A 72,089-nucleotide genomic window follows, 5' to 3' on the forward strand; every position below is an offset into this window, starting at 1 on the left:
AATCCCATAATTTTCAAGTCATTGTCTAATGTTGACTAATTTGGCTCATGTTCACATTGACACTTACATTGTGCCTGTCTTGGGCAGACAGTCTATGCAAGATATGAAGAAGTGGGCATGGGAATAAGCTACATTTGTCATTTTACTTCTCACACAGAAGACGCACGCTGAGAAATGACATTAGCAGTACCGAGGCAGAGGAGACACCAGCGATCCAGCTTGAAAGTAAATTTATCTTCCAACCAATTTGGCTAACATTTAAAAGCACCAGTCAGAATGAGATTGAGAGACGTTGACGCCAATCAGCAGGTGGTAATAAAAACAAAAAATGCTGGAAAACCTCAGCAGGTCTGGCAGCGTTTGTGCAGAGAGAAACAGAGTTAACGTTTTGAGTCTGAATGACTCTTTTTCAGAACGGTGATAATATCCTGTCGGTGGGTTATTCCCGCCCAGCAGCTGGGATTGACTCCTTCCAAGTTAACCATCAAAGTGCCAGCAGAGCCCAGAGTGATTGTCAACACTTTCTGTTGGATTGGTGTTGTAGATCAATGTGAATGAAAGTTGGGTAGTTTTAATAATCCACTCTACAATTTCTGAGGCTTTTGGATGCAAAAGAAAAATGTTCAGGTTGAGGTTTTTGCATCCAATGTTTTGTCTGTGTCTTTTTTGACATGGGTGGCCTATTTTTCAACAAAGTGCATTTAATTTGTTTTTCTCTGCTTGCATGGTAATTTGAAGGGGACAGCTTGTGAGGAGCCTGGATGAGACTTTCCAGGCTGTTGGCTGGACCCTCACATGTACACAGTTTAACAGGCAACCTTATTGAACATTGCTAACTGCTCTTGAACTGAGTGACTTGCTAGACCATTAAAAAATCAACCACATTGCTGTGGGTCTGGAGTCACATGTAGGACAGACGAGGTAAGGATGGCAGATTCCCTTCTCTGAAGAACATTAGTGAATCAGATAGGTTTTTAGAACAAATGGCAGTGATTTCATTATCATCAAGCTTTCAATTTCAGATGTATTAGTTGAATGTAAATTCCACCAGCTACTATGTTGAGATTTGAAGCAAAACTTACAAGTATTAGTCTGGGTCTCTGGATTACTAGCCCAATGATATTACCAGAAGGCCACCATTTCCCTCATATAAGGAGGTAAGATATTACTGAGGCATTGGGATTGCACCTTAGGAAATAGCACACTCCCTCGCACTATGATTCTGCCCATATGTGATTTGATTTATTATTGTCATGTGCATTGGTATACAGTGAAAGTTATTTTTCTTGCACGCTATACAGACAAAGCATAACGTTCAGAGTACATAGGGGAGAAGGAAAGGAGAAGGTGCAGAATGTAGTGTTACAGTCACAGCTGTAAAACTAGGGTGTAGAGAAAGCTCAACTTAATATAAGGTAGGTCCATTCAAAAGTCTGATGGCAGGGAAGAAGCAGTTCTTGAGTCGGTTGAAACGTGATCTCAGACTTTTGTATCTTTTTCCTGACGGAAGAAGCTGGAAGAAAGTATGTCCAGGGTGTGGAGTTGCCGGCGTTGGACTGGAGTAGGCACAGTAAGTACTCTCACAACACCAGGTTAAAGTCCAACAGGTGTCCAGGGTGCGTGGAGTCCTTGGTTATGCTCGCTGCTTTTCTGAGGCAGTGGGAAGTGTAGACAGAATCAATGGATGGGAGGTTGTTTGCATGATGGACTGGGCTGTGTTTACGACCCTTTATAGGTTCTTGTGGTCTTGGTCAGAGCAGGAGCCATACCAAGCTGTCAACTCTTTCTGTTGGATTGGAGTTGTAGATCAATGGGAATGAAAGTTGGGTAGTTTTAATAATCCACTCTACAATTTCACTCTGGGCTCTGCTGGCACTTTGATGGTTAACTTGGATATATCTGGAAAGGGTGCTTTCTATGGTACATCTGTAAAAATTGGTGAGAGTCGTAGTAGAGATGTCAAATTTCCTTAGCCTCCTGAGAAGGTAGAGGCGTTGGTGGGCTTTCTTAACTATAGCATCCACACGGAGGGATGAGTTGTTGGTGATCTGGACACCTAGAAACTTGAAGGTCTCAACAATTTCCCTGTTGATGGAGACAGGGGCATGTCCTCCACAATGCTTCCTGAAGCCGATGACTATCTCCTTCATTTCACTGATATTGAAGGAGAAATTATTGTTGTTGCACCATTTCACCAGATTCTCTGACTCTTTCCTGTATTCCGTCTCATCATTGTTTGAGATTCGACGCACTACGGTGGTGTCATCAGCAAATCTGATCCTGATATGTGTGAGAAGTGTCGCAGAAGAATTTTCTTTTTGTACCTTTGTGGAATTGGCATCAAAAGGAGGAATTCTCCCAAGATCCCACCGACGGGTTAAATGGCGGGCAGGGTAGGGAGAATTTGGAGGGAGGGATTCTCCGGCCGCGCTCGCCCCAAAACCGGAGAATACCACCTGAGGTCAATGGATCTTTGCGTGGTCCGTCCACCCACCCACCTTCCCGTGGCAGGCAGGACGGGAGAAATCCCCCTTTGATGTGCAGAAAAAAAAACATGATCTCATGCATGAAGAGTTTGAGCGGAATTAGTCCACAAATGAAGACTTATGGCCTAAAAGATATATTCGAGAATGCAAAAAGCTACAATACCATAATTGGTGATAGGTTGCTTTCATTACTCTTTGAAATAGTAAGGAGTGGACACAAAATTAAGAAAGCCTGGTGAAGAAGTTAAAGGGGAGGTCAGAAAATATCCTGAGGCAAGAGTGTGGTTGGATGGGGCATTCTCTGCCACAAACTGTGTTATTTGAAGGGATTTGGATCATTGTTGTAGAAGTGGAATATTGCTGACTCAGAAGATCAGAGTGGGATTAGTTGAGATGCCACATCTAGAATGAAACAACCTAGGAATACCCAGAATTGCTACTGTTGTCTGCAGCTTTACCAAATTATTTTAACACCCAATCAAAAAAAAACAATAATTGAAACTTTAGAGTTCACAAATATCTTTGAGGTAATTGCTGACTGATGCTTATTCCAAAACACTCACTGATGTGTGTTAACCCTTTGATTAATCGGCCGCAGTTAAACACTCAGTAAATGTGCTTCACTGAGGAAACTATCATAGAACATAGAACATTACAGCGCAGTACAGGCCCTTCGGCCCTCGATGTTGCGCCGACCAGTGGAACCAATCTAAAGCCCACCTAACCTACACGATTCCATTTCATCCATATGTTTATCCAATGACCATTTAAATGCCCTTAATGTTGTCGAGTCCACTACTGTTGCAGGCAGGGCATTCCACGCCCTTACTACTCTCTGAGTAAAGAACCTACCTCTGACATCTGTCCTATATCTATCACCCCTCAATTTAAAGCTATGTCCCGTCGTGCTAGCCATCACCATCTGAGGAAAAAGGCTCTCACTGTCCACCCTAACTAATCCTCTGATCATCTTGTATGCCTCTATTAAGTCACCTCTTAACCTTCTTCTCTCTAACAAAAACAACCTCAAGTCCCTCAGCCTTTCCTCATAAGACCTTCCCACCATACCAGGCAATATCCTGGTAAATTTCCTCTGCACCCGTTCCAATGCTTCCACATCCTTCCTATAATGCAGCGACCAGAACTGTACGCAATACTCCAAGTGCGGCCGCACCAGAGTTTTGTACAGCTGCAACATGACCTCATGGCTCCGAAACTCAATCCCTCTACCAATAAAAGCTAACACAGCGTATGCCTTCTGAACAACCCTATCAACCTGGGTGCCAACTTTCAGGGATCAATGCACATGGACACCGAGGTCTCTCTGCTCATCCACACTACCAAGTATCTTACCATTAGCCCAGTACTCTGTATTCCTGTTACTCCTTCCAAAGTGAATCACCTCACAGTTTTCCACATTAAACTCCATTTGCCACCTCTCAGCCCAGCTCTGCAGCTTATCTATGTCCCTCTGTAACCTGCAACATCCTTCCTCACTGTCCACAACTCCACCGACTTTAGTATCATCTGCAAATTTACTAACCCATCCTTCTACGCCCTCATCCAGGTCATTTATAAAAATGACAAACAGCAATGGCCCCAAAACAGATCCTTGCGGTACACCACTAGTAACTGAACTCCAGGATGAACATTTCCCATCAACCACCACCCTCTGTCATCTTACAGCTAGCCAATTTCTGATCCAAACCGCTAAATCACCCTCAATCCCATGCGTCCGTATTTTCTGCAATAGCTTACCATGGGGAGCCTGATCAAACGCTTTACTGAAATCCATATACACCACATCAACTGCTTTACCCTCATCCATCTCTTTGGTCACCTTCTCAAAGAACTCAATAAGGTTTGTGAGGCATGACCTACCCTTCACAAAACTGTGTTGAAATCCCAAATCAAATTATTCCTTTCTAGATGATTATAAATCCTATCTCTTATAATCCTTTCCAAAACTTTGCCCAGAACAGAAGTAAGGCTCACTGGTCTATAATTACCAGGGTTGTCTCTACTCCCCTTCTTGAACAAGGGGACAACATTTGCTATCCTCCAGTCTTCTGGCACTATTCCTGTAGACAATGACGACATAAAGATCAAAGCCAAAGGCTCTACAATCTCCTCCTTAGCCTCCCAAAGAATCCTAGGAAAAATCCCATCCGGCCCAGGAGACTTATCTATTTTCACACTTTCCAGAATTACTAACACCTCCTCCTTATGAACCTCAATCCTGTCTAGTCCAATAGCCTGTATCTCAGTATTCTCCTCGACAACATTGTCTTTTTCCTGTGTGAATACTGACGAAAAATATTCATTTAGCGCCTCTCCTATCTCTTCAGGCACCACGCACAACTTCCCATTACTGTCCTTGACTAGCCCTAATCTTACCCTAGTCATTCTTTTGTTCCTGACATACCTATAGAAAGCTTTAGTGTTTTCCTTGATCCTACCTGCCAAAGACTTCTCATGTCCCCTCCTGGCTCTTCTTAGCTCTCTCTTTAGGTCCTTCCTGGCTAACTTGTAATTCTCAAGCGCCCTAACTGAGCCTTCACGTCTCATCTTTACATAAGTCTCCTTCTTCCTCTTCACAAGAGATTCAACTTCTTTAGTAAACCACGGTTCCCTCGCTCAACCACTTCCTCCCTGCCTGACAGGTACATACTTATCAAGGACACGCAGTAGCTGTTCCTTGAACAAGCTCCACATTTCAATTGTGCCCATCCCCTGCAGTTTCCTTCCCCACCCTATGCATCCTAAATCTAAAATAGATCAATTGCTGGATCGCCTCATCTCAGTCTTTGCCTTCAGCAGGAAAAGAAAAAAATTATTCAAATAAATTTGCCCAATCAACTCCACGGCTTGAATAGGATCTGCAATGGCACTTGCACTATTGAGAAACCTGCAATGCTGGCAAGGCCTCTGTGGTTGGGGACAGTGGAATGCAGTAGCTCACAATGAAAAGAGAGGCTCATAAGTGACCTCTCTTTTGGAACAGTGAATGTCAAATGGAAATATTGCAAATATATCCACCTTCAGCCTGGAATGAATCAGTTATGTAAGAATGCCTGGCCATGATTACCTTCACAGCCACTGACAATGCATCCTTGCCCTGCTCTGAGGTTACAGTTGTGGCTGCAGAAGGTGACAGATTTAGTGAGGATGTCTACTGAAGTGCAGACATCTCACACTTTTGTTCTTCACTGAGGTTCAGATCAGGGAAACCCGGTCCTTGGATCCCCTGGGCAGATATGACCTTGTGCTGAGAATCCTATTTCCCCCCTCCTCCCTCTTCTAGTACCTGTCCTGCTCTGTGTGATCTGTGCTCTTTCTACCAGGTGAGCTGTATTACAAGAGGAATGGCTACTGATATGTCCATATTGGGGAGAAACTTGCTTGTGCAAGTGAATTGAGGTCAGCAATCGCCTGGTCACCAACCACACCACTCCTTGTTGACTTTGACAACTTAAAACAACTATAGAAATTATCACTTGTGGACTTGAGGCATCAGCCAGAGCAAATGGATCAACAACTACTTTCTCAGAAGACTGAGGAAATTTGGCATCTCAGCTATGACTCTCACCAAAGTTTACAGATGCACCATAGAAATCGTTCTTTCTGGTTGTATCACAGCTTGGTATGGCTCCTGCTCTGCCCAAGACTGCAAGGAACTATAAAAGGTTGTGGATGTAGCCCAGTACATCACTCAAACCAGCCTCCCATCCATTGACTCTGTCTATACTTCCCGTTGTCTCGGCAAAGCAGCCAACATAATTAAGGACCCCACACACCCTGGACATTCTCTCTTCCACCTTCTTCCTTTGGGAAAAAGATACAAAAGTCTGAGGACACGTACTAACTGACTCAAGAACAATTTCTTCCCTGCTGCTGTCAGACTTTTGAATGGACTTCCCTCGCATTAAGTTGATCTTTCTCGACACCCTAGCTATGGGCCGCTCCAAAATGACGCTGGTAATCTAGTGATGGGAGACAAGGAAATAGCTGAGGAACTTAATAAGTACTTTGCGTCAGTCTTCACAGTAGAAGACATGAGTAATATCCCAACAATTCAGGAAAGTCAGGGGGCAGAGTTGAATATGGTTGCCATCACAAAGGAGAAAGTGCTAGAGAAACTAAAAGGTCTGAAAATTGATAAATCTCCGGGCCCAGATGGGCTACATCCTAGAGTTCTAAAGGAGATAGCTGAAGAAATAGTGGAGGCGTTAGTTATGATCTTTCAAAAGTCACTGGAGTCAGGGAAAGTCCCAGAGGATTGGAAAATCGCTGTTGTAACCCCACTGTTCAAGAAGGGAACAAGAAAAAAGATGGAAAATTATAGGCCAATTAGCCTAACCTCAGTTGTTGGCAAAATTCTAGAATCCATCGTTAAGGATGAGATTTCTAAATTCTTGGAAGTGCAGGGTCGGATTAAGACAAGTCAGCATGGATTTAGTAAGGGGAGGTCGTGCCTGACAAACCTGTTAGAGTTCTTTGAAGAGATAACAAATAGGTTAGACCAAGGAGAGCCAATGGATGTTATCTATCTTGACTTCCAAAAGGCCTTTGACAAGGTGCCTCACGGGAGACTGCTGAGTAAAATAAGGGCCCATGGTATTCGAGGCAAGGTACTAACATGGATTGACGATTGGCTGTCAGACAGAAGGCAGAGAGTTGGGATAAAAGGTTATTTCTCAGAATGGCAACCGGTGACAAGTGGTGTCCCGCAGGGTTCAGTGTTGGGGCCACAGCTGTTCTCTTTATATATTAACGATCTAGATGACGGGACTGGGAGCATTCTGGCCAAGTTTGCCGATGATACAAAGATAGGTGGAGGGGCAGGTAGTATTGAGGAGGTGGGGAGGCTGCAGAAAGATTTAGACAGTTTAGGAGAGTGGTCCAAGACGTGGCTGATGAAATTCAACGTGGGCAAGTGCGAGGTTGTACACTTTGGAAAAAAGAATAGAGGCATGGACTATTTTCTAAACGGTGACAAAATTCATAATGCTAAAGTGCAAAGGGACTTGGGAGTCCTAGTCCAGGATTCTCTAAAGGTAAACTTGCAGGTTGAGTCCGTAATTAAGAAAGCAAATGTAATGTTGTCATTTATCTCAAGAGGCTTGGAATACAAAAGCAGGGATGTACTTCTGAGGCTTTATAAAGCACTGGTTAGGCCCCATTTGGAGTACTGTGAGCAATTTTGGGCCCCACACCTCAGGAAGGACATACTGGCACTGGAGCGGGTCCAGCGGAGATTCACACGGATGATCCCAGGAATGGTAGGCCTGACATACGATGAACGTCTGAGGATCGTGGGATTATATTCATTGGAGTTTAGGAGGTTGAGGGGAGATCTGATAGAAACTTACAAGATAATGAACGGCTTAGATAGGATGGACGTAGGGAAGTTGTTTCCATTAACAGGGGAGACTAGGACGCGGGGGCACAGCCTTAGAATAAAAGGGAGTCACTTTAGAACAGAGATGAGGAGAAATTTCTTCAGCCAGAGAGTGGTGGGTCTGTGGAATTCATTGCCACAGAGGGCTGTGGAGGCCGAGACGTTGAGCGTCTTCAAGACAGAAATTGATAAATTCTTGATTTCTCGAGGAATTAAGGGCTATGGGGAGAGAGCGGGTAAATGGAGTTGAAATCAACCATGATTGAATGGTGGAGTGGACTCGATGGGCCGAATGGCCTTACTTCCGCTCCTATGTCTTATGGTCTTATGACTGTAACACTACATTCTGCACTCTCTCATTTCCTTCTCTGTGAATAGTATGCTTTGTCTGTATAGCGCGCAAGAAACAATACTTTTCACTGTACGTTAATACATGTGACAATAATAAATCAAATCAAACCAAATCAAACTATACTTTAAACAGTTGATGACGCTTTTAATTAGCACTAGATTCTTCTTGCTGCTGAGCGCTATTTAGCTGTGTGAGTTTGAGAAAGATGCTGGAACATTTGAAAAATAAAATTTCACAACCAGTGCAATGTAGGAAATGCATCACCTAATTTGCTCACAACAGCACTGTGGTTATTTAGTTCCCAGTTATTCTGTTTTTATAGTGCTGCTTGAGGGATAAATTTTGGCCAGGTTACTGGAGATAACTCCCCTGCTCTTCTTTGAAATAGTGACATGGGATCTTTAACATCCACCCAAGTAAGCAGATATAACCTCAGTTTAACCTCTCACGAGGAATGTCAGCCTTTGCGTGTTATGTTCAAGCCCTCGTGAAGCATGCCAATTGAGCTCCAACTGCTGGAGTCAGATGTTTTGCATGGTGCACCTGTACTAATTCCCAGACCAACATGCTGTTGCTTAAAAGGTGCACGCACCATTTTGGATACCAATCATTACCCGTAGTGCCCGAACAATGGGCGCTGCTATTCTGAATTTTACACCGATAAAGCCCACAGCACAGAAACAGGACATTGGGCCCAAATGTTCCATGCTGGTATCTATGCCCACACAAGAATTCTTCCATCCTAGTTCATCCAAGCCTAATAAACATAATCTCCTACTCTTAATTATCCCTATTGTATTTAACTTGTTTCCTCTTAAATGTATCTCTATTATTCACCTAATGGTATTATCGCCAGACTATTAATCTAGAAACTCAGCTAATGTTCTGAAGACCTGGGGGTTCGAATTCCACCATCGCAGATGGTGAAATTTGAATTAAATAGAAAATATCTGGAATTAAGAACCTACTGATGACCATGAAACTATTGCCAATTGTCAGAAAACCTATCCAGTTCAATCATTTCCTTTAGGAAAGGAAATCTGCCATCCTTACCTTGTCTGGCCTACATGTGACTCCAGAGCCACAGACTCTCAACTGCTCCCAGGCAACTAGGGATGGGAAATAAATGCTGACCAGCCAGTGACGTTCATGTCCCATGAATTAATAAAATAAAATTTTCTTTGCGGCTTTGGCTTCCACATTCCAACCACTCTGGGTAAGGAAGTTTTTCTAAATTCCCCATTGAATTAATTACTATCTTATATTTATAGTTGTGAGTTCTGGAATCCCCTATAAATGGAGATATCTTTCTTACTTCTAACTCCTATGCTATCAAACCCTTTAAGGAACTCTGGTCTGGTATATCCTCAATATGATATTAGGAATGATAAACTAAACACCCGAAGAGTCGCCACTTTGGCATGGCTTTGTTCCTTTTTTTTAGAAAAAACTATCACAATGTAAACACCTCAAAAAACGATAATAGCTTCAATGGGTCCCGAGAATTTCCTTAAATTTGGAAGTACAGGAGACTGGAACAATATCGCCAATGCTAAAAAAAATGATGTTACGATTGCGGACTAAAACATCTTGAGTACAGAAGCTGGTTTAACATTGGCCACTGTTCCATCTCCTCAAATTAAGAACACATGAAGCAATTAAGAACAAAGTAGGGATTTCAAAGGCGATTGAATGCATTACATTCTCCAGCACACAGTGTACTTTTTCCATAAAGATTAATAGCAATTATAAACATGAGGTATTGTATTTGGAGCAAGGGATGGTAACAATGACGAGGAAAGTAAGGCTCATGCTACTGCTCATACTACAACTTCATCTAATACTCAGGCAGGACTGAAATACTGGTCGCTCGTTTGGTGGCTAAGAAAAGAAACAAGACAGTCAGATATACGGAAGTTTATATAATGCCTGTAACAACCTCAGGGTGTCCCAAAGTGCTTCACAGCCAGTGTAGTCACTGTAGTAATGTAGGAAATGTGAGAGCCAATATTCACACAGCAAACTCCCGCAATCAGCAACATGATAATGGCAGATAATCTTGCAGTAATGTTGAATGAAAGGGAAGTATTGACCCAGGGCAAGATGTAAAACTCCTCTTCCCTGTTTCAAAATAGTGCCTTGGTATCTTTTATGTCCATCTGAGATGGCACACAAGGCCTTTGCATGATATAACACATAGCAAACCCAAGAGAATAGACTGACACTTACTAATTACTCACTACCTTAGCTATTTAATTCATTGCCCAAAGCTAATCCTTTTCTATTGAAAGCATCCATTAGGATACAGACTTTCTCCCAACTTGTCCCCTCAACAGGTAAATGAATTTCAATTAATAGACCAATTTTCCAATTAGCTTCAGCCTCTTTCTCCTGGCTGGAATGTCGAGAACGAGGGATAAGGCTGTTTAAAACAGACATGAGGAGAAATTTATTCACTCAGAAGGTCGGGAATCTTTGGAAATCTCTAACTCAGAGAACTGTGAATGCTAAGTCTTTGAGAATGTTAAAAATTGAAGATCTTTTGCAAGGAATATGGCGATAGTGCAAGAAAGTGGAGTTAATATATAAGATCAGCCATGGTTTTATTATAAGGCAGAGCAGGCTCGAAGAGCAGTATGGCCTAATGCTTATTCCTATTTCTTATTAACTTAAACTTGTATCTTCATCACATGAATGAAAGAGTGTAATAGTGGACCCATCGGTTTTGGGCACAGTACACTGAAGATGATGTAGGGTTTCCAGTCTGGCCTCTAAAAGACATTAAATAGTATGTTATATTCAAGCCAAAACAATAAGACAAATAATATTATTGCACAGAAGCAGAAAATAGTACAGAAATTTACTGATACTTCGAACATAAGAACAGGAGTAGACCATATGGTCCATCAATTATGCTCTACCCTTCAACATGATCATTGCTGATCTTGGTCTTCAGTTCCATTTTAATACCTTCTTCCATATCCCATAATTCCCTGAGAAACCAAGAATCTGTCTATCCCACTTTTAAATGTATTCAATAGGAGTTCGCGCATCCTCCCCATGTTTGCGTGGGTTTCCTCCGGGTGCTCCGGTTTCCCCCCACAATGATGTGTGTGTTAGGTGGATTGGCCAGGATGAATTGTCCATTAGTGTCGGGGGTTACGTGGATAGGGCCTGGGTGGGATCGCTGTCAGTGCAGGCTCAATGGGCCAAATGGCCTCCTTCTGCACTATAGGGATTCTATATATATTCTTTAAATGGAGCATTCTCAAACTCTGAGGCAGAGAATTCTAAGTAATTTCTCTTCAACTCAGTCCTAAATGATCAGCCCCTTATCCTGAGATAATACTCCCATGTTTTAAATTCCCTGACCAGCGGAAACAATCTTTCAGATTCCATCCTATAAGCCCCGTCAGGATTAAGATTTTAACGAGATAGCTTCTTATTCTTCTAAACTCCAGACAATATAAGCCCAATTTACTTACCATAGGACAAATCCCTCAACGCAGGGACTAATTTAGTGAACCTTCACATCACCACCTCCATTCTGTTCATAAATGTGGCAACCACAACACATTTTGTAAGTTTAGAAAGCAAAAAGGATGAAATTGTTCTGTAAAATCTCAATGGGCCGGTTCAGATATCCTAGGCTCATAACTTTAAGTCCCAACCAAATAGAAAGGAAGAGTACAACAGAAAATTTCTCCAACCTTGGTTTTCTTCAGCTCAATGTTAGGAGAACTGAACTTCTCTCTGCATGGCTTCCTCACAGCATTGCCTTACATCACCTCATGGTCTGAGAAATATTTAAAGACACAGCTCCTTAAAAAATTCCTGTACATGGGTGAGGTTGAGGGGTGGCACTGTGGTTAGCACTGTTGCCTCACAGCACCAGGGACCTGAGTTCAATTCTAGCCTTGGGTGACTGTCTGGTAGAGTTTGCACAATCTTCCCATGTCAGTATGGGCTTCATCCAGATGCTCCAGTTTCCCCCCACAATCCAAAGATTTGCAGGTTAGGTGGATTGGCCATGGTAAACTGCCTCTTAGTTTCCCAAGATGTGTAGATTAGATGGATTAATCCTGGTAAATTTGTGGGGTTCAGGGGATAGGGTAGTGTGGTGGGCCTGGGTAGGATTCTCTGTCAGGGAGTCAGTACACACGTGATGGGCTGAATGGCCTCCTTCTGTACCGTAGGGATTCTATGATTCTATGAGATGGTAATCTATCCTGTGCACAGAACCTGAGTGTTAAAAACAGAAAGTGAAAGAGAACTGAGTTCTGAACTTGAATGCTGAACAGAGGACTATTAGGAATGGCTGTGTCTTCAATGTCATTGGTGTGAGACTTGAGACATTGTGATAAAGCACCTAGTGCTTTAATGTGGTGTTTAACAGGGTCAATAATTAGAGTACTCCATAATAAGGTCAGTAAAACAGTTTAAGCATACCTTTCTGATGGCTGCCTCCAGTGGTCCCTTTAACCCCCCCCCCCCCCCCCCCCCCGCCCCCGCCACGAAGTTTGATTGCAAAGTAAATACTAATTGCATCATGAGCTGTTGATGCTGTGATCTTTAGCAAACAAAGCTTGAACAGGAGTGAGGTCACCTCTCTACACAGCAAAGTGCTTCATGTCTGTTCAGACAGACACTCTAGACACCTATTTGGAGGCTTTTGCCAAATTGGTGAGCAATGGACTTCCAGCACATGTACTATGCCCATAAAATTGGACTCTTGGTCACCCATTTAAGCAACTGCCGAGTGGTTAAGGCATTGGACTCGAAATCCAATGGGGTTTTCCTGCTCAGGTTTGAACCCTGCTCGCAGCAAGGGTGAGTGAAAATATTTGAATTGGCACGGTGGCACAGTGGTTAGCACAGCTGCCTCACAGCGTCAGGGACCCGATTTGATTCCCGTCTTGCGTGACGTCTGTGTGGAATCTGCACATTCTTCCTGCATCTGCGTGGGTTTCCTCCGGGTGCTCCGGTTTCCTTCTGCAGTCCAAAAGATGTGCTGGTTAGGGTGCATTGGCCATGCTAAGTCTTCCCTCAGTGTACCCAAACAGGCGCCAGAGTGTGGCGACTAGGGGATTTTCACAGTAACTTCACTGCAGTGTGAATCAAGCCATCGTTTGATGCAATGGAGTTTGTTTTAAATTTGGGAAATGCTGTGAAACAACAATGTTGAATTCCAGCCCATTTTACACCACATCCGATTCTATTTTCTGCTGAGATGACTAGGATGGAAACTAAGAAGAGGAACATAGGTTCAGAGAAAAATAAGGTGCAATGAATGACTGACTCAATGTCGCTATTTTACAACATTATTCAAAGTTAAAGCAATCCCGATTCATTTCTGGAGGACAGCAATTATATCAATGAATAAAACCAACTGGAAGAGATGACTTCATAGTACAGTTGAATCAGGGAATTCAAGAGAAAATTCCTTTGAAGGTGCAACTAATCTACAGTTACTCTATCTTCAGTTATGTAAATTCAATAGTGAAATTTTCCCTTTGGTACCAGAGAAAATTTTGCTTTTACCACAGCCTCGTTGAAGCACAAAGGAGTTCCAAATATCACCAATTGCCATCTTTTCTCTGAGGTCTATAATCACCACAATAAGCCAAAGAATTGACAATTTTAACTTGCAAAATATCACAGCATCATATGTTTACAAAACAGCATCAAATTTCCTGCCAAACGGTTTTCCAGAGCGAGAAATAAGATCCCTTTAAATATATTCCAAATGTAACAAGGGAATCATTGCTGCAAATGTAATAATATTGCTCCGCTTCCAAGCCAGTATAAACATTAACCTTCCACTCACATACTGTTATTACTAATTTATGCTTCCATAAAGACATTTTTAACTGCATACTTTCTCCCTGAGTTTTCCTCATTTAATAGTAATGAATGTGCAGAAAAATTGTAAACTTTTGGCTGTTCAATGTCTCATTTCACTTTATCATGACCTGTCTCATTAAGGCAAGCAATCTTTCATTTATTCGTCACTTCAAAAATAACACAAAGTACTAGCTATTATGAATTGCTTTCTCAATTGCAGCAGACACTCTTATTGCAAGGGTTCTTTGGTCGCAGTCTGAAGTGCAAGTCAGGATCACATTTCCTTCATTTTTTTCTTGAAATCTTTTCCTTTTTCATCAAAGCTTATCCAGCTTATGCTGCTCTTGTGTGGGGATTTCTCAGTTCAAGATAGTTCCCCTCCTCTGACAGCCTGTCGTATTGTCTTGTAAGACTGATGTTCTAACGTGCTAACCTCATGTCAGATACTTTTGTCTGTTCAAACTACTTCCCAACAAAACTTTTACACAAGTTGCCATTCACTACCAGTTTCTAAATGTCCTTTGACTCACCAGTTATAGCCTCCTTGGGTGTGGTGCTCATTTACATAGTATGACATAGAATTTACAGCGCAGAAACTGGGCATTCTGTCCAGCGGGTCTTTGCCAATTTATGCTGTACACAAACCTCATCCCACCTTATTTCATCTCACCCTATCAACATATTCTTCGATTCCTTTCAGCCCTCATACACTCATGCAGCTTCTTCTTCAATGCATCAAGGTTATTTGATTCAACCATTCCATGTGGTAGCAAATTCCACATTTTCAGCACTATCTAGATAAAGAAATTTCTCCTAGAGTCCAATCTTACATAAGTGCCTGTATTGTATTTATATACCCTTTCATTTTGGATTCATCCCTGTGTGGCTCATCTTTGAATGCGTTTGTCAATGGTTTTTGCTGTTTTTTTCTCCAAGTGTCCCCTGGACAATGACAATACCGCTCTGAAGTTAAGGGAGTGATGTGGAACTCATTTTTATCGCTGAGTTGAAGGTCAGGCATCTGTATTGCAACATCTATACTCTTCAGACATAAACCTGAAGCCTTGTTTATGCAGATCTCGATGTATTATACTCCCACTGCTCCCTGTCTTTTCTCAGACTTAGCCTCCCTTTTTATAATTCTGATGTCTTGCCACAAAGCTCATTATTTTGTATGACACTTTTACTCTTTCCAAATATATTCTGGTTCCATTCTTTCTGCTATTGCTGCTATTTATGGCTTAACTCTGCCACCTCCACCAATGGGAAATCCCATTGACAGCTGGTCCCACCTCCGGTGAATGGCATGCCACATTCCACCATGAGGAATACACTGCAGGGAGGGCAGATAATCCTCCCAGCATTAGAAGATCTAGCTGACTAATTCTTTTTTTATTCATTCATTGGACATGCACATCATTGGCTGGCCAGCATTTATTGCCCATCCCTAGTTGCCCGAGGACAGTTGAGAGTCAACCACATTTGAGACTTATCAAAGGGAGTTGGCTTCAAATCTGTTGATAAGGGAATTAAGGGATGCAGGATTTGGAAGGCCCAACAAGGAAGTGGTCAATTCTGGACTTAATGATCAGAAGGGCCAAATGACCTACTCCTGCACCTAGTTTCTATGTTTCCATGTTCCTATGAAATGAACCCAAGTAGGTGGAGGACTCATCAGTACGTGAGCATTTTGGAGATAGTGACCATAGTTCAGTTAGATTTAGGATAGTTATGGAAAAGGATAAGGATGGGCTGGGAATAAAAGTCCTTAACTGGGGAAAGGCTCACCCGAGTGGATTTGGAGCAGCTACTTGGAGATAACATTCTGTTAGAGCAGTGGGAGGCTTTCAAGGAGGAGACAGCAGGAGTACAGGGCAAATATATCTGAATAAAGACAAAGGGTGGGACCAAGACCAGAGAACGCTGGATGTCAAGGGACTTAAAGGAATTAAGTAAAAACGAGAAGTTTACAGCAGATACCAAAGGCTCAGTATCGCAGAGTCCCGAGAGGTATATAAAAAGTGCAGGTGAGAACGTCAAAAGGAAATTAGGAAAGCTAAGGAAAAGCTTTGGCAGGTAGAATAAAGGAAAACCGAAAGAGTTTATTTTTAAATATATAAAAAGCAAGAGAATAACTCAGGAAAGGATAAGACCAAGGGACCATGTAGATAATCTGTTTGTGGATCCGGAAGATGTGGATGCAGTCCACAATGAATACTTTGCTTCAGTCTTCACAGTGGAAAAGGATGACACAGGCATTGACATGAGGTTGGAGGGCTGTAAAATATTAGAGGTAATTAATATATAGAGAGAGGAGGTATTGGCATGTTTAGCAGCCTTAAAAGTGGATGAATCGGCAGGCTCAGAGCAAATGTATCCCAGGCTGTTGAGGGAGGCAAGGGAGAAGGTATTAGCGGCACTAGCAGTAACTTTCAAATCCTCTCTGGCCACCGGTGAGGTGGCAGATGACTGGAAGACAGCTGATGTTGTTCCATTATTAAAAAAGGAAGGTAGGGATAGACCAGGAAATTATAGGCCAGTCAGTCTAACCTCCATGTGGACATGCCAGCATTGGACTCAGGTGGACACAGTAAGAAGTTTCACAACACCCAGGTTAAAGTCCAACAGGTTTATTTGGAAACACGAGCTTTCGGAGCGCTGCTCCTTCACCAGGTGAGTGGAGGTTGAATTCCATTTGCCACTGCTCTGCCCACCTGACCAGTCCATTGATATCCACTCACCTGATGAAGGAGCAGTGCCCCTAAAGCTTGCGATTCCAAATAAATCTGTTGGAGTTTAACCTGGTGTTGTGAGACTTCTTACTGAGTCTAACCTCGGTGCTGAAGTTACTAGAAAGAATTCTGAGGGACAGAATATACCTGTGGTTGGATAAACACAAACTAATCAGGGATAGTCAGCATGGATGTATTAAAGAATGGCCATGTTTAACAAATCTAATCGCGTTTTGAGGGGAGGTAAGTAGGATGATGTTTGAAGCGGTCTATATGTTTTTTAACAAGGCCTTTGATAAGGTCCCTCATGTTAGACTGGTCAAGAAAATAATGGCCCATGGGATGCAAGGCAATCCCATCTGATTTGATTCAAAATTTGCTGAGAGGCAGGAAGCAGACGGGGATAGGAGAGGGATGTTTCTGTAGCTGAAAGTCCATTTCCAGTGGGGATCTGCATGGCTTGGTGTTGGGGGCCTTGCTATTTGTTGTGTACATTCATGATTTGGATTTAAATGTAGACTGCATGAGGATATCAATGGACAGGTCAGGTGGGCAGAGCAGTGGCAAATGGAATTCTACCTGGAAAAGTGTGAAGTAATGCAGTTGGGGAGGGCTAACAAGCAAAGGTTACACCATGAATGGTTACAAAGGTTTATGGGATACTTGCCTTTGTTAAAGGAATAAAATGAATAAAAGAACAAGGAGGTGTGAAACGGCATAAAATGCTCGTTAAGCCACATCTGGAGTATTGCGTGCAGTTCTGGTCACCCGATTATAGGAAGGATGTGATTCCAGTGGGGAGGGTGCAAAGGAGATTTACCAGGATGTGACATGGGCTGGAGGATCTGAGCTACGAGGAAAGATTGGATAGGCCGGGGCTGTTTTCCTTGGAACAGCGAAGGTTAAGAGGCGACCTGATAGAGTATAAGATTATGACCGCATAGAGAGGGTGGATAGAAAGGCACTTTTTCCATTAGTAGAGGGGTCAATAACCAGGAGCTATAGATTTAAGGTAAGAGGTAGAAGTCTAAGAGGGGAATTGAGGAGAAGATTTTTCACCCAAAGGGTGGTGGGAGTCTGAGACTCACTGCTTGAAAGGGTGGTTGAGTAAGAAACGCTTGCAACATTTTAAAAGTATTTAGCTTTTCACCTGCACCGTCCTAACCTGTAGGGCTATGGACCGAGCGCTGGAAAATGTGATTAGTGTAGTCAGATTATTGTTAACCGGTGAGCCAATAATAAGATGGGCCAAAGGTCCTCCTTCTGTGCTGTAAATGTTTGTGAATCTATGCAATATTAAGAGTCGAGTTTATTTGTTTGTTTTCAATGGAGGTAAAGTGGGGACATTTAAAGTATGCAAATTACAGAATAAAGATCCATGGGTTCTGGAGAGTAATTTAACAAACTCAGTTGCTTTTATTCTTTGGACTCCCTTTTGTCCTTATGCATCTGCAACTTATTGACAAAAGCATTTATATAGCACCTGTCAGATAGGATATCAGATGCCAGGGGGCTAAGGTTCAGCTGGTAGAATTCTTGGGCTGAATTTTATGGAAAGATTCTTTTTTCTCACCCCCTCCCCCAGCCCCATTAGAAAAATCAAAATGATTGATGAGGAAGGAAAAACTAGAGTACAAAAAAAAGCCAGCTAGTGATATAAAGGTGGAGAGTAATGTAGTGAATCTGGTCTCTGTTGCCTTAAGACAGCACAGCAGAATAGGGCCACATGGCTAAAGGGAGCAATGGGAACTGAGAGTGAGTGATTACCCCAGAGAGTGGAGTCCTCATTCAGGCAGAATGCATCTGGAAGCCATATAGTAAGCATGTAAGGACCAGAGCAGCTGAAGATGCTACTCTAAGGCTGCAAGTCCCTGTATATTTGTTTCTCTTTATCAAGAAATACCTTTTGTTCCTAACGAAGCTTGAATTATCTTGACGATGCCTGGGATGCATAACATATTGTAAACGAGGTGGTGACGGTACAATCTACCTGTGAGTATCTGTTTATTTGTTAAAAGTTAAAGTTTATTTTTATTAGTCACAAGTTAGGCTTACATTAACACTGCAATGAAGTTACTGTGAAATTCCCCTAGTCATCACACTCCGGCACCTGTTCAGGGCAATGCACCTAACCAGCACATCTTTCAGACTGTGGGAGGAAACCAGAGCACCCGGAGGAAACCCACGCAGACACAGGGAGAACATGCAAACTCCACACAGACAAACTCCACCCAAGCTGGGAATCGAATCCGGGGCCCTGGCGCTGTGAGACAGCAGTGCTAACCACTGTGCCACCGTACGAAGTTTGGAAAAGAGGGATACTCACACAAGTGCCTGTTTTTGGGCAAATAGACTCAGAGAGCTGTCGAGGTAGTGCAAGACCCTGAGGGGTAGGTGAAGTAATGAGCCTGGTGTGGCCGGCGAGTGAAGAGACTTGGAAAGATACAGAAAATTAAAATGAAGAGAGATTAGCCTTCAGGAACAAGAGAAGTACAACTTGAGCTAAAGGGAAAAGTACAGGGGTTTCTTGAGTTTTGTTTTCCCTGGAAGAGAAGAAAACAAAGTAAACAGAGCAGTGTTTAAAGTAGAAAGAGGGAAAGTGCTTTAGGGAACTGCAGGACTTGCCCCAGAAGTGTGGGAAAGTGAAGAGGCTAAGATTGCAGGTTTCCCGATTTGGACAGAGTCTGCAGGGAGTCTGAATAGCAATCCCTGCACTGAGGGATTGCAGGCAGTGAAGATTTGAAGTTTTGGAACAAAAGTCCTTTACCTGCTTTTAAAAAAAGACAAGAATTAAGACATTTTTAAAAGAAGATAATGGTCCCAACTGGAGAGCTGACAAAAAGATTGATATTAGAACAAAGAGAGAAAACAGACTCGCCAGCCAGCCAGAAAAATATTGGGAAAACTGTAGACATTGATGTAGATGTCTTCCACCAGCTAAAACAAAGAGAAGTTAAAGAGTTTAAAAGGGCCCATGAAGGAGGAGCTGTAGTTCCCAACAAAACTGCAGAAGCAAAGGAAAAAGCATAGACAAAGAGAAATAGCAGCTGTGACAGTTGACAGTCTGAAAGAGGTAATGTATTTAAAGTTGTACAGCATTTAATGCAACAACCATAAGAAGGAATAAAGGACAAGGGACAGAAAAATCAGAGAATACCCTAGATAGAGGGCAACTCCCAAAAGGGGGTCCATAAACAACACAAGACCTCAACAGAGGAAATTAAGACCACAAGGAAGAGGCAACACGGGAGCTCAGAAGAGGTAATAAGCCCTCAAGTAGGAGACAATATCAAATTCAGAGTAGGCAGTAAAAGATCCCAGAGAGGGGAGGAGCACTTGTTCGGGACCTGATCAGAAACTCCAAGGTATATTATGAAGTTAGCCTTGACCCCAACTTTAATTTGATTTTGGTATTAGTGCGAGTATAAGATGTTTTGCTCCAGTTGTGATTCTATTGGCCCACTCAGAAGCCTTTATTAAAGCAAACTTTATTTAAGAATGTAGTTAGAATATGACAAAATGAATTAGCATAACTTTTACCAATTAAAATACTTAAACATGACAAAATATAATTCTTAACAGCTATTTATCTCTATAGTTCCAATTTAAGCAATATCCGCATAGACATACATCCTTCTTCAGGACCAATTAGCATCAAAAACAGGTACGCTCATGTGGCTGCTAGATTTCCAACCTTTTAACCCCTCTGGACAGATACATAAAGACACATGTTTTCTGACTCCCATAGAACAGTTTCCAGAGAAATATCTATCTTCAAGTAGCGGACCTTCAGAGAAAGAGACCTATTTTCTTGCAGATCCCAGCTTCCAAATCCAGAGACTCAGAACTATTTCTTCTCTCACCAGCAACTGAGCTTGTTTTCCCTCTGAGCTTAGCCCCACTCTGGCCCATGATTTTTCCAGTCAAAAGCAGAATCAAGCCCCACTCTAAAAACTCCAGGGGAAAACACTAAAATAAAAACCCTGCATTAATCTTGATTAAAGCAAACATTCCAGCAATTAAGATCAATTCTGCTGCTGCAGTAACAACAGGGGCTGCCAGGGACAGTAGCACAGTGGCTAGCACTGCTGCTTCACAGCTCCAGGGTCCCGGGTTCGATTCCCTGCTTGGGTCACTGTCTGTGTGGAGTTTGCACATTCTCCTCGTGTCTGCGTGGGTTTCCTCCGGGTGCTCCGGTTTCCTCCCACAGTCCAAAGATGTGCGGGTTAGGTTGATTGGCCAGGTTAAAAAAAATTGCCCCTTAGAGTCCTGGGATGCGTAGGTTAGAGGGATTAGTGGGTAAAATATGTGGGGGTAGGGCCTGGGTGGGATTGTGGTTGGTGCAGACTCGATGGGCCGAATGGCCTCCTTCTGCACTGTAGGGTTTCTATGATGAATTCTCTGGTCATTCACTCTGGCAGCATTTGTGGCAAGTGTAGGGTAATAGATAACCTTCTTTATTTTAAACCTCACTAAAAGGCTTTATGCTGGGATTATTTAAACTGGGATAATCATTTTGATGGTAATAAATATGCACGGACCTCACATACAAAATCGCATTAATAACAGATAGCAAAAAAACACCTAAATTCTGCTGTGACGGTGTGAGTTCACAGTGTGGGTGAGGCCACACACCTGGAGCACTGTGCACAGTTTTTGTCTCCTTACTTGAGAAAGGATATACTGGCACTGGAGGGGGTGCAGAGGAGATTCACTAGGTTGATTCCGGAGTTAAGAGGGTTGGCTTATGAGGAGAGACTGAGTAGCCTGGGGCTATACGCATTGGAATTCAGAAGAATGAGGGGAGATCTTATAGAAACATATAAAATTATGAAGGGAATAGATAAGATAGAAGCAGGGAGGTTGTTTCCACTGGTGGGTGAAACTAGAACGAGGGGTCATAGCCTCAAAATAAGGGGGAGCAGATTTAGGACAGATTGAGGAGGAACTTCTTCACCCAAAGGGTTATGAATCTGTGGAATTCCCTGCAGTTGAGGCTACCTCATTGAACGTTTTTAAGACAAGGATAGATAAATATTTGAACAGGAAAGGAATTAAGGCTTATGGTGAGCGGGTGGGTAAGTGGAGCTGAGTCCATGAAAAGATCAGCCATGATCTTATTGAATGGTGGAGCAGGCTCGAGGGGCCAGATGGCCAACTCCTGTTCCTAGTTCTTATGTTCTTACGATTTAAAAAAATGGAAATTTTGGCAAAAATCTATTGGACAGCACTTAAATAACGCTAACATTTCCCCACGTGTCCTGGGTTCCAGCTCTCCATCTCCTTTTCCACTGCTCAGCTTGAAGATGCAGATTAATTCCTTTTTATTTATCATTTGCGGATGGCAACCAAAGCAACGGCTGTCGAGTTAGGCCAGACTGTGTTCTGCTTCCCTAATCTCCCGCCCCATTTCTAATAACGCAGCAAAAAATATACCATCAGACTCTCCAATTAGGTTTCCGCCTTCATGAAAATGCTTATCAGTTTCTGTTTGTGTTGTGAATGGGTTCATGACCTGGAAATGAGCCCATGATCCCCACTTCCTCCACAAAGGTCCAGCCCGTGTACTTTTGCAAACACAGTTAACTGTACGATGTACAATGTGGGCTGTCTTTACCTTGCTGTACCAACGGAATGCTGCATTCTCTGAGATTCCATTCTTCGGATGAGATGTCACACCTGCCATGTAAAGGCTTTCATAACAGAATTCAAAGGAGAGAAGGGAAATTTTCCTTGGTGTCCTGCACAATGTTTGTTCCACAATCAACACCGAAAATAGATGATCTGCTCACTTATTTCATTGCTGTTTATGGGAGCTTCCTGTGCAAAGATTCGCTGCTTTGTATATTACACCCTGTGCTGGGGTGGCACAGTGGTTAGCAATGATGCCTCACAGCGCCAAGGACCTGGGCTCAATTCCCAGCTTCCGTGCTAAATCCCCAATGGTAAAGGGTAGGTTTCCATATAAACCCCTCCAATTGTGGCCCCTGCCACCTCTGGATGGCAGAACAGAATGCCACGGCATGTCTGGATGGCTTAAGAGGGCGAAAAGAGGGTGTGTAGCATCATCCTGCACAGTCAATCCATCCACACAGAATGGAAAGGCAGGGTGGCAATTTCAATGAGACAGCTCGAATTGTGGAGGCCAGGTTTTCCAAGGGAGCTTTTGGGACCTGGGGCCAATGTGAAACTCTGTCAGAATTTGAGATGCGTTGACAGCTCGAGTGCAGTCATGGTTGGGCATCGCAGTTTTAAGGCTGTGGATGGCTTTGGCCATGATCTGGGGACATCAATCGATGCTTGATGAGCAAGTTCTTGTCGTGTCATCTGCTCCTCTGCCATCCAACATGACTTCGACTCTGGTCACCTGAGCAGCCTGAGTCCTCTCTTCTGCCAGCCACACAAACCTGTACAGCTGTACAGCTGCGCATTTCAGAGCAGTTTGGACAGGAGAGAGCTCCAGCACAAGGCAACAATGTCCCAGACTTTGATCAGTTCCTGATAAAAGACAGGCAACTACTGCAAGAAGACCTCCCAGGTCTATAAACAGGAGATGCAAAAAGTCTCCTTCTCATAGTTCTGCGCAGTTTTGAACTGGAGACTTTTCACAGGTTAAGTGAACGTGTTAACCATTACACTAAAGAAACAACTCACTTTGTATGTGTGCGACTGAAATCCTAGTTAATATCTACCTGCATACAATTAAATAGATTAATATACAACCTTGGTAAGACTCTGCCAATAGAAACCATCCCAGTGTCTTGATACAATAATACTGGGATTTCCATTTTCACAACTGAGTCACTTGCTGAGCCACTTCAGAGAATGCTGAGAACTGGATCTCCTCTGCAATTTGCCTGAAATATCAGTGAAGATGGTTGAAAAATAGGATAGAGAAGCCTCCCACAGAACTTCTGGACAGAGTAGATCGGGGTAAACTGTTCCTGCTAATAGGAATTAGAGGGCACTGATTTAAAGTGATTTGAAGTGTGGTGGAGACAGGTTTAATCAATGTATTCACAGGCATGAGATGATTACTTGAATAGAAACAATGTGAAGGGGTATGGGGAAAAGTCAGGGGAATGGCGTTAAGTCATGATGATTTTTTGGAAGGCCAGTGCAGACACAATGGGCCAAATGGCTTTCTTCTGTGCCATAACGATTCAGTGACCATCTCTTAACTCTGACCTGGATCTCTTTTGTCTCCTGTAACCCTGACTGCCAATTTGAACTCCTTCAATCAATCTATGCTTTAATCTTCCCACGCTCAGGGGATCTAACTCAAATTTACCCAACCTCTGATGACACTGCGTGAACATATATAGGTTGGGTTTATTTGCTTCATTCAAATTGTAGATAAAGATGTCAAGTATTTATCTTCCATATACTGCACCCATTCACAATCCTGTTTGTTGATAGCATTGTTTCTGCTTTGTAATTATTGTTATTATGAGGTGCCTGTGCCATAAAGTAGCACTCTCTCCTCTGGGACAGAAGGTCAGGAATATGTAGGCTGATTTTGCTAGGGTAATACTGAAGAGCTGCTGCAATGTCAGAGGTGTCATCCTAGAGTAAGATGTTAACTTGAAGCCCGTCTCCCCTCTCATATGAATACAAAATATCCTCTGGTACCATTGGAAGAGAAATGAGATCTGCCCAGTGTCCTTAATAATATTTATCCCTCAATCAACATTGTGAAAAAACAAATTAACTGCTCATTGTCTCAGAAGTTGCTGAAAATCAACAGCATGTGAATAATGCACATCAAAGTTAATGTACAAGTTGAATAGCAGCTTGTAAAGAGGTCTCGATGGCCTATCAATTACCATAAGGATGATCTGCACCGTTCCCCTGCTCGCCGCATAAAACATTGTATCACCATCAACTTCCTGATGATTTACATGAAGTTGCCTCATTTGCAAATTAAACTCATCACAGAAAATTAAGTCTAATATGATCAGCCTATGTACCAATTAAATGTTGTGATAGTTGTTGATGATTGTTAATTAACCCTCTGGCCTGGGAAGTGAAGACTTAAAGATGTCAGCCGGGATTTTACCGTCCCGTCCGCCATGGGAATCAGACCGGGTAAGGGATGGACCATGGAAAGGTCCATTAACCTCAGGCAGGATTTTACAGTTTCGGGACAAGCGAGGCCATAAAATCCCACCCGTAAAGCCTCATTCCTTCAGGTAGTGAATTGTCATTGGAGATTTTAAAAATGTCTAATTTTAAATGTTTTCCCTTACTTTTCTTTCCGTCTCTTCATTGTTCTCTGATTCAGAGATTTGAATCTAATTCCTACTCCGTCCTTCTGTTTCCTTTTTAATCCTTTCACAGGTTAACAAGACAGATTGTTGGATCCATCATTCACCAATGACATTCCATTATCAGCTCACGCTTTTAGCAACTTTGTCGACAAAATAATTTTGAGTTGTGGTTGCAGGAACAAGTCCAACAGGGCATGACGTGAAATGCCCCACTCCAGAAAATGGTCTCATTACAGTATGTGGGGCCTTGTTGTGTGCTATTTTTCTGCCTCGTTTCTCAATATTACAACAGTGACTACATGTAATTGGTTGTAAAGCATTTTGGGAAGCTCTGGAGTCATGAAAGGCACTATACAAATACAATCTTTTCTACCGCAGCCAATTCAGTAGTTGGTAGCATTGTTTCTGCTGTTGTCACTGTTAGGTTTTTATGCCATTCTATGGGTAATGAGTGCAATGATTAATGATACTTACTTGATTTGAGAAATTGGAACAATAAGTCTCGCAACCTGCAAACTGGCTTTTGTCAGCTAGCTTGGGGCCATCAGTTAATCTTGGGACAGTGACTAATTTCACAGTTCTTAGACATCTGGTCTGTGTGGTAAGCCAGAAAACTCTACTGCTACTGTCCAACGCGAATGGACTCTGTCAGTTTAGTTCATAATCACTTTCCAGCATTCTTCAACAGGCAATGATCAACAAGTTGGAAACTGCTCTTCTATCACATTTTTAAGCATATTGACTGGTTTTCTGAATCTGTCAGTTAAGATTGATGGATTTATACATTCCATTTAAACTGGAATCTTGTTCCCAAACTTTAAAATGCATAATGGACTGGGTGGCATGGCAGCACAGTGGTTAGCGCTGCTGCTTCACAGCTCCAGGGACCCGGGGCAGCACGGTAGCACAGTGGTTAGCACTGCTGCTTCACATTTCTAGAAATGCTGTACATAAAGGCCACTGAAAGCTGCTTTATACTTAGCCTGGGACCTGGGTTTGATTCCCGGCTCGGGTCACTGTCTGTGTGGAGTTTGCACATTCTTCTCGTGTCTGCGTGGGTTTCCTCAGGGCGCTCCGGTTTCCTCCCACAGTCCAAAGATGTGCAGGTTAGGTTGATTGGCCAGGTTAAAAATTACCCCTTAAAGTCCTGAGATGCGTAGGTTAGAGGGATTAGCAGGTAAATATATGGGGGTAGGGCCTGGGTGGGATTGTGGTCGGTGCAGACTCGATGGGCCGAATGGCCTCCTTCTGCACTGTAGGGTTTCTATGATTAATAACTTTTTAAACATCAAAACTGGGCAGGAAAACCTGACAATGGCAAACGTGAATAGTTGTCTCAGGATAACTAGAGGAAAGTACATCCAGGGCCTGATTTTACCAAAACATCGCGCCCGAATCACGGTAAAGTTGGGCGTCGGACCTATACCGCGATCTGCACCCGATTCCGAGCAGATCGCAGCTTTACCGAAACCCGATTTGGGCGCGGGTCCGGCCCGCGCCCGAACCGGGCGGCCTGACGATTTAAATGTATTTGCATGCATTTAAATCGCCTTAATGAACCGCGCGCCCAACTCTACCGCCAAATCCCACTTTGGTTAGGGCAAGTTTAGGGCCAGTTATAGATGGCAGAGGGAAGTTATGTGTGGAACCGGAGGAGATTGGTGAAGCATTGAACCAATATTTCTCTTCGGTGTTCACGCAAGGGGACATGAATATAGCTGAGGAGGACACTGGGTTGCAAGGGAGTAGAATAGACAGTATTACAGTTGATAAGGAGGATGTGCAGGATATTCTGGAGGGTCTGAAAATAGATAAATCCCCTGGTCCGGATGGGATTTATCCAAGGATTCTCTGGGAGGCAAGAGAAGTGATTGCAGAGCCTCTGGCTCTGATCTTCAGGTCGTCGTTGGCCTCTGGTATAGTACCAGAAGATTGGAGGTTAGCGAATGTTGTCCCATTGTTTAAGAAGGGGAACAGAGACTTCCCCGGGAATTATAGACCGGTGAGTCTCACTTCTGTTGTCGGCAAGATGTTGGAAAAAATTATAAGGGATAGGATTTATAGTTATTTGGAGAGTAATGAATTGATAGGTGATAGTCAGCATGGTTTTGTGGCAGGTAGGTCGTGCCTTACTAACCTTATTGAGTTTTTTGAGAAAGTGACCAAGGAGGTGGATGGGGGCAAGGCAGTGGACGTGGTATATATGGATTTTAGTAAGGCGTTTGATAAGGTTCACCATGGTAGGCTTCTGCAGAAAATGCAGATGTATGGGATTGGGGGTGATCTAGGAAATTGGATCAGGAATTGGCTAGCGGATAGGAAACAGAGGGTGGTGGTTGATAGTAAATATTCATCATGGAGTGCGGTTACAAGTGGTGTACCTCAGGGATCTGTTTTGGGGCCACTGCTGTTTGTAATATTTATTAATGATCTGGATGAGGGTATAGTTGGGTGGATTAGCAAATTTGCTGATGACACCAAAGTCGGTGGTGTGGTAGACAGTGAGGAAGGGTGTCGTAGTTTGCAGGAAGACTTAGACAGGTTGCAAAGTTGGGCCGAGAGGTGGCGGATGGAGTTTAATGCGGAGAAGTGTGAGGTAATTCACTTTGGTAGGAATAACAGATGTGTTGAGTATAGGGCTAACGGGAGGACTTTGAATAGTGTGGAGGAGCAGAGGGATCTAGGTGTATGTGTGCATAGATCCCTGAAAGTTGGGAATCAAGTAGATAAGGTTGTTAAGAAGGCATATGGTGTCTTGGCGTTTATTGGTAGGGGGATTGAATTTAGGAGTCGTAGCGTTATGTTGCAACTGTACACAACTCTGGTGCGGCCGCACTTGGAGTACTGTGTGCAGTTCTGGTCCCCACATTACAGGAAGGATGTGGAGGCTTTGGAGAGGGTGCAGAGGAGGTTTACCAGGATGTTGCCTGGTATGGAGGGGAGATCCTATGAGGAGAGGCTGAGGGATTTGGGATTGTTTTCGCTGGAAAGGCGGCGGCTAAGAGGGGATCTTATTGAAACATATAAGATGATTAGAGTTTTAGATAGGGTGGATAGTGATAGCCTTTTTCCTCTGATGGAGAAATCCAGCACGAGGGGGCATGGCTTTAAATTGAGGGGGGGTAGTTATAGAACCGATGTCAGGGGTAGGTTCTTTACCCAGAGGGTGGTGAGGGATTGGAATGCCCTGCCAGCATCAGTAGTAAATGCGCCTAGTTTGGGGGCGTTTAAGAGATCCGTTGATAGGTTCATGGACGAAAAGAAATTGGTTTAGGTTGGAGGGTCACAGTTTTTTTTTTAACTGGTCGGTGCAACATCGTGGGCCGAAGGGCCTGTTCTGCGCTGTAATGTTCTATGTTCTATGTTCTATGTTACCGTCTTTTGGCCCGATCTGCGTCCGCGCTGTCACCGAACTGCAAAATAAAAGTCTGAAGTCGTCGCTGCAGCTTCCGAAGAGCGGAGGCAGAGACTGCAACGGCTCCCTGACCCAGGTCATCTTCTGGTCGGGGCGGGAGGGGGGTGGGAGGAGGAGAGGGGGTGTGATATCTCATCCCCTGGAAGGAGGGGGTGGGGGGGGAGAGGGCGGTGGGGAGGTTGGGAGGGCAGTGGATGTGACGTATCATCCCCTGGGGGGCGGGGAGGGGAGGAGAGGGGGTGTGACATCTCATCCTCTGGGGGGGGTGGGGGGGGGGTGTGTGACTGATCATCCCCTGCGGGGAGGGGAGGAGAGGGGGTGTGACGGATCATCCCCTTGGGGGTGGGGGTGGAGAGGGGGTGTGACGTCTCATCCTCTGGTCGGGGGGGGTTCCGCTGCCTGTCCATGGCCGATCCCTCCTGACACCATCACTGGGACACTACCAGCCACAGATTACTCTTCCCTGCAGGTGCGAGAGAGCGGGAGAGATGGCTGTGGCTGGTAGTGAATCAGTGATGGTGCCAGGAGGGATCGGCCGCAGACAGGCAGCGGAACCCCCCCCCGAGCAGAGGATGAGACGTCACACCCCCCCTCCCCCCCACACCCGACCAGAGGATGAATGTCAGAGCCGCTCTCTCCGCGTTCTGCTTTTTTTTTTGCACCCGGGCGCACTGTCAGATTTTTTTCGAACTGCTCATGCGCAGTTCAGAACTCTGACCGGTCCGCCAGCGCTAAGCCCCGCCCACAGCGTCTGGGTGCGCTGGAAAGACGATTCCAGGCGCGGATCTATTTGACGCCCAGATCCGGCACTTAGACTCAAAATGGTAAAATGCCCGCCATAGTGTGGTGGATTTTCTGCCTTCTATTGATCCAAGTGACAGCCTTCATATTAATACTTTCTTTACATAGAAATGTAGAAGATTGGAGCAGGAGGAGGACATTTCGCCCTTCGAGCCTGCTCCCGCCATTCACCACGACCATGGCTGATTGTCCAACTCAATAGCCTAATCCTGTTTTCATAACTTTTGATCCCATTCGCCCCATTTACAAAACCAGAACTCAAGTCTGGGACTTGAATTGGACTTCCGAGAGTTGAACACACAGGGTGGGATTTTCTGGCTATTCCCGCCAGCGGGATCATCTGGTCTCACCAATGGCGAGCCCCTGCTGATGGTGACAAGGCTGGAATACCCTACCACTGGCTAATGGTGGGCCGCCTCCACCACCGCAAAACACGCTTTGTGTGGGGAGGGGGTGGGGGAGGTGGGGGGGGGAGCGGTTGATGGTGAGGGTGTTGAAAATTCTGCCCAATATCCAGGCTGACACTCCCAATGGAATACTGAATGAGCCTGCTAAACTCTCAGAGGTGCTGACCTTTTGGATGAGGCATTAAATCAAAGCCCCCTTTGTGCTCTCAGGTTGAGGTAAGAGATCCATGGCACGATGTTCAAGAAGAACAGGAGACCAATATCATTAAAACAGATTACCTAGTCACTTATCATATTGTTATTTGTTTCGACTTTGCTGTGAGCAATGTTATGACCATGTTTTCTATATTACAATGGTGACTACATTTCAAAATTATTTTATTGGCTGAAGACATTTTTGGCGTGTCCTGAGGTTGTGCTAAGTGCCATATAAATAGTGCCATATAAATGCTGGTCTTTTTTCCCCTTTTACAAAAACAAAATGCCACAGATGCTGGAAATCTGCAATAAAGACAGAAATACTCAGCAGGTCAGGCAGCATCTATGGAGAGAAACTGAAGTCAATAACCTGAAATGTGGGTAACTCTATTTTTCTCTCCACAGCTACTACCCGATCTGCTGAGCATTTCCAGCATTTTCTATTTTCTTTTGTTCATTATCAAATAATGTTCAGCTTTTCAGGTTGGAATCATAGGCACAGGTGGAGGCCATTCAGTCCAATCACACCTGAACATCTGTGATGCCACCCTGTAGTTGACATTCAAAGTCAAAGATTATATTTCGAGAAGTGTAGGCACTCATGACACTGTACCTTCAGGAGGGGCTGTGAGAAAAATTTAGAGTCATAGAAGTTTACTGCACAGAAACAAGCCCTTCGGCCCAACTTGTCCATGCCGTCCTTTTTTTTACCATTAAATTAGTCCCAATTGCCGGCATTTGGCCCACATCCCTCTGTACCCATCTTACTCATGTAACTGTCTAAATGCTTTTTAAAAGACAACATTGTACCCACCTCTAATACTACCTCTGGCAGCTTGTTCCAGACACTCACCACCCTCTGTGTGAAAAAAAAGATGGTGAAAAGAGGGGTGACCTGATAGAAGTCATTAAAGTTAGGAAAGTGTTTAATGTGGTAGACGTACAGAACTTGTATCCACATGTGGAAAAATCCAAAATTATGGATCATTAATACTATGGCCAATCATAACTTCAATAGGGAATTCAGAGAGAGTTATTTGAGATTGGTGAGAATATTGCATTGGGTACCACAGGGAGTGATTGCGATGAATAATATAGGTGCACTTGAAGAAAAAACACGAATTACATTATGGTGAAAGGGCTTTAAGAATATACTGATATAACATGATGAGATAGGGTGCTAGGAGGCTTATAGGGAGAATAAACATTGGCGAGGGCCTGTTGAACTAAATGGCCTGTTTCTGGACTGTAAATTTGATTCAAAAGACACAAAGACCCTGATTTTACCGGCACGGCCACTCGGGGCGGGCGAGGCTCGCAGAATGGCATTCCCCGTTGACCTCGGATGTGATCTTATGAGTCTCAAGTCGCCGTGCCGGTAAAATCAGGGCCAAGATATTTACAATCGATGCTATCAGTCAGGTAGTCATTGCACACATACATCATGGTCTAACAGTAAGATATGATCTTGTGGCCTTCTCTTGACTTTATTAACAATAGAACAGATGATTCCAACAGTTGGACCATATGTTTCCATGGAATACAGAATGTGATATCCACCGTGGAGATTATTTTCCTTTTTGGAATCAACATATTGTTGTGGCTCAGCGTTTGATTTCACTCCAGACTTGAGGTCACAATTGTGGCTTCCTTTTAACTCTTTTTAAAATGCTCTTGATAAAGTCACTTAGGTTATAGGTGGGTTTGAATCTCTATTTGGACATATACCTAGAAGTTACATCACGTGCTCTTCTTGCCCTCAACTGCATTGTCCCTGCACAGTAAAGGCATTATTTTCTCCACCTGCAATATTTTCAATAACTAACATTTTTATAATGAATCAACATACAGCAACCATGGTGTATGTATTCAATGACTACATGGCTGATAGCATTGATTGTCAAAATTTTGTGGTGTTTGAATATAAAGAATACTGTTTATTTATTTAAAAGTTTATTTTTTAGCCACAAGTATGGCTTACATTAAAACTGCAATGAAGTTACTGTGAAATTCTCCTAGTCGCCACACTCTGGCGCCTGTTCGGTCAATGCACCTAACCAACACATCTTTCAGACTGTGGGAGGAAATCGGAGCACCCAGAAGGAAACCCACGCAGACACGGGGAGAATGTGCAAACTCCACACAGACAGTGACCCAAGCCCGGAATCAAACCCAGGTCCCTGGTGCTGTGAGGCAGCAGTGCTAACCACTGTACCACCATGCCGCCCGTGGGGGTTGCTATCTGGAGGACTAGAATACAAGAAGGTAGATGCTACGTTTCAGCTGTACAAAGCCCTGGTGAGACCACATTCAGAATACTGTGAGCACAACACCTTTGGTGGATTGCTCTGAATAAGCGACACATAGACTTGAAACGTTAACTCTGTTTCCCTCTCCACAGATGCTGCCAGACCTGCTGAGTTGTTCACACATTTTCTGTTTTTATTTAGGAAGGATATAATGGGCTTGGAGGGAATGCAGTTTAGCTTTACCTGAATAATATGTGGATCCAGTGGCTAAAGTAAGAGGTGAGATTACACAAATTTGCTAAAATTTAGAAGTTTAAGGTGTGATTCGATCAAAGCTTTCAAGATATTAACTGATTGGGATGAACTACTTCCGCTGGTTAGGGAGTGTAGGACTCGAGGGCATTAGTCAAAAAATTAGACTTACACCTTTCAAGAGTGAAATTCAAAAACATTTCTTCCCAAAAAAATTTGGAACTCACTTCAGCAAATAGCAATTGATGCAAAATCAATTGTCAATTTTAAAACTGAGCTGGATAAACTTTTGTTAATCAAAGGTATAAAGGGATTGGGAAAGTGAGTTAGGTCACAGATCAATCATGACCATATTGAATGGTGATGTTCTGATACGCCTTTAAGGGCTAGCAGCATGACATCACCAAAAGAGATATTTGTCATACAAACTAGTTTGAGTTTCACTTTTATCTGTGAGCAGAATACAGCACGGCTCTGATGTCTTCAAGCTTTCTTTCTTCATTCTCAAATGCCTAGTCTTAATAAATGAACTCACAATATGTCTACCCAATCCCTTATCAAGGATTGCTGCCTTTGTAGCATTTTAAGAATACAGCTTGGTGTTCAGCAGTGGTCAACCATCCTGGCAGCAAGATTAACGACAAGTACAACATGGTGAACAGCCTTAGATCGTGCTACATGGCGACACTCAAAATTCTGTCAGACTGCAGAAAAACTTGGGAGACAGTGAGATAGGGCTGGTGAGCAGACCATCCTTCATGGTGACATTTTGGTGCATGTCTTGCCTTTCAGTGAGTGGTAAAGTGCGTCGAGAGAACGAGCACCAGGATAGCTTGGTCAGGAATGGCAGGTGTTGTGAAGTTGAAATTATGAAGTGTGGTCCCTTTAAAAGCTAGTTTTATGTTCAATGCTTGAAATGCTTAAAATACAGGGTACACAGATTGCAACAATTGTAACCAGGACCAAGCATCAGGGTTTCCTTGGTAACAGGCTTTGCAGGCTTTTGCATTTTCATAGCCTATCTGTTTAAAGAAGACACTCAACTGTCAGGAGCCGATCAAATTTGAATTTGCTGTTGTTGACACCAGCCGACCAATCCTGGTGTAGGAAAGTGGAAAGGTCATCAGAGATATAAAAATAGGAACTCAACTGCCTGCCTGGAGTTAGTTCAGTCGCTGCAAAGCATTTTGAGATGTCCTGAGGTCAAGGAAAGCACCAAATAAACTCAAGGCAAAAAGCCAGCAAAGAACGTTGGGTTAAATGGCCTCCTCCCACAATGTAAATTTCTATGGAGATTTTTCTTCTCGTGACTTCTTGATGCTTTCATATCCAATCTTATAACAACGATGGAGAGTAGCATGTTGTACAAATGAAAGCAACTGCTCAGACCCTGAAGCAGCCATCAGAAAGCAGGCTGCTACTGCCTGCATTATCTAGATTCTTGTATCCTGCATGGCAGCACGAGGGTAAAGGCCTTGTTTCAGTGGTAGTGGGATCAGTGAGACTTAGGACAGAACTTAGATCATGGGAGCGTAAGGGGCAAAGTCTGTCCTGGCAATGTCTAAAAGCCTGGACCAAGCTAGTAGGAAAATCTCAGGGTCCTGGGTTCAGTTCCTACACTGGGAGTCGTGAACAGGGGTGAAAATATTTTCGACCTAACTGTGCTTTAGGGTTTGATAGTGACAGAGCAGAGCGGTAGTGAAGTGACCAGCTTGCTGTGGATGCGGGCAATGCCATGGTTGTTTTCCAACCATGTTGCATTACCTGCTTAATCTTAATTTGCCAAACCTTTAACTATCCAGAAGATCACAACACAATTATGGATGTGAGAGGTCCTTCTGTGCAGAGGAATAGTATTCATTGCAACATCTTTCCGCTCTAGAAATTATTCCAGAGTTTTAATTTCCATGACACTATCCAGAAATCTATTCTGAGTGTTGAAAATCCTATGTGAGGAACTTCCTGCTAACAATCCAGAATTTGTGTTTTAGTAGTTTGAGCCTGCAAACTCCCGGGTTCTATTTCCATGCTTAACTTAAAGAGACATTTCCAGATTTACTTTTTCCATACCATTCTTGTGCACAAATTGTATTTCCCCCCATTACAACAGTGGCTACATTGCAATTATACTTTATTAGCTGTAAAGGGTTTGGGGACATCCTGAGGTCATGGAAGGGGATATATAAATGCAAATTTTTTCTGTCCTAATTCCTGTCTATAATGAGGGAACATTGCTGCATCAGTCTGAAATTTCCACCTCTTGGTGCAGCCAATCTCATGATTCAAGCCTATCCAACAAATGCCAATGAATAGTGACTTATGGCTTCCTTTTGGTTTTAAATCGAGAAAAACAATGTTACTCTCAGATTGAATGAATAAAGGTTACTTGTTATTGCCAATTCTAGGTCCTTATTAAATGGTGTTAGGCAGTCTCAGTGTAAGCACAGCATAAGATTGCCCATAATTCAGAATTTTCAGTCACGAAGTTGGCAGACTCCGCCAGAAAAGCTGGTGTGGGAAGTCGAAGCATCAAACTACTGCCCCCACTGAGATGCAGAGCTAATTTCTGAGGCTGGACGCAGCCAGCAAAATACCCTGCATCGTTGAGAGGCAGAATATAAATAGATTTAGTCTAAATCACTTTGTACCTGACCCTGGAACATTGGATGCTGACATTGTGTTAAAAAAATTCAATTTCCTAGCATTGAAATCACTCAACTTAAAACAAATTAAAATGTCATTTGAGCGAGTTTCTAGACTACTGTTCAGCTGCTGTTAATTTACATGGAGTCAAAGCACTTTGTGCAGAAAATATCACTGATGGGGCCTTTGGTTTTGGTCCTGCAAAAAGATGAAGAGAGGTGTGAGATGTAAGGTGGCACAGGCTCATTAAGGGCTTGGGTTTTCTCAATGTGTTGACAGAGGATGGTGATGAGGAAATGCTGTTGATGTGTTGTATGTGGACTTCCAAAAGGCATTTGATACAGTGCCACAGAACAGACTTGTGAGAAAAGTTAGAGATCGTGGACTAAAAGAGATAGTAGCAACGTGGATATGAAATTGGTTGAGTGATAGGAAATAGAGAGTTGTGGTTAACAAATGTTTTTTTAGATTAGAGAAAGGTTTAAAATGGAATTCCAAGGGGTTGGTGTTTGGACATCTACTCTTTCTTATCTATATATAAATGACCCGGATCAGGCCTGTTCAGCCATTTTTTGCCGGGGGGCCACATTTCCATGTTTTTCCTCACTCAAGGCGCTGATGAGCAGATTTTGGTAAGATCCATTAATTTCAAAGTTGAGCACAAAGAAAAGAAACAACTTGCTGAGCAAAACTAAAGCAATATCAAAGAAATAAATTGATAATCTTACAAAGTGACTAATAAAAATGATCATTAGAGTGTAAGAGGGTGAGAGTGTGTGTGTCCAGCTCACCCCCAAACTCCAGCGCTCACTCACTCACCCTCACTACGAGAGTGAGCTTTTAAAAATTCATTTACGGGATGTGGGCGTCATTGGCTCGGCCAGCATTTATTGCCCATCCTTCACTACCCACCATTTCTGAGAGCAGTTGAGAGTCAACCACATTGCTGTGGGTTTGAAGTCACATGTAGACCAGATCAGATAAGGATGGTAGATTTTCTTCGTAAAGAGCATTAGTGATCATGCTTATCATTAGATTTTAATTCCAGATTTATATTGAATTCAAATTTCACCATCTGCCATTGTAGGATTTGAACCAGATCTTGCTCTGGATTACTGCTCCAGTGACAACATGATTACACTACTGCATCCCAATCAGAGTATCGAGCTGGTGGGTTGGGATGAGGCGAGCTGAGAATCCTGACACTGGGAGATACACACTCACTTACTCTCTCTCGCACACACCCACACTCAATCTTTCCCTCTCACATGCACACTCACTCATTCACTCACACACTCTCTCCCCTACTCTCACATCACTCAATATTCATACACTCTTCCCCCTCTCTCACACATACTTACTCACTCTCTCTTAGACACATGGGGTAGGATTTTCCAGCCACGCTCACCCCAATGCTGGGAAATCCCATCCAAGGTCAACGGACCTTTGCATGTCTGCTACGATTCCCATGGTGGGCGGGATGGGAAAATTCTGCCCATATTCTTTCAGACTCACTCACTGACTCACTGACTCACTGACTCACTCATTCACTCACTCACTCACTCACTCACTCACTCACTCACTCACTCACTCACTCACTCACTCTGTCACACACCTCTCTCTCTCTCACACATACACACTCACACACATTTCTGCACTCACTCTCGCTCTCTCTTTCACTCTCTCTCGCCCTCACACATACATAAACTCACTGGCCAGTATCTTCTGGTCCGGCTGATGGTGACCCCCTGCCATGTGTTTCCCGATAATGGAGGGTGTAAACAATGGGGAAACCCAGTAATAGTGGCAGGAGTGGCTCACATCCAACACCACAAAACACGTCGCGGGGGGAACATGGAAAATCCTGCCCACTGTCTCGCACTCACTCTCTTTCACACACACAATCTCTGACTCTCTCATATACACCCTCTCTTATTCTCACACACCATGTCAGGAGTGAATCTCTTCTCCCAATCAGGCCCCATGGCCTCCCTCTCCCCCCTCGGGCCTGTGGCCTCTCTCTCCCATCAGGCCTGCAACCTCCCTCTTACTTCGAGTCCACAACCTTTCTCTCCCTCTCTCTGGGCCCCAAGCACTTCTTCCCCCACTCACACATTCTCTCCTTCCTCCCAGAACATTGCTGCCACTGCTGCTCACTGCTTGCCCATTCAGGGACAACTGGGTACATTGCACATTTTCTGCTGATCGGCTCACAGGGGAGAGTAAAGGCCTATGGCTGGAGGAATAACTCCTTGCAGAATCTTCAACTTCATTCACCTGTCTTACTAACATTTTGAACAGTGGCTCTGAAAACCACATTGAATGTCTTCAAGTGCCACAACCTGGTTGCATGTTGGACCAGCCTAACCTAGACTGTAAACCACAGGGTACAAATTCAAAATTTGTGGACAATCTTAAACATAGAAGTATTGCGAACTGTGTGGAGGACAATGTAGAACTTCAAAAAGACAGACATGTTGGTGATATGGGCAGATAAGTGATAGTGAAATTCAATACAGAGAAATATGAAATGATGAAGTGGTGGATGGTGAATCTAGAAGAGGTATGTTGATATTCTAGGGCAGTGGTTCCCAAACTTTTTTCACTGGGCTGCACTTTCGGAATAAAAATTTGCTCGCGCCACACCAAATTATTTATTGATAAGAAATACATTCAAAAACAAAAAAAACCAACTCCTAGCAGTGCTTGATTCATAACATAGAACACAACTACTTTATAATATGATCATGGGACATCCAGAAAGTATAAAACAATGCTTGTTTAAACCATGTTTAAATGTTTCTTTGATTGTCCTTGAATCTTCCCGCCACACTTGCCATCCTCTCTCGCCACACCAGTGTAGCGCGCCGCACCCTTTGGGAACCACTGTTCTAGTGCATGTCGATTACAAAAAGGAGGTGGTGTTGGGTATTTTGAAAAATATTAGGTAGACAAGTTGCCAGGATCTGATGGGATTTATCCCAGAATACTAAGGGAGACAAGGCAGGAAATTGATGGGACCTTGTATGAAATCTATATGTCTTGTCTCAGAAAAGGAAGAATGGAAAAGGTTACCAGGAATGGCATAGTGGTTATCACTGCTGTCTCACAGTGGCAAGGACTCGGGTTCGATTCTGGCCTTGGGTGACTGTCTGTGTGGAGTTTGCATGTTCTCCCTGAGTTCGCATGTGTTTTCTCTGAGTGCTCTGGTTTCCTCCGACAGTCCAAAGATGCGCAGATGTGGGGGAGGCGATAGCCTAATGGTATTATCGCTAGACTATTAATCCAGAAACTCATCTAATGTTCTGGGGACCTGGGTTCGAATCACACCATGGCAGATGACGGAATTTGAATTCAATAAAAAATATCTGGGATTAAGAATCTACTGATGACTACGAAACCATTGTTGATTGTCGGAAAACCTATCTAGTTCACCAATGTCCTTTCGGGAAGGAAATCTGCAGTCCTTTCCTCGTCTGACCTACATGTGACTCCAGATCCATAGCAATGTGGTTGACTCTCAACTGCCCTCTGAAATGACCAAGCAAGCCACTCAGTTCAAGGGCAACTTGGGAGGGGCAATAAATGCTGGTTCAGCCAGTGACACCCATGTCCTACAAATGAATAAAAATAAAGATTTGGTAAATTGGTCATGCTAAATTGCATGATGCACTTTGGAAGGAGTAATTTGACGAGGAAGTATACTATGAAAGGTCTGACACTGGGAAGTTCCGAAGAACAAAGGGACCTTGGTGTATTTGTCCATAGATCTCTGAAGATGGAAAGGCAGGTAAATAAAGTGGTGAAAAAGGCATATGGCACACTCGCCTTTATCAATCGGGGTATAGATTAGAAAAGCAGAGAGGTCATGATGGAGTTGTATACAACTTTGGTGAGGCCACAGCTGGAGCACTGTGTGCAGTTCTGGTCACCACATTATAGGAAGGACGTGAACACACTGGAGGGGGTGCAGAGGAGATTTACCAGGATGCTGCCTGGGATGGAACATTTAAGTTATGAAGAGAGATTGGATAGGCTTTGGTTGTTTTCGTTGGAGCAGAGAAGACTGAGGGGTGACCTGATTGAGGTGTTTATGATTATGAGGGGCATGGACAGGGTGGATAGGCAGCAGTTGTTCCCTTTAGTTGAAGGATTAGTTACGAGGGGACACAAGTTAAAAGTGAGGGGTGGGAGGTTTAAGGGAGATTTGAGGAAAAACTCTTTTACTCAGAGGGTGGTGATGGTCTGGAATGCGCTGCCTGGGAGGGTGGTGGGGGCGGGATGCCTCACATCCTTTAAAAAGTACCTGGATGAATACTTGGCATGCCAGAACATTCAAGGCTATGGGCCAAGTGCTGGCAAGTAGGATTAGGTGAGCAGGTCAGGGCATTTCATGAGTCAATGCAGATTCGATGGGCCAAAGGGCGTCTTCTGCACTGCAGTATTCTGTGATTTTGTGATTCTGTAAATTGTCCCTTAGTGTCCAAAGATGTGTAGATTAGGTGGATTAGCTATGGTAAATGGACAGGCTTATGGGGTCAGGGTTTGGACTTTGCACTGAAGGGATTCTATGAATTGCTCCTTCAGAAGGCCAGTATAGGCACAACAAGCCAAAGGGCCTTTTTCTTGTCCATTCTATGATTCTGTAATAATATTTCATTCTTCCCAATCATACAATGTATTTGGAGAAGGAATAAAACCTTCCTGTGTGTTCTTTGATACAACTCTCAAAGCAAGTAGCAACACTAATCGGAGAACTTACAACCCTGAAGCACGGCATGGCAGAGTCAATGCCGGGAAAATTTTAATGAGAAGAACGGGGATGTGGGAAGCATGAGGTGGCAAAGTCATGAACCAGAAATATTTTTTCATGTTGAATTCTCCAGCAGATTTCTATTTGGACTTTGGACTTCGGACACTTTGGTGAAATGACGGGGACTGGGAGGGGTGTTGGACTTGCCACATATCTCAAGCTATCTTAATGAAGGACTGGGATCAGGGGTGGGGTGATTGGGTGATTGTCAGGGAGAAGGGTGTATGTGTTGTGCTGGGCATCATGCAAAAAGAGAAAACCTTATTGCACCTTGTATAAATTTTTATTTTCGAAGCCAGGCACATAAATCACAATGGAGGTGTCTGATTCCCGCACGCACAGGCTTTTACAGATGGCAGTGATCAAGATTATAAAGGAGTGCTCCCAACAGGAGATTAACACAATAACATTTCTGCAAAGGGTTGCAGCCTCTAGATCTGTCCAAATATGGGAAAATGGTGAAACAGTAAACCACTTTGAGGAAGTGAGAGTCAGAGAAATCATTAATCAAAGCTTCATTCCTATATCCTCCTCAGCCTTAATCAGATCAAATTAAGGATCATCTACTTAGTTATTATGGAAAATGTCAGCATTGACCCACATGTAGAGAACTGCAGGTGAATAACGAAAAGCAGTAAAGGGCACTTGAACAACTGAGTTTTTTTTTAAACTTCTTTGGAAAAACCCTTAGGGAAAGAAAGATTTTCTTTGCAATTACTGACGTTTCAGAAATCACTGGTGTACAGTCAGGAGTAAAGTATGTGCCCCTGATATTTATATCCAGACTATCAGTTGCTGTTCTCGCTGACTATCCATGGCTCCCACACTTACTGTGCAATGGAGGGAAGAGGCGGTAAAGTGGAATGAAAAATATGTCTCTGTATCATGCTGTGACATTAGCGTACCTTTAAGAAAGTTTTTTTTAAAAAACCTGATTGCTGCAGCTCTCACAGCTTCAGTGTTCTCTTAGCTCACAGTCTCAGCTGATATCATTTGTGGTTGGCTTGTCTGGAGATGTCCTTTTATTGCAACTTCAACAGTTTAAATAGGGTCTGTTTGTTTTAACTCTGGGTTGTTTTACAATCCTGCATTGTGAGGAGAAAAGGTCATGGATTCTGGACAGGTTATTTTTGCCTTTCCAGTCAGTTTAAGGTTTTTTTTTCTGTTTGGCTGCAATTAGAGTTGAGTTTTAGAAGGGACAGCAAGCTGAAAAGAAGTCTCTCTCTCTCCCTTTCCCTGGTTTTGGAAATTCTGCTGGTTAGCTGAAAGCAAGTTCTTGCCTTTCTGAAGGGAGGAAATCAGCTATTTCTGGGTTGCTTAGAGTCCCTGGTGTTTTGGGAAGCTGGTCTAACTTTAAATTGTTCTGAGTCTATCCGGAGAACTGCAGACTTCATCCAAAGGCCTCAAGTCCAGTATTATGTGAACCTTAATCTTTGCTGTGTTAAACCTGTGAAAAGAGTCTTTTGTCTATGGGTTGGTTTAATTGGAAAAATAATTGTTAAGGGTTATACATTATAGTGGTTGTTTTGTTTCTTGTTTGTAATTAATAAGAGCTCTTGTTAATTTGTTTCCTATACATGTTAACTATATTCTTAAATAAACTTTGTTTGATAAAAGCTCCCGAGTGGGTCATTTGAATCATACCTGAATGAAATATATCATGCTTATCCTAGCCAAATTCAAGATGCAAAACTTATGGTCCAGGCAGGCTCCATTAAACACTTGGGAGTTTCTGACCTGAACCATAACAATGCAGTGTACATGGCAGAGGAGAACTGAGTTGCATGAATATGGATCTAATTTGAATTTTATTTCATCCTCCAGGTCATTCCCAGAATGCTTCAAATGAAATTGAACATTTGCTGTAGCATAAGGTGACAATACTGTACCTTTAGGAAATGTATTTTAATCATGTTTCTCTGCAGGATGTTTCTGCAGTCCTTGGCAACTTGTCGGCACCATGTTGTCTGTAGCCATTGTCCTTTATTGCTGCTGAGACAGTATAATTGATGTTTATTTTTAATCTGGACTAATGCAGTGTTCTGTGGTTTTATTATGAGCCCTGGGATTACTGAGTGGAGCTTGGCTGAGGTTGTCAAGTTATGCCATGTTGCCGGGGACAGCTATGCTTCACAGAAAAGTTCAGTTTTAGTTTGGTTTTAGTTGCTACCAGAAGTTGGTGGAAGAAGGTAGTGTCTCTCTGTATCCCTCTCTCCAAAAACTTTCTGAAAGTTCCAAGACTGGGCAGCCTCAGAGATTTGATCCAACATTCAGATGATCATTGCACAGCAGATATTGAAAAGCTGAAGATCCAGTATCACGAGAGCATACTTGTTTTTTGTGCTAAGTCTGAAGTGGTTTATGAGGTTGTCTTACATTGGAACAAATAGGTAACTAGCTATTAAGGATTATACCATATCATGTTTAAGTCTTGTAATTGGTAAAGGTTATGCTAATTCTTCTTGTTATATTTTAACTGTGTTCTTAAATAAACTTTGTTTGATAAAAGCTTCTGACTGGGTCATTTGAATCATACCTGGAGTGAGACATCTTATATTCACCTATACCAAATTCAAATGTAAAACTTAGGGTCTAGGCTAACTTCATAAAACACCTTGAAGTTTCTGGCTTGGGTCTTAACAATGCGCATATATAGGAACATTTTACACACAGCAAGATCCCACAAACTTTGAGGGAGCTAGGGCTGTTCTCTCTGGAGCAGAGGAGGTTGCGGGGAGACTTAATAGAGGTTTATAAAATGATGAAGGGGATAGATAGAGTGAATGTTCAAAGACTATTTCCTCGGGTAGATGGAGCTATTACAAGGGGGCATAACTATAGGGTTCATGGTGGGAGATATAGGAAGGATGTCCGAGGTAGGTTCTTTACTCAGAGAGTGGTTGGGGTGTGGAATGGACTGCCTGCAGTGATAGTGGAGTCAGACACTTGAGGAACATTTAAGCGGTTATTGGATAGGCACATGGAGCACACCAGGATGATAGGGAGTGGAATAGCTTGATCTTGGTTTCAGTTAAAGCTCGGCACAACATGGTGGGCCAAAGGGCCTGTTCTGTGCTGTACTGTTCTATGTTCTATGTTCACAAACAGAGTTGGGAGAGGGCTAGTTGATCTGTTTTCAATGCTCTGAACTGGAGGAAGCATGTTAACTGCAATACTGGGAGGACACATTTTCCTTCACTGAATCGGTTGTTCCCATGGAATCTTTAACCTTCACCTCTGGGTCTCTGCTTGGTATCTTACCTGTAAAATAGCAACTCCCAGCCAATTTGTTCCAAGTGATTTAAGCCTTTGGCTATGATTTGAATCCCCAGCCCTCGACCTCAGAGGAAAGAGTGCAGCCATTTAAGACAAGGTAACAGTAGTATTCGGAAAGAATGGAGAGCGAAGGAACAATCAGTATTTGACAGTGCTTAAACAGCTCCATCGTTTAAAACCCAAATAGTGCCTGTGAAGTAGCAAGAGTTACTTATTAATGTTCCGTGTAGAATTATTCAAAGTCTGAATAAGTTCATCCTATCATTAATTAACCATGAATTTAAATGAACCCTACGATCAGTACAAGATAGGAATCCTGTTTGGGAATAAATTGTATTGAATGTTCTTTTCTTGATGCATCAAGAAAATTACCCCACCACCACCTGCCCCTGTGACCTCCTCTCGCTCTAAAGCCCATTGAGATCTCTGGGTACTCCTCTAATTTTGCTCTTTGCCCATCCCCATTTCATTCAGTTGCCATTGGCACCTGATCTTCAGTTGCCCAGACCATAAACACTCAAATTTCCTCTCTATACCTTTCTTCCTCTCCCTCTTTCCACTTTTAAGGTGCCCCTTAAAACCCAATTCTTTGATCAGACTTTTGCCCACAGTCTTAAGATCTCCTTATGTGTCTCAATGTCGAATTGTGTTTCTTAAGGCTCTCGTGAAGTGTTTTGGGACGTTTTCCAACATTGAAGGCACTATATAAATGCAAGATGTTGTTGATTTGATTGAAGTGATCTCGATTGAGTTATTTCTCTCGTTCTCTGTTACAGCACAGTGTTGTGAGGGAGACACATGTTTTCATTCCCAATGTCTCTCTTTCCCAATCAAAAATATCAAAGGGTCTTCAGATGTTTTGGAGCGAATCATTCAGACAGCTTCAAACAACTTCATTAAAGCCAATTGCCACAGTTCATTTGTCTTTGTATGTGTGCATTTTAATGACTTAGTTTATATCCCCACATCCTCCAGTATATTTAAACTCTCAAATTTCCTTGGCCACTTCAGAATGCAAAAAATGCAAAATACAAATAAATTGAGATCAGACAGGATCATCTCTGCGAGTGGCTTCCATATGTGCTGTCAGCAATTCTCACATCCACTTGTGACCATTTACTGAGTTGAAGACTTAGTATCAGTTGAATTTAAGGAATTAAGTATGTTTACCAGCACATCGATTTTCTCCATAGGTCATGCTTTCATTATTGTGGCTTCAATGGGTGAAAAAGGTTGTGTTTACAGTAATTCGGAAAGAAATGTAAAGAAAGAGAGTAGATTAACAATGAAAAATGTTGATTTAGGAACTAAGAAAAACTATGATGTGGAGATGCCGGCGTTGGACTGGAATAGGCACAGCAAGTAGTCTCACAACACCAGGTTAAAGTCCAGCAGGTTTATTTGGTAGCTTGAGCTGTCGGAGCGCTGCTCCTTCAGGAACTCACCTGATGAAGGAACGGCGCTCCGAAAGCTTGTGCTACCAAATAAACCTGTTGGACTTTAACCTGGTGTTGTGAGACTACTTAGGAAAACTAAACAATGTAAAACAATTAAACTTGGAGGAAGAAATAAAATATGTGAGGCACAGAACATTAGAACAGAAGGATGGATTGGAGGGTGTGGTACAAAGAAGCATTCTTTATACAAAAACATGGAGTTTATGGGAAAAGTTGAATGAAATACAGGCACAAATTCAGCAGTGTAGCCTTTAAAGTTTATTTATGAGTGTCACAAGTAGGCTTACATTAACACTGTAATGAAGTTACTGTGAAAATCCCCGAGTCGTCACATTCCGGCGCCTATTCGGGTACACTGAAGGAGACTTTTAGCACGGCCAATGCACCGAACCAGCACGTCTTTCGGACTGTGAGAGGAAACTGGAGCACCCGGAGGAAACCCACACAGACACGGGGAGAACATGCAGACTGCACAGACAGTGACCCACGCCATGAATTGAACCTGGGTCCCTGGCACTGTGAGGCAGCAGTGCGAACCACTGTGCCACCATGCCACTCTTTGGGGCATGGTTGCAAATGGTCTCATAGAAACATAGAACATAGAAACATAGAAAAACTACAGCACAAAACAGGCCCTTCGGCCCCACAAGTTGTGCCGAACATATCCCTACCTTTTAGGCCTACCTATAACCCTCCATCCTATTAAGTCCCATGTACTCATCCAGGAGTCTCTTAAAAGACCCTATTGAGTTTGCCTCCACCACCACTGACGGCAGCCGATTCCACTCGCCCACCACCCTCTGTGTGAAAAACTTCCCCATAACATTTCCCCTGTAGCTACCCCCCAGCACCTTAAACCTGTGTCCTCTTGTAGCAGCCATTTCCACCCTGGGAAAAAGCCTCTGAGAGTCCACCCGATCTATGCCTCTCAACATCTTATATACCTCTATTAGGTCTCCTCTCATCCTACGTCTCTCCAAGGCGAAAAGACTGAGCTCCCTCAGCCTATCATTATAAGGCATGCCACTCAATCCAGGCAACATCCTTGTAAATTGCCTCTGCACCCTTTCAATCTTTTCCACATCCTTCCTGCAATGAGGCGACCAGGAACTGGGAACTGAATACATCAGTTCTTAAAGTTGAGAGGAAGGATAGGGAATCTGGTAGAGGGGGAGGTGTAGTCTTTATGATTTTGGATGAAGTAACATAATGATATGAGAGGAGACAACAAGAGGCAAGTAGGCAGTTGGGTCTTTATGAATAGAATGAGAAATGGAAAGATTCTCTTCTTCTCCAAAAACCTGCTCTTGACACCACTGTTCTTCCAAACAACTGTCCCATCTCTTTACTCTCCAAAGTTCTTGATAGTGCCTCCCAAATACATGCCCATCTTTCCTGGAACTCCATGCTTAAAACACTCAATCAGTTACCACCCTTACCATTGTACTGAAATGGTTCTTATCAAAGTCACAAATTACATCCTATGTGACTGTGACAAAGTTACACAGTCCCTCCTCATCCTTCTTGTTCTGCCTGAAGCCTTTAACACGGTTAACCACACCATCGTCCAAAGTGGCTCCGTGGCAAAGAGGGTGGCAGTGCTGCCTCACAGCACCAGGGACCTGGTTCGATTCTGGCCTTGGGTAACTGTCTGTGTGGAGTTTGCACATTCTCCCTGTGTCTGCGTAGATTTCCTCCCACAGTCCAAAAAAGTGCAGGTTAGGTGGATTGGCTTTCAGGGAGTCGGTGCACAGCCTATGGGCTGAACGGCCTCCTTTTGCACTATAGGGATTTTATGATTCTATGAAAGCCTCTTCACTGTTGTCCAGCTGGGTAGAACTGCTCTTAACTGGTTCTATTCTTGCCTATCTAAACTGAGTCAGAAGTTGGGTAAGAGCATTAAATACCGTGGATAACCAGGGAAATTGAGCGATTGGTCATAAAGAAAAGAGTGGCGTACATTAGGTCCAGGCAGCTAAAAACGGAGGGAGCTCTGGAGGAATACAAAGAAAGTAGGAAAGAACTCAAACAAGAAATTAGAAGGGCAAAAAGGGGTCACGAAATGTCCTTGGCAGACAGGATTAAGGAGAACCCCAAGGCATTTTATTCATACGTTAGGAACAAAAGGGTTGTCAGGGAAAAAATCGGACCTCTCAGGGACAAAAGTGGGGAATTATGCTTAGAGCCCAAAGAAGTAGGGGAGATCCTAAATTAATACTTTGCGTCGGTATTCACAAAGGAGAGGGATGTGTTGACTGGGAGTGTCTCGGGGGGGAGTGTTGACCCGTTAGAGAGACTCTCCATTACAAGGGAGGAAGTGTTAGGTTTTTTAGGGAATATAAAGACTGACAAATCCCCAGGGCCTGATGGAATCTATCCAGGGCTGCTCAGGGAGACGAGAGATGAAATCGCTGGGCCTCTGACGCAAATCTTTGTCTCGTCACTGGACACAGGTGAGGTCCCAGAGGATTGGAGAATAGCTAATGTGGTCCCGTTATTCAAGAAGGGTAGGAAGGATAACCCAGGAAATTATAGGCCGGTGAGCTTGACGTCCGTGGTCGGGAAGTTGTTGGAGAGGATTCTTGGAGATAGGATGTATGCGCATTTAGAAAGGAATAAACTCATTAACGATAGTCAGCATGGTTTTGTGAGAGGGAGGTCATGCTTCACTAACCTGGTGGAGTTTTTTGAAGAAGTGACTAGAATGGTTGACGAGGAAAGGGCCGTGGATGTCGTCTATATGGACTTTAGTAAAGCGTTTGACAAAGTCCCTCATGGTAGGATGGTGCAACAGGTTAGATCTCATGGGATAAAGGGGGAGGTGGCTAGATGGGTGGAGAACTGGCTTGGTTACAGAAGACAGAGGGTGGTAGTGGAAGGGTCCTTTTCTGGCTGGATGCCTGTGACTAGTGGTGTTCCGCAGGGCTCTGTACTGGGGCCTCTGCTGTTTGTGATTTATATAAACGATCTGGAAGAAGGTGTAACTGGGGTGATCAGTAAGTTTGCGGACGACACGAAAATGGCTGGACTTGCAGATAGTGAGGATCATTGTCAGAGGCTACAGAAGGATATAGATAGGCTGGAAATTTGGGCAAAGAAATGGCAGATGGAGTACAATCCAGATAAATGCGAAGTGATGCATTTTGGTAGAACTAATGTAGGGGCGAGCTATACGATAAATGGCAGAACCATAAAGGGTGTAGATACGCAGAGGGATCTGGGTGTGCAAGTCCACAGATCCTTGAAGGTGACATCACAGGTGGAGAAGGTGGTGAATAAGGCATATGGCATGCTTGCCTTTATAGGACGGGGCATAGAGTATAAAAGTTGGGGTCTGATGTTGCAGTTGTATAGAACGTTGGTTCGGCCGCATTTGGAATACTGCGCCCAGTTCTGGTCGCCACACTACCAGAAGGACGTGGAGGCTTTAGAGAGAGTGCAGAGGAGGTTTACCAGGATGTTGCCTGGTATGGAAGGGCTTAGTTATGAGGAGAGATTGGGTAAACTGGGGTTGTTCTCACTGGAAAGACGGAGGATGAGGGGTGAGCTAATAGAGGTGTATAAAATTATGAAAGGCATCGATAGGGTGAACAGTGGGAACCTTTTTCCCAGGTCGGTGGTGACATTCATGAGGGGTCATAGGTTCAAGGTGAGGGGGGGGAGGTTTAACATGGATATCAGAAGGACGTATTTTACACAGAGGGTGGTGGGGGCCTGGAATGCGCTGCCGGGCAAGGTGGTGGAGGCGGACACACTGGGAATGTTTAAGACTTATCTCGATAGCCACATGAATAGAGTGGGAATGGAGGGGTACAAAAGAATGGTCTAGTTTGGACCAGGGAGCGGCACGGGCTTGGAGGGCCGAAGGGCCTGTTCCTGTGCTGTATTGTTCTTTGTTCTTTGTTCTTTGTATCACTCTCTTGTAAACCTTTGTACAATTTAGTGGATTACCATTCACTTTTGACTTATTTATTACACTTAATATATCAGGAAAGAAAAAATACAGATAATTAGTGCCAAATATTGAAAACCTTTTCCTTTTTCTCATGTGTTGTTTTGGCCTTCAGAGTTACACTGCCAAATCCAAAAATGAGCTGATATTCTCCCTGCTCCTTCTCTGGAACTTTCCAGCACCTGCTAAAGCTCACTGAACAGTCCATAACTTTTGGAGCGTTTTACAATTGCACCAAAGAAGAGGACATGGCAGATGCACAACTTGTGCGGCATGTATATTCTTCAATGCACAAAGAAGCCACCCTTCATTATTTTTATCTGTTAGTCAGCGGAGAGAGAGAGAGAGTGAGAGAGAGAGCTTGTCCTGACACATATACATGATGAATTGTGTTGCTTTCCTCTGTTCCCTTGGAAGGAGTTCAAAAAGAGACTGTAAACAAAGAAAGGAAAGGTTCTTCTGATATGTAGGGGTACAGGCGTTGCTGTTATGATTCTTTTCTGGACGTTATGGCTGGAATGTTACCAGCACCTCCGCCCTGGCTCACAGAGCGGCATTCTTCATTGGCTTCAGGTGGCATCTTACGAACCTCGGGGCGAGCGTTCCAGTAAAATTCTGTCCTATGTCTGTATTTGCAGCTATCGAGTTCGCTTTTATCTTTGAGTTTTCACCTTCATTAGTGCTGGTTTTATATTAATTCAATAGGATTAGATAGAATGTATAGACCAGGAACAGGCCATTCAGCCCAATTGATCAATGCCAGCATTTATGCTCCACATCAGCCTTCTCCCACCCTACTTCTTCTCCATCTATCAGCATCATTTTAAATTCCTTTCTCCCTCATAAGCTTATCTAGTTTCCTCTTAAATGCATCTAAACTATTTGACTCAGCTACTCGCTGTGGAGGCGAGTTCCACATTCTCACCATTCTTTGGGTGAGGAAGTTTCTCCTAAATTATTGGATTTATTAGTGACTATCGTTTTTAATCAACCCTGGTTTTGCAGCCCCCAAATGAAAAGTCTTCCTTATATCTACCTTATCAAATCTTTCAAAATGTTAAAAGACCACAATCAGGTCATGGCACAGCCTTCTCTTTTCCAATCAGAAAGGCATTGACCTTGCCCAAGTCTGTCTTCACTACCCTCCAGTATTTAGATCCATACAGCAGGACTGACTTTACGTATCTGTTGTAGAGTTTGATTTTGGTCTTAAGACTGTTTGGACTTCCAGATTCTTCGAAGTCTGCTAAATGTACCTCTGGCTTTATTCAGCCTGGCTTTGATGTTCTTCGTGGCACTGTTGTCATTGCTGACGAGCTCGCTGAGGTAAATGAAATCCTTGACATACTCAAGCACTTCTCCAGCGGTGCTAATTGGAGGAGCTGCTGGTGGGTTAATTCTCATGACTTGTGTTTTCTGCTTGTTGATATAAAGTCATAGAGGTTTACAGAATGGAAACAGGCCCTTCAGCCCAACTTGTCCATGCCACCCTTTTTGTTTTAACCACTGAGCTACTCCCAGTTGACCACGTTTGGCCCATATCCCTCTATACCCATCTTACCCATGTAACTGTCTACATGCTTTTCAAAAGACAAAATTGTAGCCACCTCTACAACTGTCTCTGGTAGCCCATTCCAGATACTCACCATCCTCTGTGTGAAAAAAGTGCCCCTCTGGACACATTTGTATCTCTCCCCTCTCACCTTAAACCTATGCCCTCTAGTTTTAGACTCCCCTACCATTGGGAAAAGATATTGACTATCTAGCTGATCCATGCCCCTCATTATTTTATAGATCTCTATAAGGTCACCCCTAAGTTCCTACGCTCCAGAGAAAAGAGTCCCAGTCTATCCAACCTCTCCTTATAACTCAAACCATCAAGTCCCAGTAGCATCCGAGTACATTTTTTCTGCACTCTTTCTAGTTTAATAATATCCTTTCTATAATAGGGTGACCAGAACTGTACACAGTGTTCCAAGTGTGGCCTTACCAATGTCTTGTAAAACTTCTGACCAATGAAACCAAGCATGCTGAATGTCTTCTTCACCACTCTGTCCACCAGTGATTCCACTTTCAAGGAGCTATGAACCTATATCCCAAGATCTCTTTGTTCTATAACTCTCCCCAACACCTTACCATTAACTGAGTAACAGACTAGCTTGTTTTGCATACATGCTGCGTCTGTCAGAGTTCTCCTGGAGATGGGTGCATCCTGAAGAGATGGCACCAAGATCATCAGAAAAGTTGAGTTACTCCGAGTATGAAAAGTGGGTCTACTGAATTCCCCTGGGATGGTCTGATGTTGTTTGATACATGACTATGAACTGTGAAAGGAAGTCAGCTGAAAACATAAACACTGACACCAAAAGTTTCTATAAGTACATAAAGATGCAGAGAATAGTGAAAACAGATGCTGGCCCTTTAGAGGATGGAAAAGTGGGATAATAATGAGAAACTTGGAGATGGCCAAGGCACTAAACCAATATTTTGCCTTTGTATTCACAGTAGAAGATAATAATTCTACCCCAAAAACTGCAGTAAATGCAGTGGAACTTGGTGAAATTACTATAACCAAGGAGAAGGCACTCAGTAAACGGAAGGGTTTAAAAGTAGATAAGTCCCCGGGACCTGATGGGTGGCATCCTAGGGTGTTAAAGGGCAGTGAATGCATTAGTTATGATATTCCAAAATTCCGTGGATTCTGGAAAGGTTCCGGTGAACTAGAAACATGCTAATATGACGCCATTATTCAAGAAAGGAGAGAGGCAAAAAGTAGGAAACTATAGACCGGTCAGCTTGCCCTCTGTGGTGGGAAAGTTGCTGGAGTCAATCGTTAAGGAGGAGGTGACTGAGCATCTGGAAAAGCAAAGCTCAATTCGCCAGTATCAGCACGGTTTTGTGAAGGACAAGTCTTGTTTGACAAATCTGCTAGAGTTCTTTGAGGATGTGAGCAGCAAGATAGATAACGGGGATTCTAGGGATGTGATCTATCTGGACTTCCAGAAGGCATTTGATAAGGTGCCACACAAGAGACTGATCCAGAAGGTTAGATCCCATGGGGTTGGGGGTATAGTAGTAGCTTGAATTGAGCATTTTATGACTGAGAGAAAGCAGAGTGTTGGGATAACTGGGTCCTTTTCCAGTTGACGATCTGTAACTAGTGGTGTCTCACAGGGTTCAGTTCTCAGACCACAACTATTTACAATCTATATCAATAATCTACAAGCAGGGACAGAGCGATTCATAGCAAAATTTGCTGATGACAAAAAAATAGGTGGGAAAGCAGGCTGTGATGAGGAGATAAAAAGTTTACAAATGGACTTTCTCAGGCTCGGGGAATGGGCCAGAATCTGGTAGATGGAGTTTAATGTGGATAAATGTGAGGTTATCCATTTTGGCAAGAAAAATAAAAGGGCAAATTACTATTTAAATAGGAACCAGATTCAAAAGGCCTCTTTGGAGAGGGATCTGGGTGTCCTTGTGCATGAGTCTCAGAAAGTGGGTATGCAGGTGTAGAATGTTATAAGGAAGGCAAATGGAATCATGGCATTTATTGCAAAGGGTCTAAAGTATAAAAGTAGTGAAGGGGTGTTACAATTGTACAAGGCATTGGTGAGACCACACTTGGAGTACTGTACTCAGTTTTGGTCACCTTCTTTGAGGAAGGATGTAGTGGCACTGGAGGCGGTCCCAAAGAGGACCACTAGATTGATTACAGGTTTGAAGGAGCTGTCGTATGAGGAGTGGTTGAGTAACTTGGACTTGTACTCACTAGAGTACAGAAGAATGAGGTGTGATTTGATTGAGGTATATAAAATACTCGACGGGATTGATGAAGTAAATGTTAACCAAATGTTCCCCTTTCTAGAACAGTCTAAGCCAAGAGGTCAGAGTTGTAGAGTGAGAGGGGGGAGGTTCAAGACAGAGATAAGGAGCAGCTACTTTTCACAGAGGGTTGTGAATCTATGGAACTCACTGCCCAAAGGTGCAATGGATGCAGAATCAATCAATAGATTCAAGAAAGAGATAGATAAATATTTGATCAAAAGCAGGATAAAGGGCTATGGGGAAAAGGCAGGGAAGTGGAGTTAGGATGATTAGCCAAGATCATACAGAATGGCGAAGTGGGTTCAAAGGGCTGAAGTGTCTATTTTCGCTCCTAATTCCTATGTTCCTATGACCCAATTGATGGTGATAAGAAATAGAATAGGTGAGAGAATGCAGTCCTACTGCACTCTGGATTTCACTTCAAACCGCTCTGACAATGTATTGCTGAGAATGATCTGTAGTTGAAGTGAGCATAGAACCTCCCAATGAGATTGGCAATCTTGAACTGAATTCCATAGGCTCTGAGAATCGTCCACAGCCTCTCACAGTGAAAACTATCAAATGCCTTCTTTAAGTTTATTAAGTTGGTGTAGCGTGGTGCATTCCATTTGAAGCATTGCTCTATGATGTTATGCAAAGCAAATATCTGGTCTATACATCCTCTGCCCTGCAGAACCCTGCTTGCTCTTGTCTTATCATCTATGGTGTTGTCAATCCGCTGGAGGAGAATTCTGCAGAAGATTTTGCTGGGGACGGAAAGGATTGCAATTCCTAGCCAGTTTCATGGTTGCAGAGGCCCCTTTCTCTGGCAGGTTGAAAATGAGGCCTTTACTCCAGTCTTCTGGTATGGCTTTATTTTCCCAGGTCTTGCTGGAAGAGTAAGCATCCAGACAACCATGTTCACATCTGCCTGCAGAGAGTCAATTCCAGGGGCATTGCCATTTTCTATGGATTTGATGGCTGCACAGATTTCTGTTTCAGTGGGTGGGTTGGTGTCAATACCAGCAACCTCATTAGATGTTGGTGGATTAACTGGATCATCAGATTCAGGCTGGTTAAAAACCTCTTCAAAGTACTGAACCCATCTTTCAGCTTATTCTCTCTCTCGTATCACACTTCCATGTTTGTCCTTAACTGACATGGTGTGATTAGGGGATTGCAACTGAGTCTGTATTCACCTGACATCCAAATACTAATTTTTAAAGGCTCCTACTGGTAAATGTACCTGGATGGAGGTTGTGTGAAGTCAGAAATTGGCTGAGAAGCGATGATACCCACAGCCAAATAATTAACAACATTCCTCAGTGTCATTTTAACTCTAAACCCTGGCATGAAAATGGGAATATTGGGTTGTTCTGTAATTTACATCCAATTTTCATTCACATTAAAGTCAATGAATGGGACAATTGTGTAGAATGGGTGGCTGATCAGATATGACTCACTTTTTGCCATCTCCAAGAATTAGAATTGCTCCATTATCTATGAAGACAATCCAGCAGGGTGAAATACCAAAGGACAGCACCAGCAGTCATAATGCAAAGCAGATCCAACAGGAAAATGGAGAAAGTAGGCAAACCCTCACAAAAAAATCCAAAAGCTTTTATCTCCAAATGCTTTTGCAAATAAAATTTGGGAAGTGTATTGTCTTGGTCATAACTGGAGTACTATGTAACAGTTAATGCACTCCATTGTAGAGGGTGTACAGGGTAGACGATACGTGTGATGGATTTTGTGTTGGACTATTTCCACAGCAACAAAAAAGGTGAAGAGGACTTTTAAAAGAAAGGATTATCAAACAACTCTTGAGTTTTGTAAGTAGTGAAAAGATTAACTCCTCAAACTGAGGAGTCAGTGATGACAGATCATCTGTTGAAACTTTCCAACAAAGGAACAATAAGGAAGTTTAGGAGGAAATGTCCAATACAGAGGGTTGCCGGACCACAGACTGTTTTGCTCAAGGGAGTGGCTGAGGCAGAGACCATGGTATCTTTGATTTGATTTACTTTGTCACATGTATATTAGTATACAGTGAAAAGTATTGTTTCTTGCGCGCTATACAGACAAAGCACATCATTCATAGAGAAGGAAAGGAGAGTGCAGAATATAGTTTTACAGTCATAGCTAGGGCGTAGAGGAAGATCAATTTAGTGTGAGGTAGGTCCATTCAAAAGTCTGATGGCAGCAGGGAAGAAGCTGTTCATGAGTCAGTTGGTGCGTGATCTCAAACTTTTATGGGGAAGTTGGTTAGTTTTCAAAGTTGGGAGAAAATATAGGGCTATAGGGATAGAGCACAGCAACTGGAGTAATTTGAAATTGTGGACACAATGGATCGAATGGCCTCTTGCAATCCATAAATTTCTCTATGCGCAATAGGATATGGATTAAAACCAGGAGACTGGGTATTACTTGGAGTATAATTTAATCAACATGGCATGACTGAGGTTCCTAGAATATTCAAGTGAATGGAAAAAACACAACATAAGAATGAGCGACATCACCAGTGTACAAGGAATTCCAACATTATCCATTCCTGAGGCATTCCTGATAACAGCCATCCAACAAATTGTTGACATATTTCTTGGAATTCAAAGCAGAGCCAAAAATTAATATGTTTTGAAGAGTTGCCACAAAATTAGTCCAAACTGCCTTGTCTTCTGTTTAATTAGAATAGCAGCTGTGGTACAAACCTTGCCCAACATTGTCCACCATTTCATTTTATGCCGTGATCTTGCTTCATCTAGAGACCACCATTACATGTAAAATGGATCAATTCTTTAGATTTTGAAAGTTACTCTGAATATCTGAACTTTCCGCTGCAGATAGAGGAGATTTGACAAGGATGGATGGTCTTAGTGAAATCTGGGATTCTCAAATGACTATTGGCAAGTCAGGCTGAAATTAAGCCATGAAGGACCAGTATGATAGGAAAGTATTTTCTATTGTGGGTTTTTGGTGAGTGCTCCTGAATAGAATTGACATTAAAGAAAAAAATAAAATTGTGTTCAAAAGAAAGCCCTGAAAATAATGTACTGGTGAGTGGGGAGAAAACCCACAGCACTCAATCCTGTCAAGATGAGTTAGCTTATTATTTTGACCAGTTTTTTCTTCAAATACTTTCACCAAGGACCCTCCTGCCCAATATCTGAATACATGCATATTGTATATGTATATATGCATATGCAAGATGGTACATGTGAAGGTGTGAAAGTACAATGGTACAAGTTTGTACACACAGTGCGCGTGCAAGAGTGAGTGTGCAAGCTGTACTTGCAGGTGAACATGCAAGTATATACTTTCTGGGAACTTTCTTCTTCTTCTTCTCTAATTGGCATTATCAAAATTTGAGTTTTGCTTAACCAGAGATTATGCTGCGGTTTTATAGTAGGGTAGAGTGAACAGAGAGGGCTCTGTCCTCTTTAGCCAGAACGGGACTGCACACCGTGCTGTTGGCGCCATTCTGAATCTTACATTAGCCATCAAACCAACTAAACTAACCACCTCCTGTTCTGGGCACTCTTAGAAGAGGTAAAGCAGGAAAAAAACATTAGCTGAAAATGTGCAATTCATTATGGATGATCTCAATCCCTCCCTCTCATATTCCAGATCACACCCCTCAATCACTTCTCCCTCCAAAACAACACTGGGTCATGGAAAAGTACAGTATCAAACAAGGCTCCACAATCTGTCCGAACCCAAAATTCAATACCCTTTTTCAAAATGTCTCTCAATCATTGAATCATTGTCCACACCTGTCCCTGTGGGCTGTATACTAACCTCTTGAAATCAATTAAACCTAAATAGTCAGTGCCCTTCTATCTCTTAAACCTGAATCTGCAACTGTTTTATAACAAATTCAAATTGAATCCAATTCATGGTCAAGGGACAAACAAGATCCAAGCTGACAAGATGAGGCATTGCACCCTATCTTAAACCTGACAAGATATCATTCTTAACTGCTAACCTATCTCTCTTAGTTCCAATTTAAGTAATATTCCTCATAGAAATGAACTCCTCTTAAAAAGCAGTTAGCAAACAACAGGCTTACATGCTGGTGTGTGGACTGCTTGGCCTTAAGCCTCCAGAACACCTCTGGAGAGAGATGTATTTTTTGTAGTAGATCCCAAACTGCAGTCTCCAGTGAGAGAGGGAAAAGACCTTCTGCTCTTGTAGATCCTACCTGTCTCTGAAAGTTTAAGTCCTTCCATTAGCAAGTGATTTGGCCTCTATGAATCAGCCTAATTAAACCCTACTCTGAAACCCCAGGGGATAACCCAAAAAATAAACAAAACTGCATTACGCAGCTTAAAAGAAAGAAACAATACCTAAGATCAATTATGCTTCTACAATCTCAGCATGTGGGCTGCCTAGCAGACAGATTGGCACCGTAAACCAGAATTGAATCTTACACATATCTTTCACAAGAAACATGACGCAAGTACATTCTTTAAAGACACCGTATCATTAAAGTGACCATGAATTCCCGAGTCTGTGGCAATCTCAATCATATTACTGGATTCAATTAATGGATATCCTTAAACATCTCCTCTTCTCTTAAACCTCTTTATACTGTTTGTTTTAATAGCTTCCTTTCATAACTTATTCTAATTATAGTTACAAGGATAAGATGGGTATAGAGGGATATGGGCCAAATGCGAGCAATTGGGATTAGCTTAGGGGTTTAAAAAAAAGGGCGGCATGGACAAGTTGGGCCGAAGGGCCTGTTTCCATGCTGTGAAACTCTATGACTCTATCCATGAACTAGCCAATCCTCTCCTGTTCATAATTGCCGACCTGAAAACCTCCCATTTATCTTCCCAATGGTACAGTAGGAAAATTTCACCACTCAATTATGGCAGCTTCAAAATATACTTCTGAAAACAGACTGTTGGAGTTGGTAAATTCCATTAAGAAAATAATGCAGCAATGTCCCTTTGTACAAACATGATCCCATAAATAGTGTCACTGTCTAGAACCTGCTCAAGCATTCTGAAACTGACACTGCATCTGTTATCCAGATGGTGTACTGAGGATCTCAGCCACATAAACCCAAAGGATCCCAAAGTCAATCTCCTCTGAATCAACTATTTACACAGGGAATGCTGTCTGAGGCCTCAACAATTAAGGTTTAGGGGAGGCAGAAAGCAGACAGGGTTCCTGACCCTAATCAGTAGTTGTTTTGATCCAATATAAGTACGATGGGTTGAATGGCATCCTTCTGATTCTCGGGACCCCTTTTTGATTTTTTGATTTGATTTATTATTGTCACATTTATTAACATAGTGAAAAGTATCGTTTCTTGCGCGCTATAGAGAGAAAGCATACTGTTCATAGAGAAGGAAACGAGAAAGTGCAGAATGTAGTGTTACAGTCATAGCTAGGGTGTAGCGGAAGATCAACTTAATGTAAGGTAGGTCCATTCAAAAGCCTGATGGTAGCAGGGAAGAAGCTGTCCTTGAGTCAGTTGGTACGTGACCTCAGACATTTGTATCTTTTTCCCGACGAAAGAAGATGGAAGAGAGAATGTCCGGGGTGCGTGGGGTCCTTAATTATGCTGGCTGCTTTGCCAAGGCAGCAGGAAGTGTAGACAGAGTCAATGGATGGGAGGCTGGTTTGTGTGATGGATTGGGCTACATTCATGACCTTTTGTAGTTTCTTGAGGTCTTGGGCAGAGCAAGAGCCACACCAAGCTGTAAATTGGTATTAATCAGCATCAGTGGAGCAGGAGATTGGCTGTGACTCCCTCTTGGTTAAGCAGCACTCGGGCAAGGTTGAAACATAAATTAGGAGATGGTGATGTTGTGATGATGTCATTGGACCGGTGGTCCAAGCTAAAGCTTGGGGGAGGGCATGGATTCAGATCTCACCATGGCAGCTGGGGGATTTTTAATTCAATAAATTAAAGAAATCTGGAATTGAATGGTAGCTTCAATAATGATAAATTATTGCTGTTAAAAATTCATCTGGTTCACTAATGCCCAGTGTGAAGGAAATCTACTTTCTTGACCTGGTTTGGCCGACATGTGGCTCCAGACTCTAAGCAATGTGGTTGACTCTAAACTGTCCTCAAAATGCAATTTAGGATGGGCAACAAATGCTGGCCTTGGCAACGATGCCCACATTCCATGAACAATTAAAAACACTGGCTGCCAATGGAGTAAGCTCATGGAAGAGGATCCAGAGAACAATCAAGAGAGGAGGGGAGCTGATTAGCAGCTAAAATTTGGTGCAGGGAAAAACAACTTGCGAACTGCAGTGACAATTTATTTCACATTTTATTTCATTTCATGTCTCCTGAAATTTTGCCAAGATTAACCTTCAGAACTCCATATATTTTGGAAATCAGGTCCAAAATCTGATGTGGCGAAATTGTTCCCTCTATAGAATATGCAAAAGGCTGAATAATACCCTGCAATATAAATGTACTTAATTTGGTGGTATGGAATTATTTTGTTTCCTCTTTTAACAGTAGTATTATCTAATTTAAAGTACAAATCTAGTTCTGATGCATGTGACCTTTGAATGAAGCATTAAGCTGCAGCTGTCTGCCTGAAGAGGTGAATGGAAATGTTCCTATGGCACTATTTCGAAGAAGAGCTGGGTCATTGTGCCTGGTGTCCTGACCAATTATTATCCATCAACCAACACCATCAAAAACAGAATATCTGACCAATATCACATGGCTGTTTGCGGGAATTTGCTGTGTACAAACTGGCTGCCATGTGTCTTACATTACCACAGTAATTACAATTGGCTATAATGCGACTTGGGATGTCATTGAAGAGTCATAGAATCCCTACAGCGCAGAAGGAGGCCATTCAACCCATCGAGTCGACACTGACCACAATCCCACCCAGGCCCTATTCCCGTAACCCCACATATTTACCCTGCTAATCCCCTGACACTAGGGTCAATTTAGCATGGCCAATCAACCTAACCCGCACATCTTTGGACGTGGGAAGAAACCGGAGCACCTGGAGGAAACCCAAGCAGACACGAGGAGAATGTACAAACTCCACAGAGACAGTCACCCGAGGCCAGAATTGAACCTGGGACCCTGGCGTTGTGAGGCTGCAGTGCTAACCACTGTGCCACCATGCTGCCCCACCAATGTGCCACCGTGCTGCCCATACTGAGATCATGAAAGGCTCTATATCAATACACGTCTTTATTTTTTGAGTGGTCATTTGCTGAAATTGAACCAGAATTATTAATTATTTGGATCTGGCTGGCTCACTTCAACACATGGGAACTCATGTCACATGTGGGACCAATCAAGGCCCATTGTTGTGGTATCATCCATGGCCACAGCTTCAGCCTGCAAGAATTCAACCCCCGCATTACCATTAGCAAGAGAGAGAATCAAGAACCTTGGGCGTGATTTTCCCAAAAATAAAACTAAGTGCCCAACGCGTGGGAATACGGGAGTTTTTCCCACCCGCTTTCTGGGCAAGCTTAGTTGAATGAATTTCCGGCACTACGGGCATCACAGAAGCCGTCAGGGGATTTACACCGATGGGGGGGATGCGGGGCTTAATCCCTTTAGAGAGGCCGACATTGAACTGCTGAGGGGGCATGCGCATGCGCCAAAATCCTGGTATACTGGACCTGGCCTCCAATCCCTCACCCTGCCACTCGCTCCCACCCTCCATTCCCTCCCCTCCTACATCATCACACCCCGCAGTATAGCTCTACCCCTTTATGGCCCCACCTCCACGGGCCCTGCCCCCTTGGCACTGCCGGTGCCTGCTGGGCATTGCCAGTGTAAGAATTTTAACAACACCAGGTTAAAGTCCAACAGGTTTATTTGGCAGCAAATGCTATTAGCTTTTGGAGCGCAGAGTCGCTGAGCAGAAACTGTTAGCCAAGTTCCGCACACATGAGGACGACCTAAACCGGGATCTTGGGTTCATGCCACACTATCAGTAACCCCCACAGCTTGCCTCCTGGACTTGCAGAATCTCACTGGCTGTCCTGTCTGGAGACAATACACATCTCTTTAACCTGTGCTTAATGCTCCCTCCACTCACATTGTCTGTATCTTTAAGACCTGGTTGGTTGTAGAGATTCGCATTCTAATCAGTATTCTGTAACTTGATTTTGTGTCTCTGTATGCCCTGTTTGAGAGCAGATATACACTCCATCTGATGAAGGAGCAGCGCTCCGACAGCTAATGGCATTTGCTACCAAATAAACCTGTTGGACTTTAACCTGGTGTTGTTAAAACTCTTACTGTGTTTACCCCAGTCCAACGCCAGCATCACCACATCATTGCCAGTGTGCCAGGATGGCAGTGCCAAAATGCCTTTTGGGCATTGCCAAGGTGCCAGGATGACAATGCTACGTTGGCATATCTCAAGGAGCAACCCCCTGCCCCCATCCTCCTGGGGGGCCTCAATAGCCTCTGGTCCCACCAGCAAGGCCATCATGGCTGGTCCCTGCTGCTGGGGACCATACATAATCCCGCTGGTGTGGACCTCCACCAGCACATCCAGAAACATTAGCAAGCCTGGACAATTGAGTTCTGAGCTCTCTGAAGAAATGCTAATCTGTATTTGCATATTGTAATCAGCATTGCGCTGGTCCCTGGCATGAGGCTGATAGATCCAAAAAAATGAACTGGGAAGATCACAACTGGCCAAATGTTTTTGGTCACTTGCTGACATTTCCCAGCCCGCTGCGCTTCTTGAGCAACACAGCAGGCCCCTTATATTTGTAATCACATTTCACACTTTTCTCCTGCATGGGTCAGTAGTGGGGATGTTTGTTGATGATTGCACAATGTTCAGCACAACTCCTCAGACACTGAAGAAGTCTCCATCCATATGCAGCAAGACCTGAACAACATTCAGGCTTGGACTAACAAGTGCACAAGAAATATTCGTGCCAAACCAGTGTCAGGCAAGTACAACTCAAACAACAGAGCATCTAATCATTGCCTCTTGGTATTCAATTGCAATACCATTGATGAATCTCCCATTATCAACATCCTGGGCATTACATAGAAACATAGGAATTAGGAACAGAAGTTGGCAAATTCAGCCCTTCAAGCCTGTTCTGACATTCAATCACACCATGGCTGATCTCAGCCTGGTCTCAAATCCATGTCCTCACCTGTTCCCCATATCCCCTTATCCCTTTTTTAAATTAGAAATATATCTATCTTCTTCTTGAAACTATTCAATTATTCAGACTCTGCCGCGCTATGGGGCAGTGAGTTTCACAAATTCGCCACCCTCTGCGAGAAGTAGATCCTCCCAATCTCAATTTTAAATCTACCACCTCTCAACCTATATCTGTAACCTCTTGTTCTAGATTGCCTCATAAGAGGAAGCATTTGGTCTACATTTACTTTCTCGATCCTTTTAAAAAATTTTATATACCTCGATCAAATCCCTTCTCATCCTTCTAAACTCCAGCGAGTATAAGCCCAAACTGTTTCATCTCTCCTCATGCGTTAACCCTTTCATCCCCGGAATCAATCTGGTGAACCTCCTCTGAACTGCCTCCAATGTCACCACATCCTTCCTCAAATAAGGAGACCAAAACTGGACACAGTATTCCAGGTGTAGTCTCACCAACACCCGATACAATTGCAACAACACTTCTCTATGTTTATACTGCAGTCCCTTTGCAATAAATGCCAACATCCCATTTGCCTTTTTTATTCTGTGCTGCACCTGCATCCCGACTTTCTGTGATTCATGAACATAGACACCCAGATCCCTCTGTCCAGGTGCATTTTGAATCTGTTTTCCATTCAGGTAATAACTGCTTTTCTATTTGTTCTGCCAAAATGGATAACCTCACGCTTATCCGCATTAAATGCCATCTGCCAAATTTTGGCCCATTCTCTTAGCCTATCCAGATCCATCTGTAAAATCTTTATATCCTCTTCACTGCCTGCTTTCTCACCTGTTTTAATATCATCTGCAAATTTTGCTATGTAATACTCTGTCCTTAATTGCAGATCATTTATATAAATTGCAAATATTTGAGGTCCAAGGACTGACCCTGTGGTACCCCATTAGTTACATTTCTCCAGCCAGAGAAGGACCCATTTATCCGACCCTTTGCTTTCCGTCAGTCAGCCAATCCTTAACCCAATCTAGTACTCTACCCCCAAACCCCTGAGATCTCATCTTCTGGATCAGTCTTTTATGCGGCACCTTGTCAAATGCCTTCTGGAAGTCTAGATATACCACAGGTTCCCCACTATCCACCTTACTGGTTATGTTCTCAAAGAACTCAAGCATGTTTGTCAAGCATGGCTTACCCTTCATAAAACATACTAACAATGGTGGCTTCAGCTTTGTCTTTCCAAATGCTCATTCAGCTCCACCTTAATGATTGATTCCAGCAACTTCCCCACCACAGAGGTAACGCTCATCAGCCTAGAGTTTGTGTCTCTCCCTTTTTGAATTGGGGTGTCACATTAGTGTTTTTCCAATCCACCGGGATCTCACTAGAATCCAAGGAATTTTGAAATATTACAACCAATGCATCCAGTATCTCTGCTGCCACATCCTTTAATATCCCAAGGTGCAGGCCTTCAGGTCCCTGATACTTGCCTGCCTTTAATTCCATTAGTTTATTCAATACCTTCTACCTCATGATGGTTATTGCACCAAGGTCCTCTGCATTAAGTCCAGTATTTGGAAAATCTTCATTATTCCATACCGTGAAGACAGAGGCAAAATATTGGTTTAGTGCCTTTGCTCTCTCTGTTCCCCATTAATACCTCACCAGTATTGGCCTCTAAAGGACCAACATTTAATTTAGCTATTCTCTTCCTCTTTATATACTTACATAAGCTTTTGGTATCAGTGTTTATGTTTTCTGCTAGTTTCCTTTTGTAGTTCATCTTAGCTCTTTTGATTCTATTTTTGCTGAGCCTTAAAGTTCTCCCAATTTTCCTCCAGCTTTTGCAATTTGGTATGCCCTAGTTTTTGCTTTTACGTCCTCTTTGAATTCCTTAACCAGCCATGGAATGATTTTATTCCTTTTACAATTCCTCTTCGTCTCAGGAATATACTTTAATTGAGAGGCATTCAATATCTCCCTGAACATCCACCATGTTCTGCCTCAATTATTTGTGCCCAGTTTACTTGGGCCAACTCTTTCCTCAGGCCTGTATAATTACCTCTGCCCACACTAAAGCTCTAGTATGGCACTCTGCCTTCTCTCGCCCAATCTGAATCTGAAATTCTAGCATGTTGTGATCACTCTTTCCAAGAGGATCTTTAACAACAAGACTATTTATCAACCCTTCTTCATTACATGATACTAAATCTAAAATAGCCTGCTCCCTGGTTAGTTCCATAACATATTGCTCCAAGAAACAATCCCTCATACACTCTATGAAATCTCCCTCAAGCCTACCTTTGCCAATTTGATTAATCCAGTCAATATGCATGATAAAATCACCCATGACTACCATTGCGTCCTTCTCACAAACCTCCTTATTTCTTGGTTTATACTAAACTCCACTTTGGAGGTATTGCTACGGGGCCTGTAAATTATTCCCACCAAGATGATTTTTCGTTTGTTTTTTATTTCCACCCATACTGATTCAACATGTTGGCCCTTAGTGCTAATGTCATTTCTTAATACAACCTTGATGTCAGTTTTACCCAGTAAAGCAATGCCACCTCCTGCTGCATCCTGTCTATCCTTTCTGAATACTGAGTACCCTTGGACATTCAACTCCCAGTCCCACTCCGCCTGTAATCATGTTTCCGTAATCCCCACCAAATCATACCCATTTGTCTCTATTTGTACTGTCAACTCATTGACCTTATTCCAAATACTGCATGCATTTAGGTTCAGGGTTTTTAAATATGTCCTACTGGCTTGTCTTTCCCTTGTGCATTATATTTTTCACACATTTTGACTTCCTTTATTAATCTCTGATGATTGTTAGACTGGCTCTGCCTGTTCATCCTATTTACCTCTATCTTCTCCTCACATACTAACCTGATGCTTTGGTTCCCATTAACCATTATACTTCCTGTAGTTTTACCCTCCCTTTCCCCCTGCTTGCTAGTTTAAAGTCCTTGTGACCACCCTATTTATCCTTCCCGCTTGAACACTGGTCCCAGATTAGGTGGAGAGCGTCCCAAAAGTACAGATCCCTCCTATTCCAATACTGATGCCAATTCCCCATGAAATGGATGCCATCTTTCCTGCACCATTCCTTTAGCCATGTGTTTACTTCACTAATTTTCTCATCCCTTTGTCAATTCACATGTGGCTTGAGGACCTGTTCTTTAATTTAGCTCCTAGTTCCTGATAAACCCCAAACAGGCCCTCTTTCCCAGTCTTGCCTATGTTGTTTGTCCCAACGTGGACCACAACAACTGGGTCCTCCTCCTCGCACTCCAATATCCTTTCAAGCTGGTCAGAGATTTCCCTCACCCTGGCACTGGGCAGACAACATGCGGGACTCTCAATCCAGTTTACAAAGGATGCTATCAATCCCCCTAATTATACAATCCCCTACAACTACCACTTGTCTTTATGCTCCCCCCTCTTGAATGGCCTCCTGTACCACGGTGCCATGATTGGCTAGCTCACCCTCCCTACAGTCTTTTCCTCATCATCATAGGGAGCAGGTATCTCATACCTGTTGGACAAGGTCAAGAGCTGAGGCTCCTCCGTTCCTGAATTCAGAATCCCTCTACATGCCTCAATTGCAGTCACACTCTGCTGTCCCTGATCACTGAGTGAATTAGAGGTACTTAATCTATGTGACAGCCTCCTGAAACAAAGCATCCCCAGGTAACTCTCCCCCACCTGGATGTGCCACAGTGTCTGAAGTTCAGACCCCAGCGCATCAATTCTGAGCCGATGTTCATCGAGCAACTAACACTTGCTGCAGATGTGGTCACTGCGGCTCACAATGGGGTCTGCCAGCTCCCACATCATACAGCTACAGCACATCACCTGCCTAGCCACCTCTACTGAGTTAATTCATTTATTAATTACTTTTGCAGTTTTCTTTTTCAAATTTAGCACAGACATCCCTTTTCCAAATATAACCCTGACAAACTAAAAATGGCAAATATTACCTCTGAAACTATGTGATAAAATTATTAAATACTTACCCAACCTTACCACTGCCAATCAGCTACTTCCCTTGTGTCCTCTCCTACTGCAGCAGGGCAAAACCACAAGTAGGATTTAAAAGTTAGAAAGCAAGAAATCAAAGCCAAACGCACCTCTTTCCCCTCAGCACCGAATCCCCACTCAGCTCTAAGTTTCCGATAGCCTTACCCCTCACTCTGGCTGTGATCTCACTCTGGATGTGGTCTCTCTCCCACTGGTCGTGCACGAGCTCACTAGCTCACTGACCAGAAATTGAACTGTGGCTACAAGAGCAGGTCAGAATCTGGGAATCCTGCCTGGGTAAATCATCTCCTGCCTCCTTAAAGCCAGTCCACTATCTACAAGGCACAAGTCAGGGATGTGATGGAATACTTTCCATTTGCCTGATGAGTGCAGCTAAAACAACTCTTAAGAAGCTCAACACCACCCAAACAAAGCAACCCACTTGATTGGCGCTCCATTCACCAACTTCAACTTGTGATTTATATAAATGATCTGGAAGAAGGAGTAACTGGGGTGATCAGTAAGTTTGCGGACGACACAAAACTGGCAGGACTTGCAGATAGTGAGGAACATTGTCAGAGGCTACAGAAGGATATAGATAGGCTGGAAATTTGGGCAAGGAAATGGCAGATGGAGTTCAATCCTGATAAATGCGAAGTGATGCATTTTGGTGGGAATAATGTAAGGAGGAGCTACACGATAAATGGAAGAACCATAAAGGGTGTAGAGACGCAGAGGGACCTGGGTGTGCAAGTCCACAGATCTTTGAAGGTGACGTCACAGGTGGAGAAGGTGGTGAAGAAGGCATATGGCATGCTTGCCTTTATAGGACGGGGCATAGAGTATAAAAGTTGGGTTCTGATGTTGCAGATGTATAGAACGTTGGTTCGGCCGCATTTGGAATACTGCGTCCAGTTCTGGTCGCCACACTACCAGAAGGACGTGGAGGCTTTGGAGAGAGTACAGAGGAGGTTTACCAGGATGTTGCCTGGTATGGAGGGGCTTGGTTATGAGGAGAGATTGGGGAAACTGGGGTTGTTCTCCTTGGAAAGACGGAGGATGAGGGGAGACTTAATAGAGGTGTATAAAATTATGAAAGGCATAGATAGGGTGAACGGTGGGAAGCTTTTCCCCGGGTCGGTGGTGACGTTCACGAGGGGTCATAGGTTCAAGGTGAAGGGGGGGAGGTTTAACACAGATATCAGAAGGACATATTTCACACAGAGGGTCGTGGGGGCCTGGAATGTGTTGCCGGGCAAGGTGGTGGAGGCGGACACACTGGGAACGTTTAAGACTTATCTAGACAGCTATATGAACGGAGTGGGAATGGAGGGATACAAAAGAGTGGTCTAGTTTGGACCAGGGAGCGGCGCGGGCTAATTGTTCCTTGTTTCTCGTGGAAGTGGAAATGACTAGGGTTGGGAAGCATTTTCCGATCAGGGCCATTGTGATCTCCTGGACTCGTTTCGATCGCCTCAGGGGGTCGGAGAGGAATTTCCCAGATTTTTTTTTCCCCATATTGGCCCTGGGGTTTTTCACTCTGGGTTTTCGCCTCTCCCTGGAGATCACATGGTCTGGAATGGGGGGTGGGGGTGAGTTAATAGGTTGTAATGAACAAAGCATCGTAGCTGTGGGGGACAGCTCGGTGGATAGGATATTGGTATGTAGATAGGCTGGAAAATTGGGCGGGGATCCTGGATTCAGGATTCAATCCTGGACCGGGGTGCGGCGCGGGCTTGGAGGGCCGAAGGGCCTGTTCCTGTGCTGTATTGTTCTTTGTTCTTTGTTCTTTGTTCAACATTGACTTCCTCCACCACCAATAGAAGATGCAGCAGCATCTCCTTCAACAACACCTTGCAAGCCTGCAACCTCTACCACATAAAGGCAGCAGATGCATGGGAACCCGACCACCTGCATGTTGCCCTCCAAGCCACTCACCAAACTGACTTGGGACTATATCACCATTCCTTCTGGGTAAAAGTCTTGGCATTCCCTCCCTAACAGCACTGTAGTTGCATCTACACTCGACTGGCCTTGAGACACTGGTGGTGAGCCTCAAGATGGAGGCTCACCACAAGCATCTCAAGGCCAGTTAGTGATGGGCAATAAACTCTGGCTTCATTACCGACACTCTCATACCAAAATGACTCAGTCTACACTTCCCGCTGCCTCGGCAAAGTAGCCAGCATAATGAAGGACCCCACGCATCCTGGGCATACTCTATTCCACGTTCTTCTGTCAGGAAAAAGATGCAAAAGTCTGGGGTCACGTACCAACCGACTCAACAACATCTTCTTCCCTGCTGCCATCAGAATTTTGAAAGGACCTACCTCGCGCTAAGTTGATCTTTCTCTACACCCTAGCTATGACTGTAACACTACATTCTGCATGCTCTCCTTTCCTTCTCTATGAATGGTATGCTTTGTCTGTATCGGGTGCAAGAAATAATACTTTTCACTGTATACTAATACATGTGACAATAATAAATCAGATCAAATCAAAAAGATATTTACAATAAAAGCACAGTGAGATTTCAGCCACATCATTTATTACATTGCCAAAAGCAATATCTAAAAATGAGGTTCCTTCAATAATGAAGTTCTTTTCTGAAGCACATTTCTGGCACACAATTCCTCTTTGACCATGAAGAAGCATTGTTTTTCTATCATGCTGCCTTTCACCATGCTTGCTGAAGTGCTACATAGCTCACAGATTAAATCAAAGTCTTTCTTTTAAATTACAGTACTTGCCCAGGCTAGGCTGTTTATATAAACATGACAGTAGGCATTTCACCCTCCATTAGTTTGATTCGATCAGACAAAAGTTGGTCATTTGGCCTGTTTAGACGGATTCCAAAGTCTGTTGATCTCGGGCGAGTCATTAAGTGCCAAGAAGTTTCAGATCCACTTTTTAAAAATGCACCACATCTGGTACATAAAACAGAGCCGGAAAATCGAGCTGCTCATGCAGTCTCGAGCAAAATATATTGATTAGCTTAGCATCTCGTTTCCATGACATCACATTAACATTTGTCTTAGGAAGAAGAGAAGGTTATTCAGCCCCTGGAGCCTGTTCCAACATCCAGCTGATCTGTGTTTTAACTCCACTTGCTTACTTTGGTTCTGAAATTCTTATATCCTTGCCTCACAGAGACAATCTACGTTTTGGAATTTCCAATTCAGCCTCAATCATAGAATCATAGAAACCCTACAGTACAGAAAGAGGCCATTCGGCGCATCGAGTCTGCACCGACCACAATCCCACCCAGGCCCTACCCCCATATCCCTACATATTTTACCCACTAACCCCTCTAACCTACGCATCTCAGGACACTAAGGGGCAATTTTAGCATGGCCAATCAACCTAACCCGCACATCTTTGGACTGTGGGAGGAAACCGGAGCACCCGGAGGAAACCCACGCAGACACGAGGAGAATGTGCAAACTCCACACAGACAGTGACCCAAGCTGGGAATCGAACTCAGGTCCCTGGAGCTGTGAAGCAGCAGTGCTAACCACTGTGCTCCCGTCCAATAGCTATTGGAATGAGAGAATTCCGGATTTCCACAATTTTTTCCGTAGAGAAATGATTCCTGACACTTTCACCAAACAGTCTGACTCTAATTTTCACATTATGCCCCCTTGTTCTGGGCTGCTCCACTAGAAGAAATAATTTCTTTGTATCTACCGTAACAACTGGCTGAATCATCTTAAACACCCCAATGAGACCACCCATTTATCTGTTCAAGGGAATATAAGCAAATCTGTCCTCATAATTTAACCTTTATTTATTGAGTGCGGAGGAAGTCTGTGCAGAAACAATATCAAGACAAGGGTAGTTGGCTGTAAACAAAATAAAATTGAGTTAAAAGTAAAGGATATCTTCCTCCTGAAAGCAAATTGGCAAACCTGATTTTATTTGAATATGCAAAAATGACTCTTGTGACCTCCCGCATATGAATAGGGGCAATGGACATAAGCATCTCACTGCACATCAGACCATAGCCAGGTGATGACAGGCAGGAGTTGGGTTTCAACCCTTTGCCTGCAATCAGAGACACTAAATCAAAGGCTTGCTCCTACAGTGCTGCTGACAGCATTGTTTGTGAAAGGGGAAGAGAGGGAAAGAGGGTCCATTTGAAAGACCAGTCAAAATACCAACCGTAGATGTGGTATATTTGGACTTTCAGAAAGTGTTTGACAAAGTCCCGCACAAGAGATTATCGTGCAAGATTAAAGCGCTTGGGATTGGAGGAAGTGTATTGAGATGGATAGAAAACTGGTTGGCAGAGAGGATGTGGAGATGCCGGCGTTGGACTGGGGTGAACACAGTAAGAGTTTTAACAATACCAGGTTAAAGTCCAACAGGTTTATTTGGTAGCAATGGTATTTGCTACCAAATAAACCTGGTGGCAGAGAGGAAACAAAGAGTAGGAGTTAATGGGTTTTTTCAAATTGGCAGGCAGTAACTAGTGGGGTGCCACAGGGATCGGTGCTGGGACCCCAGCTATTCACAATATATATTAATGATTTGGATGAGGGAACAAAATGTAACATCTCAAAGTTTGCAGATGATATCAAGTTGGGTGGGAGGGTGAAATGTGACGAGGATGCAGAGATCCTTCAGCATGATCTGGACAGGTTGGGTGAGTGGGCTAATCAATGGCAGATGCAGTATAACTTGGAAAAGTGTGAGTTATTCACTTTGGAAGCAAAAACAAGAAGGCAGATTACTACCTGAATGGCTGTAAATTGGGAGAGGGGAGTGTGCAGCGGGACCTGGGTGTCCTTGTGCACCAGTCACTGAAGGTAAGCACGCAGGTGCAGCAGGCGGTAAAGAAGGCAAATGGCATGTTGGCCTTCATTGCGAGAGGTTTCAAGTACAGGAGCAGGGATGTGTTGTTGCAATTATACAGGGCCTTGGTGAAGCCACGCCTAGAGTATTGTGTGCAGTCTTGGTCTCCTTTTCTGAGGAAGGATGTTCTTGCTCTCGAGGGAGTGCAGTGAAGGTTTACCAGGCTGATTCCAGGGATGGTGGGACTGATGTATGAGGAGAGAGTGACTGGGTTAGGATTGTTTTCACTGGAATTCAGATGAATGAGGGGAGATCTCATAGAGACTTATAAAATTCTAACAGGTCTCGACAGGGTCGATGCAGGGAGGATATTCCCGATGGTGGGGTAGTCCGGAACCAGAGGTCACAGTCTGAGGATTCAGGTTAGACCATTTAGGATGGAGATGAGGAGACATTTCTTCACCCAAAGAGTGGTGAGCCTGTGGAATTCATTACCACAGGAAGTAGTTGATGACAAAAAATTGAATGTATTCAAGAGGCAGCTGGATATAGCACTTGAGATGAATGGGATCAAAGGTTATGGGGAAAAAGCAGGATTAGGCTATTGAGTTGGATGATCAGCCATGATTGTGATGAATGGCAGAGCAGGCTCGAAGGGCCGAATGGCCTCCTCCTGCTCCTATCTTCTATGTTTCTAAGACTGTGGCAGCAGGGAAGAAGCTGTTCTTGAGTCAGTTGGGATGTGTCCTCAGACTTTTGTATCTTTTTCCTGATGGAAGAAGGTGGAGGAGAGTATGCCCAGGGTGTGTGGGGTCCTTGATTCTGCTGGCTGCAGGCAGCAGAAAGTATAGACAATGACATTGGATGGGAGGCTGGTTTAAGTGATAGACTGGGCTTCGTTCACAACCCTTTGTAGTTTCTTGCGGTCTTGGGCAGAGCAGGAGACATACCAAGCTGTGATACAACCAGAAAGAATGCTTTCTATGGTGCATCTGAAAAGTTGGTGAGAGTCGTAGTGGACATGCCAAATCTCCTTAGCCTCCTGAGAAAGCAGCGGCGTTGGTGGGCTTTCTTAACTATAGCATTGGCATGGAGAGACTAGGTAAGGAGTCTAACAACAACAGGTAAAGTCCAACAGGTTTATTTGGTAGCAAACGCCACTAGCTTTCGGAGCGCTGCTCCTCCGTCAGGTGAGTGGGAGATCTGCTCATACACAGCAAACAGGGCATATAAAGACACAAACTTTGTGTCTTTATAAGACTCAAGTCTTATAAAGACTTGGTGTAAGGTCTCTGATGGAGGAGCTGATGATAGTTGCGCCTAGGACATTACCTTGAGGAACTCCCACAACAATCTCATGGGACTGAGGTTATTATAAAATTACTTTAGTGATAAAAAAATCACCAAGGCAAGACAACTAAAGCAACAACAAGCTAAGAGAAATGAATAAGCAGTACCTGGAAATTTTCATAGAATCCCACAGAATCCCTACAGTGCAGAAGGAGGCCATTCGGCCCATCCAGTCTGCACCAACCACAATCCCACCCAGGCCCTACCCCCATAACCTCACATATTCACCCTGCTAATTTCCCTGACACTATGGGGCAATTTAACATGGCCAATCAATGTAACCAGCACATCTTTCAGACTGTAGGAGGAAACCGGAGCACCCGGAGGAAACCCACACAGACATAGGGAGAACATGCAAACTCCACACAGTGACCCGAGGCCAGAATTGACCCCGGGTCCCTAGCGCTGTGATGCAGCAGTGCTAACCACTGTGCCGCCCACTTTTGAGTTGCAAACAATTGT

The sequence above is a fragment of the Mustelus asterias genome, chromosome 15 (assembly GCF_964213995.1).
Source record: "Mustelus asterias chromosome 15, sMusAst1.hap1.1, whole genome shotgun sequence".
NCBI lineage: Eukaryota > Metazoa > Chordata > Chondrichthyes > Carcharhiniformes > Triakidae > Mustelus > Mustelus asterias.